This window comes from Scyliorhinus torazame, chromosome 11 (assembly GCF_047496885.1).
Source record: "Scyliorhinus torazame isolate Kashiwa2021f chromosome 11, sScyTor2.1, whole genome shotgun sequence".
Taxonomy (NCBI): Eukaryota; Metazoa; Chordata; class Chondrichthyes; order Carcharhiniformes; family Scyliorhinidae; genus Scyliorhinus; species Scyliorhinus torazame.
This window is the reverse complement of record NC_092717.1, coordinates 97,672,419-97,744,507: the sequence shown is the minus strand read 5'-3', so window position 1 is coordinate 97,744,507 and position 72,089 is coordinate 97,672,419.

Sequence of the window (72,089 nt, the reverse complement as noted above, 5' to 3'; positions counted from 1 at the left end):
AGCCCATTGTTTGAGTCATGATTGATTGAGGTTCTTGACAGGTGAGTGATGAGGATGAGATGAAATGAGCAGTGCATGAGTCTAGTGGGGCAGTTGATGAGATGACGCATTTACTGACCTTGTTCCCTCATAGAATTATAGGGCACGAAACAAAGTGTGATCGCAAACACAGGCTATACAACACAACTCTTGTTGTTAAAGGGGCCTCAGTGGGGAACGTCTGGCGAAGCCGTACAGCCTAACTTTGCACACTAAGAACCTCTATCCGCCGGAACGCCGCAGTGTAGCAAGAGATCAGGGCACCATTTTTAAATGGTGTCCTGATCTCCAAGGCCCCCTAAGTGACTCCGAGCCCCCCAGCCCAAACGCGCCAAGGGAGGGTCCCGTCTCCCACCCGCCCCACACACCTTCTCAACACCCACAAAGGGTACCCCGATCCAATCGTGCGGTGCAGGGAATGCCAGTTTGATACCTTGGCAGTGCCACCCTGGCATCGTGGCAGTGTCCCTGCCAGCTGGCAGTGCCACCTGGCCATCATGGCACTGCCATCTTGGTACCCTTGCAGTACCACGCAGGAACCATCTGGCAATGCCAGGATGCCCAGGTGGTATCTTGCCTGTGCCGGGAATCAGACCCGATGGTGCCATGTCCTTATGAGGTGGGGTGCAGGGGGCTCGATGACCCCCTAACTGGTGAGTTTGGGCATTGGGGGGTGTCTGAAGGTCGCAGTGGGGCGTCTAACGACCCAAATCTCTTCCTGCATTGGAGAGTGGAGAGCATTAGTGCACGAAATGGGACTAAGTGCAGCCTCAGTGGGGCGTCCCTCGCCGAGGCCCAGAAATGAAGCAGAGTCCCTTTTAATAGCGGGGTCATTACCTCCCACTGCCCTGGGAAAGTGGGCAGCATAATCAAAGACCCCTCCCACCCAGGTTATTCCATCCTCTTCCATCGGGCAGAAGATATAAAAGTCTGAGAACACGTACTAACAGATTCAAAAACAGCTTCTTCCCCACTGTTACCAGGCTCCTGAATGGCCCTCTTATGGACTGAACTGATCTGTCTACTCATTGCTCATTGTGGCGGTATGCCTGTGAGCAATATTGTATATGGCTGATGGTGCGACCTCCAACCAACAGGTGGCGGTACAGACCCACCACACGTGGTCTCCAGACAGGGACCATGTGACAAGGCACTCAGATATAAGTGCAGGCACATCCAGTGATTGAGGGATGGTTATAAGACGAACAAGTGGACGTCGTGCCTAGGTATAGTTGCAGGCGAGTACAAAGAAACTCCATGATAACTTGTTCTGTAACAGATCGCTGTCTTACCATATGTGATATAATAAAGATCCTGGTTTGGACAAGTCACAAGTCATTTGGTAGATTCCTTGCTTGACATCGAACACGGAACACAACACTCATCTTTTCTACTGTTCTAGCACTATACTGTATGCTTCACCTGATGTCCATGTCCATATATTTACATTGTGTATTTATCATATGTCCTATGATTTTCATGTATAGAATGATTTGCCTGGACTGTATGCAGAACAATACTTTTCACTGTACCTCAGTACACACGACAATAAATCTAAATCTAATCTAACTCTAATCTAAACCTAATTTTTCTCGGCACTGCCACCCAACTCTACCCGCCTGGCACGGGACTATGTTTCATTTCCATTAAATTGCCCCCCTGTGTCATCCAGCCTGAGGGAGGAAAGTTGGACAAGACCAGGGATTTGGAATTTCAATGTGGGTAAATCCATCCTGAGTGGCAATCCACTGGAGATAAGGACGTTACGGGTGGTATGTTACACTGCTTTTGTACTTTATTGGGATTACAAAAAGTATTTTCATAAATGCATTTAAAACAAATAATCACAAGTCAAAAGTACGAATGGTTGACTAGAAACTTTTTTTTTGCATGGCCTTTAGCTGCTCCAAGTTGTCACTCTAAGTATTCTGGGTTGGATTCTCCGCCGGCGGGATGCTCCATTTTGCCGGCAGCCCGGGGGTTTCCCGATGGCATGGGGCTGCCCCACAATGGGAAACCCCATTGACCAGCCAGCGAAACGGAGCATCCCGCCGGCAAATCGAACCAGAAATCTGCCGCGGCGGGACGGAGAATCCAGCCCAGAGTCTCTCATCTTCCCCAATGGCATATCTGCCACAAAATAGGTAGCATTTTGTGTGAGACTCAAGTATTTTAAGACCTTGCACTCACACTCTCACAATCTCATGTCAAGTCACTGCCGTGGAACGTTTATTTAAAATTAACGTCTGCGAGGAATGTTCTGCTCTTGATTTTCACTAGGGTAAGAGGTCTAAAGTCAGTTTCTCTTTGCTTATACCTATCTGCCAACTCGTTAAAGTTTTACCAGCTTCTCTTGGCAGTGAAATTACAACCCCCTCTCAAAACTCTCTTCACAAGATCAGAATGTTCTTCACCACTCCTCACTCCCATATGAAGATTAAACTGGCAGCACCACTAATCACTCCCTTCCTCCGTCCTCATATTGCACATTTCGGACTTTTTTGCTTGATGATTCTGCCAAACCAAACAATTTTGAATCTTTAAGCGAGGTATCTTCAAGCTGAAAGATAAAATTAATTTGGAAATCTTTTGGAGTGTGGTTTGACTACTTAACGTTAATTTCACAAAAATATGCTTGTGCTTTTATTTGTGAATGGGACCATGGAAGGCGGGTTCCTATCAGTTCAAGCATTGGTCTCGCGACAGCAGATCATTCATGACTTTCCTCCTCGACTTTGCAGGCTCCAGAGAGAAGTTAACTTTCATATTAAACTCCATAAAACCTTCAATCCATATTCTCTTCCACCCGAACTAATATAGCTTTTCTTTCATTGAGACAGTGACGATGACTCTGAATACTTGGCAGGAATGTTACATCTCCTTTATCTTAAATGGGAAATTCAATAAATGGTCCCCATGGAACATTCTGTAATAATTTGGGACTATAACATCCCTGCCAAAAGTATGCTTAGATAATATCCTCCCATAATTGATTACAGAGATCAAACAAGCTTAATTCATACCCATAGATAATTTATATATTTCAATATAAGTAAACAAAATTACTGATTTGATACATTCCCAGGGTGCAAAGGGTATCTCTTGCTTCTCGGCGTACTTGAAAGAAATCGTCTGGGAGGAATTTTTATGAGGGCATTGCAACCTTACCCCTGCCTTCATTCCTTCTTCATAGAGCTTAATCTCAGAGGGTATCTATATATTCACCGGTCTAGTAGAGCTACCAGATATCCAGCTCCAAAAACGAGAGTCAACAATATGGTATTTTATAAATCATTAGATTAAATTATTTGCAGATTAAAAGATTGCAGTCCAAAGATGTGCAGGTTAGGTGGGTTTACAGCTCTAGGGCAGGGCAGTGGGCCTGGGTAGGGTGCTCTTTCAGAGGGTTGGTGCAGACTCAATGGGCCGAATGGCCTTCTTCTGCACTGTAGGAATTCTGACTCAACACAATTAAATAAAATTGACTCACTTTGGATAAAAATGGAACAGAACAAAAAAGAGATCATTAGACAATTCTACATGTGAAATGAAAGATCAATGGTAAAGGGAAGGCATAGGGACTAGCATAGTACAACTCAAAATTAATGTAATATCTATGGCACACCATAATGCAGCTATGGAAAACCTACCTGATCCCATCAACTAACTGATCTTCATAAATTTATCTAGTTGTAGTATTTAATTTGACAACTCCAATAGGGATTTAGAGTCATAGAGTCATAGAGGTTTACAGCATGGAAACAGGTCCTTCGGCTCAACTTGTCCACGCTGCCCAGTTTTTAACCACTAAGCTAGTTGGTTTATCTTGCGAGCTGCCCAGATGAATAGAGAATGAAAGCATGTCTCTTTTTTAACAGTATTTTTGATGTTACTGAGGAACAGGATAGGTACACTTTAGGAAAATGGAAGAGAATTTGATGTCACACAAAATATAACTGGGCTGAGATTCAAGATTCACTTTTAATAATAAGTGAGCTCTGATGACAAACCAGACTGTAATACTTGTCGAAGCAATGGATAGCACATACATTTCTATAATTACTTTGCATTCACACAGATGGGGATGAATTTCTTATTCCAGAGCATCATTAATCTTTGGAATTCTTTTCCACAGAGAGCAGGGAGGCTGGTCACTGAATATATTCAAGGCTGAATGAAGCAGATTGTCATTCTATAAGGGAGTCAGGGGGCGGGATTCTCTGACCCTGGGCCTGGTCGGAGAATCGCCGGGGGGGGGGGGGGGCGATTCACGCGACACTGGTCCGCCGATTTTCCGGTGACTGGAGTATCAGCGCCATTGACGCCGGAGCGGCGCCGGTCGGGAGCCGCTCTATGTGTCCCCCCCCCCCCGGCGATACTCCGCGCGGGATGGGCCGAGTGGCTGGCGGGATAGGTTGCGTCCCGCTGGCGCCGTTCACATGTGGTCCTACCCAGCGGGACCTCGTCGTCCATCCTGCGGGGGGGGGCTTGGTGAGGGAGTCACATGCGCAAACTCGCGGCACCCATTTGACACCGGTATCGCCAGCTGGAGCTGCGTGAGTCACTCCAGTGCCGTGCTGGCCCCCTGTAGGGCGCAGGATTTCTGCTCTTGGGAGCCTGTTCACGCCTTTATAATACGCGACGGCGTTTACAATGGTGTCAACACTTAGCCTCAGGATCAGAGAATCCCGCCCAAGAGCGATGGGAGGCCCACAGAAAAGTGGATGTAAGTAACAATCAGATCAGCGATGATCTTATTGAATTGTGGATCAGGTATGACAGGCCAAATAGTCAACTCTTGCTCCTATTTCTTATGTTCTTAAGTTCTCATATGAATGATTTTTTTGCTCAATTACTCTATTTTCACCTGAGATTAAAAGGAGTAAGTTATTGTAGCCAGCTGTCTGAGAGGTGATAGCATTTTCCAGTCAACTAAAGCTGGCAGCTAGAAGAACCACAGTCTGAAGAGTTCAAAAGCGAAAAGCATTTTAACCTTTCTACTTGATGAGCCAAGAAAAGCAAAGGTAGCCCTCTGGGTTCCACAAACTTTTGCCCTCTCCTGCTCTGACTCGCCCTACCCTACACTGACCCATAGATATTCCTCAGACTCTTTTCCGATGGCTTCCTTTCGGTGCTTCCTGCTGCCTAACATTGCTCTTCCATCTATTTGTTCCCACCGAGATCGCGTTGGTATCTGCTCTGGCACACACAAGATTTGGGAGTGAAAATAGCCTGTGTATCATGCTAACAAGGTCGTCAGGTTCTGCTGCCTTGCGTCAGATCTCGGTTTTCTGAGATTCCAGCTCTAAGAAAGAAACGAGCATCCGGTATCCTAACTTCCAAATCAATCAACCTCGCTGAGCCTGGAGAGATTTTTTTTCTAAATTGCATGGTGAAGGACAACTTTAACTCTCGCCATTTTATGATTGCTAGAATTGAAATAAATAGCTGCTTATGTCGTCACAATGCAATTACTAATTCCAAGTTCTTAATAACTAATGGTCCTGAAGCATCACGAATGTTCATGCCCTACACCCACAAAACCTACTGGATTGTGCAAAGGTTTCATCTCTGAGAAATGAAATAATGTTTGCGTTTAATAATTATTTTGCTGTCAGTCCTCTGCAAAGTGTGCTGCCTACATACTAAGGTCATTGCGCAGGCATATGTGTAAAGATAAGGATGACAGCTTATTTGTTATTTGGCTGAACTAATAAATGGGAAAGTTGTTCTGTGCTCCCACATCTTTGACTTCTCTTGGGGGATAACAGGATTTTATCTAAGGTACTAGCAAATGATAGACATAGCACAGTTCTCAGTGTGGATCCTTATTATAACCAAAGTATTGCTCAGCAATATCCTGTCAGTACTGGATATTGAGTCACAACTGGAGGTGACATTAATTCTGACTGAAACCTGAAAGGCTTTTTGTGTCTTTTACATTTTGCAGTTCTTGATCATATATTGGACATTTGAACAATTGTAAGCACTTCCCAACATGTTAAAGATTTTCACTTTTCAACAATATGAAAGAAAATCAGCAAATCTGTTCTCACTTTATCTTATGAAGAACTTCTTTGGGCTGGATTCTCCGGCCACATCAGCCCGATGTCAATAGACTTCTTTCTTGTCCGCCTCTCGCCCGTGGCGTTCTTGCGGCGGGCGGGGCGGGAGAATGCAGCCCTATATAATTATTGCAACGTCGTTAACATTTAAACAAATGGTAATTAGCTGTGGTCTATCATCGGGCAGCATGCTAGCATAATAGTTAGCACAGTTGCTTCACAGCTCCAGGATCCCAGGTTCGATTCCAGTCTTGGGTCACTGTCTGTGCGGAGTCTGCACGTTCTCCCTGTGTTTGCATGGGTTTCCTCCGGGTGCTCCGATTTCCTCCCACAGTCCAAAGATGTGCAGATTAGGTTGGATTGGCTACGCTATATTGTCCTTATTGTCCAAAATAGGTTAGGTGGGATTACGGGGATAGGGTGACGGAGTGGGGATAGGGTGGAGGTATGGGCTTAGGTCGGGTGCTCTTTCCAGGGGCCGGTGCAGACTCGATGGGCCGAATGGCCTCCTTCTGCACTATAAACTCTATGATCATAGAAAGTAAAGGTGAAAATTCTGGAAAATCTCAGCAGGTATGACAGAATCTATGGAGAGGGAACAGAACTAATGGGCTGGATTTTTCAGCTGCATGATTGTCACGGACGGGCGACCAGAGAATCGGTGCCAATCGTGCCTGTGGGGTCACCGCCGCGCCAGTTGGGGGCCGTTGAAAGTGCCCCCCCCCCCCGGCGATTCTCCGCGCCTCAACGGGCCGAGTGCCCGCCGAGTTCGCCCGAGTCCCGGCGGCGTGGGTTACGTATAGTCCTACCCTGCAGGACCTTGGAGGTCTGGCTGCAGGGGCCGTCCTGGTGGGGGGGCGGGGGGATCCGACTCCGGGGGGAGTCTCCACGGGGGTAGGTCCGCGATCGGGGCCTACCGATCAGCGGGCGGGCTAATTCCGATAGGGGCCTATGTTCCTCCGCGCCGGGCTCCTGTAGGACTCCACCATATTGCCCGGGGGCTGGCGCAGAGACGGCAACCCTCGCGCATGCGCGTACCCGTGCTGGCCGTGGCGTGCATGCGCAGACCCACGCCGACCGTGGCGCGCCGGCTTTCGAGTGCCGGAGCAACGGACACCACTCCGCTGCCGTACTAGCCCCTTAGAAAGGGGTGAATGCCTGGGCCTAGAGGCCCAAGTGGGGTTATTTTACACACACAATATTGATCCTCAGGCTTCTTAATTGGTCACGGAATGTGCTGCACCAAATTATATGTCTAATAATGAAATTTAGGAAGGGATTGTCATCCCAAACATTGCAACTATATACATGGATGTCAGAGGAATAATTTTGAACATACTAAATTTCTTTCCCAGTTGTTTGGACAAATACTGCTCGAGGTGATGTTTTCAAATTAGCCACTTGGTTAATATTGATTGAAGTGGTATTTTGAAAGGTGTTGGAGTCAGCACCTATCTATTGGTCTGATGGTGATTTTCATTTTACAGAGCACGATCATATGGCTTTGAGATGGAATTTCCATCGGATTATCCTGAGTTTTTGCTGTCACTGGATTGGCAGAAAACAGTAATTCACTTCAGTTCTCTTCAGACAGATGGCCGATACGAGGATTGTCTAACCTTTCCTTGGCGGGAGGGGAAAATACAGAGGGGGGGTGAAATTTCAATGTTTTCTCACTCAAGGGCCCAATGACAATAATTTGGAGATATTTAAGTTTTAGCGCAACATTAAACATACATTTCAAAATAAAAAGCTGAGATATGAAAAGAACAACTTGCTGAGAAAAAAACCACATTCACTCGCTCACTCTCATTCTCTCATACCCGTTGTCACATTCACTCATTCCAGTGGGTCCCTATTCTGACCTCCTCCCCAATGTTTCTCCAGCCTACAGTGGGCCCCAGCAAGGATCCTGGCCCTGCTCCTGCTCTGGAGCCCAGCCCCATTCCTGCTATCACACCCGGCTTGGAAATTAAAAACTAATGGCTATTACTCACCTTCCCATTATGTGCTGCTTGTCCAATCACAGGCAGTATTCTCCCTGCATTTGCTGCTGATAGGCAGGTTAGAGCAGGAAGCAAGCAGCCTGTGATTGGTCAAGGAGGTCCACAGCATCCTACAAATCCAAGTGTGTTTTTCTTCTTTGTATTGTCATAATATACACCAGTATATCATGGTGCAGACACACACTGATGGACACACAGTGGGACCAATCAATATACAAAACACCGCAGCCAATCACCTGTGAGAGCACACGCACTATAAAGACAGGGAGCATCAGAGTTCCCGCTCATTCGAGTAGCAACTAGCTAGGAGGACAGAGCTCACAGCCTGCAACACAGACATTCACCATGTGCTGAGTGCATCGACTGGTTAGGACAAGGCAGAGGTCTTTAGTTAAAGCTAGTGTCGTATTAACCGACAGTCTAAGTATGTTTAAACAGTTAATGATTTAATAAAATAGTGTTGCACTATTTCAAGTGTTGGTGACCTGTATGTGATCCAACGTGTGATGCGCCACATGATGGACGGGTGGCTCAAGGGACAATGCGCACAGTTTTACAATGTTTGGGATGACTTGGCAGTCGTTGATGGTGTCCTCCTGAAGCTGGACCGCATTGTGATCCTACACAGCATGCACCGGCATGTCTTAGAACAACTGCACGAAGGCCATCTCGGCGTTGAGAAGTGCCGGCGGAGGGCCCAAGAGGCTGTGTACTGGCGGGGAATAAATGAGGACATTGCTAACACTGTGCTCAATTGCCCCACCTGTCAGAGGTTTCAGCCGGCACAACCCCGTGAGACCCTTCAGCCCCATGAGTTGGTCACATCCCCCAGGTCGAAGGTGGGCGTGGACCTGTTCCATGCGCTCGGCAGGGACTACATCATCATTATTGACTACATTTCCAGCTATCCAGAGGTCATACGACACCACGTCATCGGCTGTCATCCGGGCCTGCAAAGAGACCTTTGCTCGCCACGGCATCCCGCTCACCGTGATGTCAGACAATGGCCCCTGCTTTGCAAGTCAGGAATGGTTTTCCTTCGCCAGCTCATACAACTTCACACACGTGACGTCCAGTCCTCTGCATCCTCAGTCAAATGGCAAAGCAGAAAAGGGCATCCATATCGTTAAAAGGCTCCTCTGCAAGGCTGCTGATGCAGGATCTGACTTCTGCCTCACCTTGCTGACCTATCACTCGGCCCCACTGTCCACGGGCCAATCGCCGGCCCAGCTGCTTATGGGTCGCACCCTCAAGACCACTGTGCCATCCATTCACGTCCCAGACCTCGGCCATGCTCCGGTACTTCGGCGGATGCAGCAACAGCGTGAGCAACAAAAGGCAACACATGATGCTCGGGCGACTGATCTTCCTGCCCTGGCGCCTGGAGATAATGTCCGCATACACCTTCCGGAGGGCAGCTGGTCGGCAACCGCTGAGGTTCTCCGACAGATAGCACCCTGCCTGATGGCTCTATTCGCCACTGCAATCGGCGTGCCCTTTGTCTGGTTCCGCGCTCGCTACGTGATCCTGCACCAGTGCCATGCCCTCCTGTTATCCCTGCAATGGACTTTGTTGACCTTTCGGACACCCTGCATCCTCCTCACTCAACCATGGCCTGGCCCGTTCCTCAGCCGGTGGATCCTGACTCACCCTTGAGGCGGTCAATGCGAATTCGTCGCCCACCTGAGAGACTTAATTTATGAACCTTTTCATATTGGACTCACTGACTTGTTCTGACTCACTGTTTCAGACTTTTTGCCATACTGTTTAAGATTTTGTTATTGTTTGTTAATGGCATTGGTTTCGTTCTTGGTGTAACATAGTTAGTTTCTGCACCTGGCACCTTCCTGTGTATATAGTATAGCCACATGTACATATTGTTGTAAATATTGCTCACACATGATTAGATGCACTCACCACACTTCTTTATTTATTATCATGTAGGCACATATTCTTTACGAAAAGGGGGGGGGATGTCATTATATTTAGATCAGCATATCATGGTGCAATCAAACGCACACTGATTGACATGCAGTCGGACCAACCAACACACACACAACATCGCAGCCAATCACCAGTGAGAGCACACGCACTATAAAAACAGAGGACACTACAGTTCCCGCTCATTCTAGCAGCAGCCAGCTCAGAGCACCGAGCTCAGAGCCTGCCACTCAGACATTCACCATGTGCTGAGTGCCTCACCCAGATAGTAATAGGACAGGGTCCACAGATTAGCTGGTAATACATGTACCCAAGTTAGCAATGCGCTGTTACAGCTAAGTAGTAAATAAAATTGAGTTACACCATCTCCAGCCGTGTTGGATCGTTTTGTACATCAGAACACCCAACACAACACTCAGTAGGTCTAGCAGCATCTGTGGTGAGAGAAACAGAGTTAACGTTTCCAGCATTTCCTGCTTTTATTTCAGATTTCCAGCATCCAAAGTATTTTGTGTTTATTTTAGTGCAGAATTTTATGGACTCACATTTCTCAACACAGAGCTTTGTGTCATGGCAACATTCCTCAGGAATTCAGTCTTCGAGGTTCTCAGGTCTTCAGGATTTTCAGCCTGTCGGACAATCTTATAAAATATTAAATAGTTATTTTAATTTAAACAAATCCTTGAGTTTTCTTTAGTTTCAATACTCAGTAAGTGATTGCAGTGCAAAAACACAGTTTTCCAGCACATTTGCTAATTAGTTATTTTCACTGCACAGATCTGTCCCTGATTATCCAACCTATTGTGTTAACCTGAAGGATAGCAGCCAAAGACAAGTTATGATGCCATATCTGCTTTGCACATTATAATGTATGATTGCTTTTCCAGTATCTGTGGTGTCTGGTAGCTGGTATTGAAGAACATTCTCAAGGTGGAGTGATGTATTCACTTCAACAGCTCCCTTGTGAGTTTGGCTGACATTGAATGGGACAGGTGCAAAGTTTAGTTAGAGATTATCATTGAAATATAATTCCTCAACGTTCCATGTACAAAAAATACTCTTGTAATAGCCAATGGAGGTTTAACGTAAAATTTTGGATTTAGCTGTTCATAAAGAGCTGGGAAATTTATCCTAATTGAGTCGGTCGGTTCAAGAGTGGGTGGATGGTTAAAATCTCTTGTATGTGGCTGAGGTAGTTAAAGGTAGTATTTCGAGCTCACCTCACTAAAGCGAGGATGAACCATTTTTTTGAAGGGACGGAAGATAGGTGCAAGCGTTGTTCAAGGGGGCCCGCACATCGCATGCCCATGTTTTGGTCATGCCCCAAGCTGGTGGAGTTTTGGGGGTCCTTTTTCGACACCATGCCGGCGATCCTGAATGTGGGGATGGAACCCTGCCCACGGGTCTCCGATGTGCTGGAACTGCAGGCCGGAGCAAGGGAAGATGTCCTGGCTTTTGTTTCGTTGGTGGCATGGAGGCGTATTTTATTGGGCTGGAGGATGGCAACACCACTGAAGGCTTCAGCGTGGCTAAGTGATTTGATGGAGTTTGTGAACCTCAAGAAAGTCAAATACAACTTGAGAGGGCTGATTGAGGTGTTCTATCAAAGATGGCCACTGTTCATAGTGTGCTTCAAAGAATTGGTCACTGCGAGAGTTTAAGGGGGGAGGGAGGTATCCCGGATGGGGTGCATGGGGGCAGTGGAGGTGAGAGTATTTGTAAAAAGTGTTTGTTAATGGGATTTTGTTAAAGAATGTTTGATCTGGTTCATGTTTTTTATGTTCTTTTGTATGAAATGTTAAAAATGTAATAAAAATCATTTCCAAACAGAAAATCTCTCAGACAGCACATCTGGAGCCCAGCTCGGACCCTTCAACTGCCGATTTTAACTGCGGCACATTCGGTTAATGTGAGAAACCCCATAGAAGAGGCAGGTTGCCAACTTTAATATGGCAATAGCTTATGAGCAGCTATTTTGTGACAGGCAAAAATCCTCTAAGTACTGAGACCCTGCTTCCTTGCCTAAGTGAAAGGCTGAAAAGGATTTTAAAGTCCTTTGCTCAAAGGACTGAGATTGTGAGATTGTGCTTTTGCTACTTTGGAGGAGGTTTCCACAAGTTTGGAGTTTTGTGTGTCTGATCTATATTTTCCAGCTTCCAACCTTCAGTTCAGCATGGTGCTATTTATCTTGGACTTCAGAGGAGGGACAAAATGAACAGCAACAACAGCAGTTGCAGCAACCATGGGAACAGTGTCTGCCTTTGCTTCATTGACCTGTTGCTTCACAGGAGAGAGGGGGTGAGTGGTGCATCTCACAGGAAGCGACAATACCCCCAAACAGGTTTTGCAGGCAGAGGATCATATCGTGGACATATGTCCAAATCACAGTGCCTCAGAAGTTCAGAATACTATCTGGTATGGTGGCCGTTTGCAGTCAGTTGGAAGAAGACATGTTGCAAATGGTTACCTTGGCAGCTTTACCAGTGGCTGCCAAGGTAACCATTGAAATCAACCTCTTCTCCTCTAACTCCTTCCAGTGACCTACAGGGGATATTTGCAAAATTTCGCAATCTACCCCCTAACAAATGCCAGGGGTTTACCAGAAAAATGACCAGTCAGAAACAGTACCACCTCAACTTTGTAGCTCTGGCTGAATTCCTATAGGTCCAGGGAGTTGTCAAGTGCACACATTTGGAAGTTGAGGTGGTCCAGGTCACATTGGAGTCTTCACCAGCTGCAAAGGCTTCCACTTCACCACTGTGCAGGTGATGTGCAATTGCAAATAGATCATCGTGTTTGTGCAAGATCCCCAGGGATTTGCCGTGATTCTTCCATCCTGCGTCAATCCACCCTTTCAATCCTGAGCTCCTCTGACTTCAAAGCAAAATTACGAGCTGGCTCCTTAGAGACAAGAGTTACCCTCTGAAGACAAGGCTGGTGATACCCACTAGGAAGCCAAACAATGTGGCCCTGAAGCAATCTAATTGAAGCCCCCTGATCACGAGAGTTATGCTTGAGTAAGCTGGGAATGCTGAAGATGGGTGCCCCCGGCCCCAACCACGGTGCAGGGCACCCCCAGCCCGATCGCCACCATGCATTAAATGCAAACTTGGCACACTGGTAGTGCCAGCCTGGCACTTTGGCTGTGACTCTGCCAGCTGGCAGTGCCACCTTGGCACCTTGTACATCCCAGGCTGACACCCAGGTGGCACTGCCTGGGTGCAAGACTGGTAGTGCCAGGGTGGCAATGCCAGTGTGCCCGGGAGGTACTGGCAGTGCCAGTATAACACCCTGCACAAAGGCCATGCACCTGGGGGCCTCCGATCCCCTGGGAGATCCCAGCGAGTGCCATTCCGCCTAGTCCCCGTTTGTGGGGAACAGTACTGAAAGCGCTTCCCCAAGGTCTGTGCGGCAAAGGAGATAGATCCCAATTCGATATTAATGTCTGTGTCACTTTAATATGTAGATTTGTCAAAAAGTGATCCTGCCCACAATAGGCAGATTTACATTGTGACATCACGCGAGACCGCCTTAGATCCCGCGAGGCGTTGCGAACCTGGTATATCCCGGGAGCGGGGTTGCCCGGTTTCTTTTGACCATGCTGTGCCACAGCACGCTGCTTTTCAAGTACAGTGTGGCCATTCAATTGCCCCCTAAGTGTTAGTTAAACTGGTGAAAAACTCCCCAGGGCCCAAAACAGTGACTAAGTGTGGTTAGATAGCGGTGGAGAACTCACCGATGCTCAGGGCACGATTTATTGGCTGTGTTGCGCTTAAGCGAGAGCACGACAAGGCTGTTAGATCGTGGGAGAGGCCAAAATCGAGAACCGTGCCAGGTGCCAATCTGTGTGCTATCTAACTGGCCCACCCCCATTGGCAAAATCAGGATCCCGCCGTAGCGTGTCGAGAAACCAATAATCACCACTTAAGCCCAATCTCCAGGCAATTAACGGGTGCGACCCCCTGTCTAACGGCCTTCCCAGCAAGTGGTCACATGGGCACCGATTCGTACTCCTTTTTAAAAACATGGATCTGGCAAAGTGGCTGCTGGGTGGGGCACAAGGAGGTGAGTCGCCACCTTCGCTCCTGGGCAATGAGCCCAGGGCACTGGGCTTGATGCCCCGGTGCTCAGAGGGGGCTGTGGCTCCCGAAGGGGGCTGGTCTAGGTCGGGCTGGGCCATAGAGGGGTGGGCGTGAGGGGTTGTGCAGCAGCAGGGGAATCGGGAAGCAATGGAGGAATGTGGGGAAGAGGGAAGCAATGGCATGGAGGGTCCCAGGGTGGGGGAAATCGCTGGTTGCAGTCTCTAACTCCTCTCCCACTTCCTTACAAATATTACATGCAATGGATGATATCTTGGACCCCGGGGAATCTGCCCTCGTGGTGCTGCTGGCAGGCCAGGTGGTCAGACGCTGGAGGAGGAAGCGGCAGCAGAGGCGACAGAGACTCGAGGTGGCAGCCATGTTGAGGAGAAGGATACCTGCTCCCGGTGTGGTGATGGCATGGTTGTGTTGTAATTCGCAGACTGACCACTAGGAGTCTCAGTGTCTCATTAGTATATAAGTGAATTTTAACGTCAGGTGACCTCCGACTGACTGGAGAGCTGGAAGAGAGAGGTTTTTTGTGCATGTTAATACTGTTATTCATCTGTTGTTTTGTATATAGTTGACCCACAGTTAATGTGTTCTTGTAATATAAATCAGGCCATCCGACAAGACCATTACACCGGTGGCCGCCAAGGTCACCGCAGCCCTGAACCTCTACACCTCAGGATCATTCCAGGGCTCGACTGAAACCTCGTGTGGCACCTCAAAAGCTACAGCCCACAAGTGCATCCATGAGGTCAGGATGCACTGTTTCCCCGGGAAGCAAACTATATAAACTTTGACATGGACCAGGCCCAAAAAAATGCCTGGCAGCAGGATCCTCCGCCATCGCCAGGATGCCCCAGTCCAGGCGGTAATAGACAGCTCACTGGACCGTGTGGGAGTGCGCTACTTCAACAGGAAGGGATTGCACTCCCTGAACATACAGCTTGTGTGCAACCACCAGATGAATATCATGCACGTGTGTGCACGAGTCTCAGGAGTGTGCACGCATCCTGGGGCAGTCGAACATCCCTGACCTCTTCGACGACCACCCCAGAATGGCCAGTTGGGTCTTGGGAGCTAAGGGGTACCCGCTGAGGACCTGGCTAATGATGGCAGCGTAGAGGCCGGTGATCGATGGGGAGACCCAATACAACGACATGCAGACACCTGGGCTGTCATTGAGCGGTGCATTGGACTCCTCACAATGCGGTTCCGATGCCTCGATGGTTCTGGTGGTGCACTGCAGTACAAACCACAAAGGGTCGCCTGCTTTGAGGTGGTCTGCTGTGTCCTCCATAACCTGGCACAGCAGCGGGATGATGTGCTGGAGGGGGAGGAGGAGGAACATGTGGCCACCTCCAAGGAGGAGGACAAGCCGTGAGGATCTGGAGGACCAGACGGAGGATTGAGGGCAGGCGGCAGCGGCGAGGATCTGGCAAGTCCCGAGGTCCAGGGAGGCCATTATCCCGCCCTCTTCACATACGACGTAGCTAAGTCCGTCATTCCCCCCTCCCCACCTTCCCATTCCCCTCCCCCATCCCTCAGCCTACTACATCCATGACCTGCATGCTGTGTGCTCAGTGGGAGGGGACTGAGGGAGCAGGGGAGAACTGGGGCATGGGATTGGTGCTCCGAAGGCATTGAGGAGGTAAGTGCTAGAGGCGTCATATTAATTGAGGTCAACTTTTTAAAATTCTGTACATGTGTCCCCCAACTGCCCCAATCCCCCGATCATGCTGTCCCACTCTCCCAATTTCTCCCTGCCACCCCTTCCCCCCACAATGGACCCTCACCCTCTTATCCCTAACCTCTCCACACACCCCCCCCCCGCAGTGTCTTCTCAGTGATCCTCGGCATGCTTCGCCTTCCATGTTCGACCGCTGCGCCGAGGTGTGTCTCTAGGATGCACATCAGAGGTAGAGGCAGCCTGCTGCCTACCACATCCCTTGGCCTTCAGTGCCTTGGCGCATGTCCACTGGGGGCCCTGGACCACTTGCCGGCGGCACATGCCTTGCTGTGCCGCGCTGTCCAGGTGCTGTCTCCGAGACGTGCCGTTGTTAGGGGGCGTCTCGGGGGAACTGGTGGGTGCACCACCTCCTCCCGTTTGGTGTCCATGGGTGTGGGGTTCACCTCAGGGTGGAGAGGCAGCTGGATCGAGACTCAGCTACCCCTGCGTCATCTGGCTCTGCTAGCTCTGGCGGCTCCCCAATGTCTGCAGCACAGTGTCAATGCCCTCGGCAATGCTACTCAGTGACTGGGGCATGCTCTGGAGTGCCTCATCAAGATCTACCAGTGACTGGAACATGCTGCCGAGGGGCCCAGCCATGACTGTCACTGGCTGAGCTACACCTTAGAACATAGAACATTACAGCGCAGTACAGGCCCTTAGGCCCTCGATGTTGCGCCGACCTGTGAAACCACTCTAAAGCCCATCTACACTATTCCCTTATTGTCCATATGTCTATCCAATGACCATTTAAATGTCCTTAGTGTTGGCGAGTCCACTACTGTTGCAGACAGGGCATTCCACGCCCTTACTACTCTCTGAGTAAAGAACCTACCTCTGACATCTGTCTTATATCTATCTCCCCTCAATTTAAAGGTATGTCCCCTCATGCTAGACATCACCATCCGAAGAAAAAGGCTCTCACTGTCCACCCTATCCAATCCTCTGATCATCTTGTATGCCTCAATTAAGTCACCTCTTAACCTTCTTGTCTCTAACGAAAACAGCCTCAAGTCCCTCAGCCTTTCCTCATAAGATCTTTCCTCCATTCCAGGCAACATTCTGGTAAATCTCCTCTGCACCCTTTCCAATGCTTCCACATCCTTCCTATAATATGGCGACCAGAACTGCACGCAATACTCCAGTTTTGTATAGCTGCAACATGACCTCATGGCTCCTAAACTCAATCCCTCTACCAATAAAAGCTAACACACCGTACGCCTTCTTAACACCCCTCTCAACCTGGGTGGCAACTTTCAGGGATCTATATACATGGACACCGAGATCTCTCTGCTCATCCACACTGCCAAGAATCTTACCATTCGCCCAGTACTCAGTCTTCCTGTTATTCCTTCCAAAATGAATCACCTCACACTTTTCTGCATGAAACTCCATTTGCCACCTCTCAGCCCAGCGCTGCAGCTTATCTATGTCCCTCTGTAACTTGTAACATCCTTCCGCACTGTCCACAACTCCACCGACTTTAGTGTAATCTGCAAATTTACTCACCCATCCTTCTACGCCCTCCTCCAGGTCATTTATAAAAATGACAAACACCAGTGGCCCCAAAACAGATCCTTGTGGTACACCACTAGTAATCGGACTCCAGTCTGAACATTTCCCATCAACCACCACCCTTTGTCTTCTTCCAGCTAGCCAATTTCTGATCCAAACTGCTAAATCACCCTGAATCCCATGCCTCCGTATTTTCTGCAGTAGCCTACCATGGGGAACCTTATCAAACGCTTTACTGAAATCCATATACACCACATCAACTGTTTTACCCTCATCCACCTGTTTGGTCACCTTCTCAAAGAACTCTATAAGGTTTGTGAGGCACGACCTACTCTTCACAAAACCGTGTTGACTATCTCAAATCAAATTATTCCTTTCCAGGTGATTATACATCCTATCTCTTATAAACCTTTCCAAGATTTTTCCCACAACAGAAGTAAGGCTCACTGGTCTATAGTTACCAGGGTTATCTCTACTCCCCTTCTTGAACAAGGGGGCAACATTTGCTATCCTCCAGTCTTCTGGCACTATTCCTGTAGACAAAGATGACTTAAAGATCAAGGCCAAAGGCTCAGCAATCTCCTCCCTAGCTTCCCAGAGAATCCTCGGATAAATCCCATCCGGCCCAGGTGACTTATCTATTTTCCCACTTTCCAGAATTGCTAACACCTCCTCCTTATGAACCTCAAGCCCTTCTAGTCTAGTAGCCTGAATCTCAGTATTCTCCTCGACAACATTGTCTTTTTCCTGTGTGAATACTGACAAAAAATATTTATTTAGCACCTCTCCTATCTCCTCGGACTCCAAGCACAACTTCCCACTACTGTCCTTCACTGGCCCTACTCTTACCCCAGTCATTATTTTATTCCTGACATATCTATAGAAAGCTTTAGGGTTATCCTTGATCCTACCTGCCAAAGACTTCTCATGTCCCCTCCTGGCTCTCTTAGCTCTCTCTTTAGGTCCTTCCTTGCTAACGTGTAACTCTTGAGCGCCCTAACTGAACCTTCATGTCTCATCTTTACATAAGTCTCCCTCTTCCTCTTGACAAGTGTTTCGACTGCTTTAGTGAACCACGGTTCCCTCACTCGACCACTTCCTCCCTGCCTGACAGGTACATAGTTATCAAGGACACGCAGTAGCTGTTCCTTGAACAAGCTCCACATTTCCATTGTGCCCATCCCCTGCAGTTTTCCTCTCCATCCGATGTATCCTAAGTCTTGTCTCATCGCATCATAATTGCCTTTCCCCCAGGTATAACTCCTGCCCTGCGGTATATACCTATCCCTTTCCATCACTAAAGTAAACGTAATCGAATTGTGGTCACTATCACCAAAGTGCTCACCTACCTTCAAATCTAACACTTGTCCTGGTTCATTACCCAGTACCAAATCCAGTATGGCCTCGCCTCTCGTTGGCCTATCTGCATACTGTGTCAGGAAACCCTCCTGCACACATTGGACAAAAACGGACCCATCTAATGTACTCGAACTATAGCGTTTCCAGTCAATATTTGGAAAGTTAAAGTCCCCCATAATAACTACCCTGTTGCTTTCGCTCCTGTCCAGAATCATCTTTGCAATCCTCTCCTCTACATCTCTGGACCTTTTCGGAGGCCTATAGAAAACCCCTAACAGGGTGACCTCTCCTTTCCTGTTTCTAACCTCAGCCCATACTACCTCAGTCGACGAGTCCTCATCAAGCGTCCTTTCTGCCACCGTAATACTGTCCTTGACTAACAATGCCACCCCTCCCCCTCTTTTACCACCTTCCCTGAGCTTACTGATATATCTAAATCCCAGCACCTGCAACAACCATTCCTGTCCCTGCTCTATCCATGTCTCTGAAATGGCCACAACATCGAAGTCCCAGTTACCAACCCATGCCGCAAGTTCACCCACCTTATTCCGGATGCTCCTGGCATTGAAGAAGACACACTTTAAACCACCTTCCTGCCTGCCGGTACACTCCTGCAACTTTGAAACCCTACTCATGGCCTCACTACTCTCATCCTCCTGTATACTGGAGCTACAATTCAGGTTCCCAAGCCCTTGCTGAACTAGTTTAAACCCTCCCGAAGAGCATTAGCAAATTTCCCCCCCCAGAATATTGGTACCCCTCTGGTCCAGGTGCAGACCATCCTGTTTGTAGAGGTCCCACCGCCCCCAGAATGAGCCCCAATTATCCAGAAATCTGAAACCCTCCCTCCTGCACCATCCCTGCAGCCACGTGTTCAACTCCTCTCTCTCCCTGTTCCTCGTCTATTCCTTGGACACCTCCACTCATGCTGCCGATGTCGTGCATCAGGCTCTCCACCGCGGTTGCTATGCTAGCAGTGTTGGCTTCTAGGACTTCTCCAATCGACTATGAACCTGCTGGGGTGTCACTGACATTCCCTTCTGAATCCCTCAGCTGAACCCGATCGACTGCATCTGCTCCGGGTAAATATGTTCCAGAGGCCCAGCTGGGTCGTGGAATCCAGCAGACCTCTGACTGTCTCATCTGGGCATTCCTGGTTCCACATGATGTGCACCAGCAACTGTGTAGTGCCCACCAGAATGTGCCCCAGAAGCCTGGCCACTACTGTCGCCCACCAACGTGTGTGTCTCTGCATTGGTGGAGAGTGGGATGGCAGCTGTGCCGCAAATACGGTGGCGTCTTCAACGTCCCCTCAGAGGTTTCATCATGGGACCCGGCAGGGGGTTAGTGGAACCACCCGGGATGGGCTGGCACTGTCGGATGAGGATCCTGCGGGAGAATGGACATGTGGTCAGTGGGAGGGGTGGGTAATTCTGTATGGCATCAACAACTCACAGCTAGACACGGCTGGGCTGGGACACGGAACAGTGCAGAGCTGGTGCGGTGCCAGGTGCATTCTTGAGGGGGGGTGAGGTTTGGGGGTCTGGTGCCAACCCAGCCCGCTGGAGGTCATTGATCTGGTGACGCTCCCTGAGCTGACAGCCACTGCTACTTCCTCCAGGCAGCACTGGCTGTCCTGTGGCTGACCCTCCGAGACCCTTAGGGAACAAGGCATCCTGTCTGGTCTCTACCCCGTCCAATAATCTGCCCGGTTGGCATCCCCGAAACATGGAGCTGGTCTCCTTGGTGGCATGGCTGTGAGCTGAGTGGGGTTGGCTGTGCAGCAGTGGTTTAAGTGCTTCTCTCCCTTGTTAGCAGGGGGCTGGTGAGTGCAGTCCTAGTTAAACAGCCGTCAGGACCATCATTTGCGACATGAAGCCCATGGAGCCTCGTTTAGTGGACCAATTAATGTGTTATAGTGGTGACAGCCTTGCCAGTTCGAGCGTTGGGAAGTCCACGGCAGTTCCCGCCCTCTACCACACTTAAACATTTCGCTTAAATTGGGCCTTTAGCAACGTTTCTGTTAAATCGCACCCAAAACGTTAAACACCCATATGCCTATCGTTGTGGAACTAAAAATCCTGATTCTTCCTTTTTCTGCTACTCTTAAGTGGTGTAATTAACCCCTATCGCTTCAGCAGACTTGGATACAGGCTGCTTTGCCCGGGCTGTTGAGATTCTGTAGGCCAATGTCCTCAGCATTTTGTGATCTGTGTGAACCCCATCAAAGACTGATCCACCTGATCCGATAACAAGGCAGACTTGGTCATCGGGATACTGAGCATCCTGTGGGGCATTGACGTGGGGAAGGCAACTGGTGACAAGTGGAAGAACTTTCAGCAGAGTCCCATTTATCTCCTTTCAGGCTTGAATGGTTTTGAAGGGGTCAGCTTGAAACTAACAGAAAGCACATAACTCTCTTTGATGTGGTCCAGGAGCTGTCAATCATAGCTTGATGTTTGTAAACACTGGGGTTAATTTCACAGCTGACTACTTCAAAACCATGATGTGGAGATGCCAGCATTGGACTGGGGTGAGCACAGTAAGAAGTCTTACAACACCAGGTTAAAGTCCAATGGGTCTGTTTCAAATCACTAGTTTTCGGAGCACTGCTCCTTCCTCAGGTGAAATGATTTCACTTGAGGAGGGAGAAGTGCTCCAAAAACTGGTGATTTGAAACAAACCTGTTGGACTTTAACCTGGTGTTGTAAGACTTCTTACTGTACTTCAGAACCGTGAAGCGAGATGAATGGGACAATACAGACTGATGGCTGTGTGTGGAAGCTACCAATCAAAGCCTAGTAAAAGCAATTTCACATATATATGAATGAATGTCTTGCAGATGAAAGATCTGAGGGGGTTTAAACCCAGCTGACTGGTTTTCTCTTTCCAGGAAAGAGAAAACTGCTTCCTGTGTCTGAGCCAGTATGTGTATTGCACAGATGAGTTTTAAAGCAGTGATTCTTTTCACTGCCTTTGTCTGGACAACTCTCTAGCTTCCAGACAGGGGTCTCTCTTCTGGGGATCCTTTAATTGGATTGGACTGGATTGGATTTGTTTATTATCACGTGTACCGAGGTACAGTGAAAAGTATTTTTCTGTGAGCTGCACAACAGATCATGAAGTACATGAAAAGAAAAGGAAATAAAAGAAAATACATAATAGGACAACACAAGGTACACAATGTAACTATATAACACCAGCATCTGGTGAAGCATACAGGGGTGTAGTGTTAATGAGGTCAGTCCATAAGAAGGTTGTTTAGGAGTCTGGTAACAGCAGGGAAGAAGCTGTTTTTGAGTTTGTTCGTGCGTGTTCTCAGACTTCTGTATCTCCTGCCCGATGGAAGAAGTTGGAAGAGTGAGTAAGCCGTGTGGGAGGGGTCTTTGATTATGCTGCCTGCTTTCCCCAGGCAGCGGGAGGTGTAGATGGAGTCAATGGATGGGAGGCAGGTTCGTGAGATGGACTGGCGGTGTTCACGACTCTCTGAAGTTTCTTGCGGTCCTGGGCCGAGCAGTTCCCATACCAGGCTGTGATGCAGCCCAATAGGATGCTTTCTATGGTGCATCTGTAAAAGTTGGTGAGAGTTAATGTGGACATGCCGAATTTCCTTAGTTTCCTGAGGAAGTATAGGCGCTGTTGTGCTTTCTTTGTGGTAGCGTCGACGTGGGTGGACCAGGACAGGTTTTTGAAGATGTGCACCCCTAGGAATTTGAAACTGTTAACCATCTCCACCTCGGCTCCATTGCTGTTGACAGGGGTGTGTACAGTACTTTGCTTCCTGAAGTCAATGACCAGCTCTTTAGTTTTGCTGGCATTGAGGGAGAGATTGTTGTCGTTGCACCACTCCACTCGTGGGTCTCTGGTGGGGGTCTCTTTACTTAGTGGATCTCTGGTGGGGAGGTGGGTGGGGTTTCTGGTGGGGTGGGAAGCTCTTGCATTGGGCGGTAGAGTAGGTGGCCCTCCAATGGACTTTGGGGGCAACCCCCTTGAAGAGTTTGTCAAGACCTGAACCAATTCACTCCCACATGATTCTCAGCCCAGAGGACCGGAGAATCACGTGACCGTAGCATCGCCTCTGCCTGATGCTGGATTCTCTGCCGCCAACCACCAGAATAGGAGTCCCCAACGCGGCGGAGAATCCAGACCATTAAGTATATGAGCATATTTAATTTACTTATTATATCAGTCAACATGGGTGTGTGAGAGATGCCATGTGGGTGCCTGATATTTAATTCTTTCACCAGGTAACTGGGAGGCTTTTCTGCATCTTTGATGGCCAGATACACTAAGACTTGCCTTAACTCCATTGCCCCCCTCGTCTTCAACTGCCAAGATGGGGATGTGCGGAGGTGCTTAGGCAGATTGGAATGGGTGCACCTGCAAACAAAGTTGTTTAGAGGAGCGATGTGCATGGGGAAGTTTTGGAAAGCTGAGCAAGTGGAGTTGGCGTTAGATGGCCATCAGGATGTGCTGTAATGTACTTGCTCTCACCTGTTCTTTTTTTAATATAAATTTAGAGTACCCAATTCATTTTTTTTCCAATTAAGGAGCAATTTAGCGTGGCCAATCCACCTACCTTGCACACCTTTGGGTTGTGGGGACGAAACCCACGCAAACACGGGAAGAATGTACAAACTCCACACGGACAGTGACCCAGAGCCGGGATCGAACCTGGGACCTCGGCGCCGTGAGGTCGCACTCACCTTTGCTGACCTGATTGGATCATTAAATCACTTCCAGCACTGTATCCTAAAGTGTGTCACCACAGCCCTGCTACTAACCTCCTCTGTAATCTCCAGTCACATCTTCTTGTTCTCTGGGAGGATCGACAGGAAAGAGAATCTCCTTGCGTGCCATTACAGCCCACAGAGAGCCATCTGTGAAGTAATGCATCACTGAGAGTCCATTGATGCAGTGTCTTCCCCTGTTCAAATTCCTGAGCAATCCTTCAGCTGTCACCTTCATTGCGCCCTTTTAACTGGTTTATTTGAAATGGATTCCTGTGGGTGGCCATCATGCCTTTTCAAGCTAATTGATTGGAAATCCCGGCGATCAGACAATAATGCTGTAGTTGTGTTTCAAAGTCATTGACAAATTCGCTGCAGAGCCACCTGGGCTCTCCATGTGCAACCATACCCCGAAGCCCTCAAGTTAAAATTCCCCCCGTGCTCTCTCACAGTCTGAATCAGTCATTTATCTTTCTATTATTTACTGATGATCACAGATATATATTGGGGGGGCTTAAGTTGGAAAATCAATTCTTTAGCCCCCAATGGTTTGATTAGGTTCAGATTATTTTGAATTTGTTTTCTGTTCTTTTCCCTTCCTTTTCTTGACTGGAAAGGCAGTGCAAACGGGTGCCGAGCAGGTCTATCCGTGGCATGTCAAGCACATGTGACTTCTGGATTTTCGACATTCCTGTGAAGAACTGGTTGAGAGAAAATGTGTTTTCCTGCTGTGCACTGAAGATTTTTAAAAAAGCCCAGACAAGTAGAGACCACACAGTGTGAAGCTGCAGCAGAGAGCACTGCACTTGATTTTCCCCATCTCAGCCATTGATGCTGATACGTGCACAAAGTCTGTCAACTGTATTGCTGAATTTTCACCATGGGACAAGATTAAAGCCATTATTATCAGACTGTTGCTTTTCAGAGAAACAGTATGGGGAAAGGTGAACTGTAAGAAGGCAAGTTCAGCCATTTTGTTTTTTACTCGCACCCTTTCCCTGTACGCGTCCGGGTTGGATTAAGTGAGGGTAGTTCAGGAAGAGAGTTGCGTTTCATCTTTCGAGTGATCTATTTCATTGTGCAGTCCCTGTAGAAAGCAAATTACTATTATTTAAACCATCTAGTATTCTGCAATATGTATAATACTGATGATCTTGTCAGTTTTCTATCTCCATACAACCCTGGCTCTTAGGAACATAAGAATTAGGAACAGAAGTAGGCAATTCAGTCCTAGCTTGCTCGGCCATTCAATCAGACCATGACTGGTCTCCTCCTGGTGTCAAATCCACCTCCCTACCTATTCCCCATATCCCTTTAACCAGTTTTTAAAATCAGAAATATATCTGTCTCCCTCTTGAAACCATTTAATGATTCGGACTCGCCGCACTATGGGGTAGCGAGTTCCACAAATTCACCACCCTCTGCGAGAAGTAGTTCCTCCTAATCTCAGTTTTAAATCTACCCGCTCTCAACCTATATCTGTGACCTAGATTGCCCCACAAGGGGGGAACATTTGGTCTCTATTTACTTTATCAATCCCATCTGATTTGATTTATTGTCACATGTACCGAAGTACAGTGAAAAGTATTTTTCTGCAGCCAAGAGAACGTACACAGTACTTACATAGTAGACAAAAAAAGAATCGACAGAGAACATTGACAGATGGTACATCGACAAACAGTGATTGGTTACAGTGCGGAATAAGGGGCCAAACAAAGCAAATACTTGAGCAGTATTTTTGTATTTTATATACCTCAATCAGGTCCTCTCACATCCTTCTAACTCCAGCGAGTATAAGCCCAAACTGTTTAATCTCTCCTCATACATCAACCCCTTCATCCCCGGAATCAATTTGATGAACCTCCTCTGAACTGCCTCCAATGCCACCACATCCTTCCTCAAATAAGGAGACCAAAACTGGACGCAATACTCCAGATGTGGTCTCACCAACAACACCCTATACAATTACAACAATAATTCTCTGCTTTTACATTCCAATACTTTTCAATACGAATACACCCAGATCCCTCTGCGCAGACCCATCTTGAAGCTGTTTTCCATTTAGTTAAGAATTTGTCTTTCTATATTTTCGGCCAAAATGGATAACCTCACACTTATCCACATTGAACTCCATCTGCCAAATTTTGGCCCAATCTCCTAGCCTATCTATCTCCATCTGTAAAATCTGTATCTCCTCTTCACTGCCTGCCCATCTATTTTAGTATCATCCGCAAATATTGCCATGTTACACTCTGTCCCTGCTTGCAGATCATCTATATAGATTGTAAACTTCTCCACCACAGAGGTCAAGCTAACCGGTCTATAATTTCCTACTTTTGACCTCTCTCCCTTTTTGAATAGGGGAGTTACATTAATCCACCGTTTTCAATCCACCGGGACCTTTCCAGTATCCAGGGAATTTTGAAATATCATAAGCAATGCATCCGCTATCTCTGCTGACACAAAAGTGAGTTTCACAAAATCTGTTTATCTGAAAACAAAATGCAAAAAGGTAAAAACTTATCCACTAACTAATTGTACGGATACATTTTAATGCAAATCAAAAAAGACCAGGGTGTGAATGGTGGATGTCAAACACTGGGGCTAGGAATCATGTGGGGGCCTGGCATTACAGTGGGGGTGGGAGAGCAATGTGAAGAAAATTGATAGTGGGTAGAGATTCATAGAATTATAGAATCCCTACAGTGCAGAAAGAGGCCAATCGGGCCATCAAGTCTCACCGACTCTCTAAAAGAGCACCCCACCCAGGCCCAATCCCCTGCCCTATTCCCCCGTAACCCCACCTAACCTTTGGACACAATGGGGCAATTTAGCATAGCCAATCCACCTAACCTGCACATCTTTGGACTGTGGGAGGAAACCAAAGCACCCGGAGGAAACCCAAGCAGACACGGAGAGAATGTGCAAACTCCACCACAGACAGTTACAAGAGGTCAGAATCGAACCTGGGTCCCTGGTGCTGTAAGGCAGCAGTGCTTACCACTTACCCAGATTGATCGATCATGGATGTCTAATCATGTGGTGGTAAGCTTGTTCAGCCTGGAGGAAATACTCCTTGCTCCTCCTGACCCACATAAAGTAAATGTAAAGTCACCATAGTCCCAGATGACCATAGGCTGCTCTCCCCTTCGAGGGGGAGAGCTGATTTGTGGTGGTTTAACCTGAGGATCACGATCCTCAGGCGAGGGGCAAGGTTGAGCAGGCTTCATGAATACCCTCAGCCGGAATTGAACCCACACTGGTCTTGTTCTGCATCGTAGACCAGCTGTCTAGCCCACTGAGCTAAACTAGCCCCCAACCCACAAGCAATGCTACTAGTGCACAACTCATGCAGCTGGCGCGGTGTCTCCCACTTTTATCTGCCGTGATTCTCAAGCTTGGGAATCTGAGCCACCATGATTTCAAAATAAAAAATGCAGTTAAAATTAATGTAACAGAAGCTCAAAAGATTTCAGTGGCCTATGCAATTCTTGATAGCAGGCTGGTAATCTAACAATCCTACCTCGATCATCTCCATTAAAACCAGAATTGGACTGGTTAGAGATGGGTAGCACTATCCACATTCTAATCTGTATTTATATTCTATCTTTCGTAACAGTAGGGCATGTCAAGCAATTAAGTAATTCTGAAGTGTGGCCACTATTGCCATTTAGGGAAACGCAGCAGCTATTTTTTGCACAACAGGTTTCCAAACTGTTATGATATCAACAGCTAATTAACCTGTACATGAGTGATGTTTGAGGAAGGGTGCATATTGACCAGGGTGTCAGTGTAACTTTCAGTGCTCTCCTTCATATATTGCTCTGGGAACTTAAGCAGGACCTAAGCAGGACAGATGGATGTAAATTTTTAATGTGTCTTTTGAAAGACAGCACATCTTACACTGGAAGACTTTCTCAGTACTGTACCAAACTCTTCATTCCTGGAGTGAGACTATGAACACAACTTTCTCACTCAGAGATCAGGGAACTCTCACTGAGCCAAGACTGACAACTGCAAGGCACTGCTCAAATCCTTCTTCAAGGGCTCAAACCAAGGATTGGCATGTCATGGCACCTACATGTTGAGGGAGGCTGCTATCTGTCAACTATCGCTTCAAGCAGTAAATTGAGGGTGCTCTCAGTTCCCTGCAAGTTCTGGAATTGGCCATAGAGGAATCCAGTACACTTGAGTACTGCAATGTACCATTCACATACAGAACAACAGACAATTAGGAAACACATAAGAGCTCCGCAGCCATTTTCAGCACATCATAGAATCATAGAATCATAGAATTTACAGTGCAGAAGGAGGCCATTCGGCCCATCGAGTCTGCACCGGCTCTTGGAAAGAGCACCCTACCCAAACCCACACCACCCTATCCCCATAACCCAGTAACCCCATTCAACCAACACTAAGGGCAATTTTGGACACTAAGGGCAATTTAGCATGGCCAATCCACCTAACCTGCACATCTTTGGACTGGGGGAGGAAACCGGAGCACCTGGAGGAAATCCACGCACACACGGGGAGGATGTGCAGACTCCACGCAGACAGTGACCCAGCCGGGAATCGAACCTGGCACCCTGGAGCTGCAGCAATTGTGCTAACCACTATGCTGCCAAAGTCCTCATCCAGTCACAAATTCCTCAGCCCAATTGCATTGAATCTCTTACATTTTATGACTGGGACTGAGACCATTGTATAGGAGTCATTATACTGGTAAAGCAACTTAATGCAGAGGCTCACACATTTTAGTGCTGGTCATGTGTCTGTCCACTGACAGTTCCCTGGATGAACTAAGTGAGAATTCAGCAGCTGTAGCAAAGCAGGAAGAAATTTCTGCATCTTGGGGCAATTCCATTTCAGGCTATTGGAAGGACACAAGAAGTGCCAGATAGGTACAACCAAGCAGCCAGTATGATATTAATAAATGTTGCATTCTCAGTTTGGGGATACATCTCCTGGTTTAGTACAAAGAGATATAAGGGCATAACTGCCTGGAGAAATGTCCGCAGACAGCCAACAGTCACTCCCTGGTCTACTTCTGCTTCAATTACTGGTGGCATTCTGAATTAGTTCAAGGCATTGTGCCTCTCACTAGGATGTTGTCATTAAACTGAGTATTTAACACCAATTGTCACATACCATCAGCAAGGTGAATAAAATTGATATGGGTTTATGAATAACATGGGATGGAATTTTAAAGCCCTTTCTGCCAGTGGGATTTTCCAATCCCACCGATATCAATGGACCTTGAATGGCTCGCCGCATTTTACAGACTGCCCCCACCTCCCTTCATGATGGGGCTGTAGAATCCTGCAAAAGGAATCGTGAGCAGAGTCACTCATTCATACGTTTGAGGTCAATCAACTCTTGGTGAAACTACTGTTTCCAATGTTCCATGAGGAAAGTGGCAAAGGAACAAAAAAAGTGTTGCTGTCACCAGCTAGGTGTTTCATAAATACTGACTGATTTGACAAACATTCACCATTGCAGCCACCAGGGCAATCCCTGTGATCAATGCATATCCAACAAGAGCAAATGGAATAACTCAGGCACAGTCTCCCTGCTGTGGGACTTGTAAGTAGTTAAGGCAGGTCTCCTGGAAGACCTGGATGACTCTGCCAAGGTTTACAGTGCTGGCTGATGGGGTAACTGTAGGTACAAACAGAACACATTTGATGTATTTTCATCTGCAGAGGCTCATCATTCCCTTCATAAATCCTGAGTGCAGGAGGATTTTCCATCCTCAGACAGCAGGTTGTTGCAACTGGGAGCATTAATATCACAGGATCTTCAAATGGGGAAAAGCAAAGCAACTATAAAAATGCACCACCAAACAAAGTGCCGTAGGAAACAATATGGCACATCTTTGAGAATCCAATTCAAAAGGCAGATTGTGTCTTCTCTCTGGTGCTCATTTTATATGGGCTTGAAAAGCTATTGGTCTAATTCCGACAAACACAATTTGGGAAATTGCAGCTGGCAGCTATTTACCTGAATTTGCGTGGACATTAGGGATTTGAGGAGATTCCTACATGCTTTATACAGGATCACGATGTCTCTACTTTTAATGCAGCAAGAACATCATGCACATTACAAATAGTGTAGCAAACAGATTGTGGCTTGCTCATCTGCTTCTCCAAAACGTAGTGCCTGTACTCCTCACGTATCCGACAAGAAAATCCATGCTTTGTGCTGTAATTTGAAAAGGAAATCCACATTATAATATAGAGGGCTAAACAGTAATAAAAAGAGAAAATGCTGGAAATTCTAAACGGGTCTGCCAGCATCTTTGAAAGAGAAACTGTCAGCGCTGGATTTCCATTCCCGATGGCCGACAGCTGGAGTTGAGGGAATTTCCAGTTCAGCCCTCCGGCCTCGGGAGGAAGTGCCAGGGAAGACGGGATATTCATTCTGGGATCTGGTAATGGAAGGATGGGGTGGTGGTGGTGAGGGGGGGAGGGGGGGGGGGGGGTTGGTGGAGCTGCAGGACTGTGGTTGGGCTGCCAACCTGGGAAAATAATTGATGGATGCAGAGGCGGGCTCTTTAAAGGCACATTTCAGTGCTGTGGGAATTTATCCCAGTTACAATAAAAATGGAAAAGCCCTCTAGCCCTCACACCCCTTCACCCTCAAACACTCACCATGCCCCATCCATGTTACTTCATTCCCTCCACCCAATCGCCTTGGTCCCTCATAGCCCCAATGCAAAGTTGTGGTACTTCCATGTCCATTCATCCACTCTACACTATATGGAACCAATGACACCTCTAGAGCCAATAGAAGGTTTGGCATATTTTAAAAAATCAATAGCTCATTGGTAACTTTTCACTTCCTTAAAAAGTTCCAAAAATGCATTATGAGGCTTGGCTGAGCCCAGATATCCATTAGATTACTGAAACACCTGAACCCCACGGAAAACATTGTTTGATTTACAGTTCTAGCTCTCTGATCTATGATATCAATTACACAATGTTCATTTACACAAGATAAAGAGGTTTCAAGTGCTTACAATTTCAGTTTTTGATACGTTAAAGCACCTGGATGATTGATACTTTTATTGGGTTGTAGTTAAAAGCATTTTATTTTTATGAAAGACTGAAGTTATCTAAAAGCTTTATTGTACATTATGTTGTCACTATGGGGTTCATTCTGGAGAGGTGGTGGCATAATGGTATTGCCACTGGACTAGTAAACCAGAGACCCAGAATAATGCTCTGGGACCCAGGTTCAAATCCCGTAATAGCAGATGGTGAAATTTGAATTCAATAAAAACCTGGAATCAAAAGTCTAACGATGACCATAAAACCATTGTCGTAAAAACCCATCGGGTTCACTAATATCCTTTATGGAAGGAAATCTGCTGTCCTTTTCTGGTCTGGCCTACATGTTACTCCAGATACACAGCAATGTGGTTGACTCTTAACTGCCCCTCAAGGGCAACTAGTGATGGACAATAAATGCTGGCCCAGTCTGCGGCGTTCATAGTTCTGTAGAGTGTATAGTGGTTGAATGCAATGGAAGTGGCAAAGATGGGCATGGGGTGTGAGAAGCCATGGAGATTATTTTGGGAGTCAGCCCTTGGCATATGGGCATGAGATGTCCATATGGCGTGGATGGGGGTCTACTTTGGCACGATGCATGAGTAGCCATAGGGAGTTGGTGGGAGGCATACTTTGGGGTTGGGGGCATGAAGATGAATTTTTGAACTTACCTTTCCAAGGGTCACCTGCAGATATGGTTCACAACACCTCTGCTGTGCCAAGATCCATGACTCTTTAAAAAGCTGACCCTATTCCATGTAAATTAGGGAAGACTAGGATATGCCTATCTTCACAATGGATCTGACCAGTTTGGGAGGGCTAGGTGCCCCTTACCAGCCACACCCTTAAAAAACATGCATGAAAATGAGAAACACGATGAAAAGGGTCAAGAATTCATGAATCAGGACCCACCCAACATTTCGAAAGTCACCCTGACTCAGTGAGGATCAGGCCAATGTTTCAGACTGCTTTCGTTTTGATGTTCAGCATCAGCTTCAACTCCAAGAATTGCATGGCCATGTTTTAAAATCAGAAGTTTCTTTAATGTTTGTTGTTGTAGTAATCAACTGCTTTTATTCAATTTGCGAGGTACAAGACAAGGTGAAATTGAGGTCTGTGGCTTGCAGAAGTGATCAGAAAATGTTCAATCCTGATAACAATATGTACCTGGGCAATGCATTCCTTTGTTTTAAAAACATAGAACATAGAACATAGAACAATACAGCGCAGTACAGGCCCTTCGGCCCACGATGTTGCACCGAAACAAAAGCCATCTAACCTACACTATACCATTATCATCCATATGTTTATCCAATAAACTTTTAAATGCCCTCAATGTTGGCGAGTTCACTACTGTAGCAGGTAGGGCATTCCACGGCCTCACTACTCTTTGCGTAAAGAACCTACCTCTGACCTCTGTCCTATATCTATTACCCCTCAGTTTAAAGTTATGTCCCCTCGTGCCAGCCATTTCCATCCGCGGGAGAAGGCTCTCACTGTCCACCCTATCCAACCCCCTAATCATTTTGTTTGCCTCTATTAAGTCTCCTCTTAACCTTCTTCTCTCCAACGAAAACAACCTCGAGTCCATCAGCCTTTCCTCATAAGATTTTCCCTCCATACCAGGCAACATCCTGGTAAATCTCCTCTGCACCCGCTCCAAAGCCTCCACGTCCTTCCTATAATGCGGTGACCAGAACTGTACGCAATACTCCAAATGCGGCCGTACCAGAGTTCTGTACAGTTGCAACATGACCTCCTGACTCCGGAACTCAATCCCTCTACCAATAAAGGCCAACACTCCATAGGCCTTCATCACCACCCTATCAACCTGGTTGGCAACTTTCAGGGATCTATGTACATGGACACCTAGATCCCTCTGCTCATCCACACTTTCAAGAACTTTTCCATTAGCCAAATATTCCACATAGGGCAGTACTATCCACAGCAAAACCTAGTGCAGCCCAAACCACTGGCACAGACAGAATGAGGACCAAAGAGAAGTTGCAGGGTCCAATTTTCTGCTGGCGTGACTAGCATATTTGTGTGCCAAAGAAACAATTGAAGACAAATGTGTTTACTTTGCTGCTTGCTGGTGTGAATTAATTCTACAGTTCAACAGTTGGAGTCAATTAGCTACCAGTGGGTTGGCTTGTTCAGCAGAGCCGCCCTTTGCCTTTTTACATATCAGATCCAACATGCTCGTATTGATGACGCTAACACCGAGAATTTGGACTTTGGTTTGGGAGACAGATTTCAGGTAACCAACAGATTTTTTAAAAAAAGATGACCAGATGTGAAAGTGAAGTCGAATAATAATAATCTTTGTTATTGTCACAAATTGGCTTACATTAACGCTGCAATGAAGTTACTGTGAAAATCTCCTAGTCGCCACACTTCGGTGCCTGTTCTGGTACTGTAGCCACCTGGGTTGGCCACTTCCCGACTTAAAATGGAGATCCGCAAAAAATACAGGGAAATTCAGTCAAGCCAGGAAAAACTAGCAGGTGTAAAGTTTCCTGTGTATTAGACTTTGCAGAAACCCAGACAGCACTGAAACTAAAAACCATCTGCATATTAATGAGCGATTTCCGGGAACAATTTTAACCATTTAAGGTAAACAAGGCCAAGCCAGACTCCTCGGCACCAGCAGGAGCCAAGACAAAGGAAGGCCAACGGACACTTAGGAACCGCCCAGCGATCAGGGAACAGCTCCAGTATTGGAGAAATCGATCCAAGTGATCAGAACTTAGTCCAAACACTCGGACCCAGGTACAGGGTCCGCCCCGAATGGCGTGGAGCCACTGGGGACTATAAAATAGAGTCCCCAAGTTCAATTCGTCCTTCTTGGCAGGGTCACTCAGCAGCTCGAGACAACCCTTAACAGCGACCTGCCTAGCCACTACAACAACCATGTAAGTCTCCAGTCAACGCACGCTACGAGATAGGCGCTCCTAGCTACCAGTCCGTACCAGCTTTGAATTCTGCAGACTCAGAATCGAACGAAAGGCCATTTGTTCCCCTGACCTGGTGGGCCAGTTCCGAAGCTAAGTATAGACCTTTTAGTGTTAGAGATAGTCTAGTAAGTAGAGTTTTATGCATGAGTAGTGATTGACTGTGTGTAATAAATGTGTTTTGATTTGAAACTTACTAACTGGTGTATTGAGTTATTGATCAGCACTTTAACTTGAACCTCGTGACGGTATCATAAAGATACCTGGCGATTCTAGAGCAAAGGTTATAGAAACAGAGCAAATTAAGTAAAGACACAACGAGCAACATTTCAGAGCCAACCCAAAGTTAGCAACAGTACACTGAGGGAGAATTCCTAATGTCCAATTCACCTAACAAGCACGTCTTTCGGGACTTGTAGGAGGAAACTGGAGCACGCTGAGGAAACCCACGCAGACACGGGGAGAACGTGCAGACTTCATATAGACAGTGACCCAAGCCGGGAATCGAACCTGGGACCCTGGCGCTGTGAAGCAACAGTGATAACCACTGTGCTACCGTGCCACCCATCTATGAAGAAAGTGAGTGAAGAAAGTATTCAGGAATGCGTTGGTGTTCAAAAGAAGTTGGAACAAAAAAAGAGAGGGTGAATAGGAATGGATGTGGCTCACAGAACCATGGGGAGGATTCTCCGAAAACTTGCGCGATGTCCTGGACCCGGCGCGAAAAACGGCGCAGATCACTCCGGCGTCAGGCCCCCTCCCAAACAACGCAAATTCTACGGCCCCGAATGGGCTAGCAGCGGCGTGACGCCATTCGCAATGGCATCACCTGACGTGGACGGTGACGCCGCGCGGTGTCATTGACGCCGCATGGCGTGATGGCTCAAAAGACGCGCCCCCCCACTCCGTAAGACCCGACAAGATGGCCGCCCGCCGCGCAGCCCCGAGGTTCCAGGACTGCGACATCGAGGAGCTCCTGGACGCAGTGGAGGAGAAGAGGGAGTCCCTGTGCCCCGGACACGGCCGCAGGGTCGCCCCACGCCTCTGCCGGCGTCTGTGGAGGGAGTCAGCGCTGTGGCTCTGACACCACGGACATGCACCCAGTGCCACAAGAAGGTGAACGACTTCGTCAGGGCAGCCAGGGTGAGTACAACCCGCCGCCCCCCCCCCCCCACCTCCCTGCACGATGTGCGACACATCCCCAGGTGAAACCAACCCTAACCCTAACCTCTGCACTATAAGCGCAACCGATGGCGTTCATTCATATACCTGCCTAACACTGTTGCATTTTACCCCTGCCACCCACCCGCCCCCCACAGGAGAAGCGCGCACACAACAATAGGGAGCATGAGAGGACTGGAGTGGGCCCAGCTGATGAGAGGCCACTCACCGTGCTTGAGGAAAGGGCCCTGGAACTGGCTGACGTACCTGAGGACCGGGAGGTTGCCGATGCAGAGGTCGGGGGCCCACCAGCAAGTGAGCCACCGACAGCCCGTTCCCATATCCCCTCTCCCCCATATCCCCCCTCCCCATATCCCCCTCCCCATATCCCCCCTCCACCATATCCCCCCTCCCCATATCCCCCATATTCCCCTTCCCCCATATCCCCCACATCCCCCTCCCCATATCCCCCCTCCCCTGTATCCCCCATATCCCCCCTCCCCCATATCCCCCCTCCCCCATATCACCTGATCACCGCCTGTATGTCTAACCATGCATGCTTCATTGTGTGTCGCAGGAACAAATGTCGAGGCACCCATCCCCGCAGATGCCGACCGCCCGCAGGATGCCCCAGGGCGACCACGGGATACGGAGAGACCCGGACCCTCTGGCACGCGACGCCCGCAGGATGCCCCAGGGTGACGACGGGATACGGAGAGACCTGGACCCTCTGGCACGTGACGCCCGCAGGATGCCCCAGGGCGACCACGGGATACGGAGAGACCCGGACCCTCTGGCACGCGACGCCCGCAGGATGCCCCAGGGCGACCACGGGATACGGAGAGACCCGGAGCAATAGGGAGATGATGCCCCCGTCTCGTGCGGGTGCAGTGACGCAGGCGTGTGCCACCCAGCGACGAAGGGGGCAGCCACAGGCCCCCGTCGCAGCCGAGCCATGAAACCACCACCCAGGACAGCCTACCCAGGACACTCCTACCCAGGACACCCCTACCCAGGACACCCCTACCCAGGAGACCCCTGCCCAGGACACCCCTACCCAGGAGACCCCTACCCAGGAAACCGAAATACAGGACAGTGACACAGAGTGGATGGGTGGAGACGAACCGCCACCCCAAAGTACCATGGACTCAGAGTCGGACGATGCGCACGACACAACGCCACTGCTGTCTCCAACACCCTCCACTATCGCAGAGACACTCACCTAGGTTGGGCACATCAGTGATGAGGCGCCTGGTACATTCACTGGTGCGCACAACACAGCCGTACAGGTACAGCAGGTGGAGGTAGGAGCAGCAGAGGGGCCGGGAGGTCGGAGGGCATCCTGGCGCAAGCGAACATCTGCCGCCCAGATGGATCCCGGGTTCCTGGAGTTACCACACCCACACATAGATCCGATGCAACCACCGAACCTGGGACGAGCGAAGAAGGTGACGGCTGGCTTGCAGCGGCTGCAGTCGCAGGTGGAGGAGTCCACCCGCGTCCAGGAGCTGGGAGTGGTGCCGGTCATGCGTGCCACCCAGGCCGACACAGCACGGGTGGCGTCCACGGTGGAGGCAATGGGTGCAACGGTATCAGACATGGGGAGCAGTATGCGAGGCCTGGGGCTTTCCGTGCAGGCGGCGTCTGTGGTCCAGAACATGGCTGCCCTCCCACAGGAGGCCATGAGCCAGTGCCAGCGGCAGATAGCAGAGGCGCTCAACATCGTGCCCTGTCTCAGCAGGCCATGGTCCAGTTTCAGCAGGCAATGGACCAATCCCTACAGGCCATGGCCCAGTCTCAGCAGGCCATCACTGAGGGCATCGGCGCCATTGCCCATGTGCTAGCCGACGTCGCACAGTCACAGACAGGGGTGGCCATCTCCCTGAGCTCCATGGCTGCAAACCTGCAGACCCTTGTCGATGCCAGCACAGGCCTCCAGGACTGGCAGCGCCAGGTGTCGGAGGGGAGCCGGATGGCCGGTCCGTTCGCATCCCCAACCCTTGTAGAGGCCTGGGGGCCATTGGGCACCTCGAGGGAGGAGGAGGTGGTGTGGTCCGTCCCGGGTCCCCCTGTAGGGGAGGTCCAGGAACACTGCAGCACCTCGGACTCCCCCCCCCTTCCGTCCCAGGTGCATCGGGTGGGCAACGGGCAGGACAGGCTGGCAGCTCACCATCCCAGTCGCCTGGGCTGCAGCCTGGCCCATCTAGGCCAGGACGCCCCAGGAAATGGCCGCCTAAGGGATCCCGAGTGAGAGGGCAGGAATCGCAGGAGTCCACCTCCAGTTCTGCTGTACCGTCTGGGGAACCACCTAGACGTAGTCAAAGGGCCCGTAAGGCCAAACAATTAGACACTGAGTAAGTTGGCACGGGTGCAGGGCACAGACGAGTTTTAGGGGCTAGGGCACGTGTATGCACTGTTTGTTATTAAAATCACTTTAACACCTACAGAAGCTGCCTTTGTGCTCTGTCCGAAGCGTGCGGGAGTGTCATGTACGTTGAGCGCCAGTGTGTGTGTGAGGGGTGTGTCATGATATTCAAACACACACATCATGATAGACAGACCAACAGACAAATTAGCACACATAACACGACAGCCAATCACAGACAAGGACAGAGACAGTATAAGACAAGGAACACGACACCTGGTGGGCAGTCCATCTAGAGAGCAGGACAAGGACAGGACCTGATTAACAACACACTCAGGGAGTCACCACGTGCAGAGTATCAAGACAAATCTGTAATAGCAAGTTGAAATAAAACAGCGTTGTACCAATTGCAACCGTGTTGGTTCATCTGTACCTCAGAGCACCCAACACCACATGGTACCAAGTGAGTGGATCGATACCTGCCAGCAAATCTGCCATCCTGAGCCATGGACATCAACAACAAACCGCAGCAGTTGCAAGTCGCTGGGAACCTGGGCACCAACTGGAAGCTCTTCAAGCAGCGATTTGAACTGTACATGCGAGCCAACGAAAAACAGGGTGCCTCGGACGAAACAAAGATTGCGATGCTCCTCACTACCACAGGTCAGCACGCCATCAATGTGTACAACTCCTTGGTGTTCGCGGAAGGCGAGAACCAATCCAAGTATGACACGGTCCTCCTCAAGCTAGACCAGCACTTCAACGTTGAAGTGAATGAAAGTTTTGAAAGGTCTATCTTTCAGCAACGCCTGCAAGGTAAGGATGAGCTCTTTCAACCCTTTCTGACGCACCTCCGCATACTCGCGCAGTCCTGCGGTTACGGCAACACTTCAGAGTCCATGATCCGGGACCAGATCGTTTTTGGCGTTGCCTCCAGTGGCCTATGCCAGCAGCTTCTTAAAATTAAAGGCCTGACCTTAACATCTGCGGTGGAAGCCTGTGTCCTCCATGAAAATGCGACCAGCCGCTTTGCCCAATTTAAGGCGACCGAATCGGCACGGAGGGGGTCCCTAGCGATCGAATCGGCAAGCCAAGCCGCCCACGAGGCCGAACGCATCCAGGCAATCGATTACCTCCCGGCCCGCGGCCCGGACAAGGGTGGCTGTTTCGCCCGCTTTTCGAGGTCTCCCGCGCTTGTGCGCGCCAAAACCAACGGCAACATCGAGGGACGCACTGCGCAGGCGCGCCCGATGCAAGACCGAACTGCGCATGCGCAGTGGCGTAACGAACGCCGTGACGTCATGACGTGCGGCAACTGTGGAGCTGCACATTTAAAAGGGCAATGTCCTGCAAAAAACCGACAATGCCTGCGCTGTGGCAAGATGGGCCACTACGCTGCCTACTGTCGAGCGGTTCAACCGATGGATCCTACACATCTCCGACAACCTCGCAGACACGTGAGGACCGTCCAGCCCACACATCAGGACATCCAACCCAACGACACAGATGACCAAGATGCCTTCCGGGTTGCGGTCATTGATGTGAACCGCGTCAACACCATTAATCCGGCCGATGAATGGAGTGCCACCCTGACGGTCAACCGATCGCAGATCACTTTCCGCCTGGACACTGGCGCATCAGCCAACCTCATAGCGTAGTCAGCATTCCATGCCATGAAGGTCAAACCACCTATCCAGCCATCCCGGTGCAAGATGGTCGACTACAACGGGAACGTTATCCCGGCCATGGGATCTTGCCGGCTCCAGGTGACACACAAAATGCACACGGCCACACTCTCGTTTGAAATAGTTGGCTCATCGAAGGATTCCTTGCTGGGCGCACAGGCATGTAAGGCTCTCCACCTTGTACAGCGAATTCAGTCTCTCTCTCCAGACGACACATCTGACTTCCCGGATGCTGAGTTCAACGCAAATCTACAATCGCTCCTCGCTCACAACCAGGAGGCATTTGAAGGCATGGGAACACTGCCATACACATACAAAATTCGCCTCAAACCGGACGCCATCCCGGTCGTTCACGCACCTTGCAGGATTCCTGCGCCACTTAAAGACCGCCTAAAGCTGCAGCTGCAGGATCTCCAGTACCAAGGGGTCCTATCCAGGGTCACGGAGCCCAAGCCATGGGTCAGCTCCATGGTGTGTGTCAAGAAGCCCTCTGGCGAGCTCTGCATCTGTATAGACCCTAAAGACCTAAATAATAACATTATGCGGGAACATTATCCCATACCTAAACGGGAGGAAATCACCAGTGAAATGGCCCAAGCCAAGATATTCCCCAAACTGGATGCTTCTAAAGGATTTTGGCAGATCCAACTGGACCCATCCAGCCGAAAGCTATGCACCTTTAAAACCCCTTTCGGCAGATTCTGCTATAACCGGATGCCATTTGACATCATCTCGGCATCCGAGGTCTTCCACAGAATCATGGAGCAGATGATGGAAGGCATGGAAGGGGTGCGCGTATATGTGGACGATGACATCATCTGGTCCACCACACCGCAGGAGCACATATATCGTCTCCAACACGTTTTTGCCCGCATACGGGAAAATGGCCTGCGCCTCAACCGAGCCAAGTGTGCTTTTGGCCAGACCGAATTGAAGTTCCTGGGGGACCACATCTCCCGGTCAGGGGTCCGTCCGGATGCAGACAAGGTGAGCGCCATCACAGCCATGCCGCGGCCGGCCGACAAGAAGGCTGTACTACGATTCCTGGGCAGGGTCAACTTCCTCGGGAAATTCATTCCCAACCTTGCCTCCCACATAACGGCTCTGCGCCATCTCGTAAAAAAATCCACAGACTTCCAGTGGCAACATACACACCAGCTGGAATGGGAGAAGCTCAAACACAAACTTGCCACGGCACCAGTGTTGGCGTTCTTCGACACGTCTCGTCCCACCAAAATCTCAACTGGTGCCAGCCAATCCGGCATTGGAGCAGTGCCCCTGCAGATGGATGACACGTCGTCATGGGCCCCGGTTGCCTATGCATCACGGGCTATGACCCCCACAGAGCAGCGCTACGCGCAAATCGAAAAAGAATGCCTGGGCTTGCTAACTGGTTTGGACAAGTTCCACGATTATGGAAATGGGGCGAAATTCTCCGTTATCGGCGGAAAGTCCGCCAATCGGCGCAATAAACGGCGCAAATCCGACTTGCGTCACGTCGGAAAAATGGGTCGAAAGTCTCCGGCCCGAAATGGGCTAGCAGCGACGTAACGGGATCCGCGCTTGCGCAGTGGTTCCCGCCCACCTGACCGGAACACCCGACTGGATGGCTGGCCGCCGCTCAGCCCCGAGGTTCGAGTCACGGGATGTGGAGGCGCTCCTGGACACGGTGGAGCAGAGGAGGGACGCCCTGTATCCCGGGCACGGCCGCAGAGTTGCCCCACGCCACAGCCGGCGTCTGTGGAGGGAAGTGGCAGAGGCCGTCACCGCTGCGGCCCTGACACCACGGACAGGCACCAAGTGCCACAAGAAGGTGAACGACCTCGTCAGAGCAGGCAGGGTGAGCCTCCCCCATATCCCCCCCTCCCCCATAGCCCCCCTTCCCCCATATCCCCCCTCCCCCATATTCCCCCTCCCCCATACCCCCCTCCCCCATATCCCCCTTCCCCCATATCCCCCCTCCCCCATATCCCCCCTTCCCATATCCCCCCTCCCCATATCCCCCTCCCCCAAATCCCCCCTTCCCCCATATCCCCCCTCCCCCATATCCACACTCCATTTCCCCCATATCTCCCCTTCCCCCATATCCCCCCTCCCCATACCCCCTTCCCCATATCCCCCCTCCCCCATATCCCCCTCCCCATATCCCCCCTCCCCATATCCCCCCTTTCCCCATATCCCCCCTCCCCCACCCCTCCCCCATATCCCCCCTCCCCCATATCCCCCCTCCCCCATTACCCCCCTTCCCCCATATCCCCCCTCCCCATATCCCCCCTTCCTCCATATCCCCCCTCCTCCATATCCTCCCCTGCCCCATATCCCCCCTCCCCCATATCCCTAAGTGAATCCAGCCCGAACCTTAACCTCTGCAATGCACGCGCAACCGATGGCGTGCATTCATATACCTGCCTAACAGTGTTGCCTTTAACCCCTGCCACCCCCCCCACCCCCGCCCCCCCCCCCCCCCACAGGATAAGCGCGCACACAACAATAGGGAGCATGTGAGGACTGGAGGAGGCCCCGCTGATGAGAGGCCACTGACCGAACACGAGGAAAGGGCCCTGGAACTGGCTGACGGACCTGACGACCGGGAGGTTGCTGATGCAGAGGTCGGGGGCATAGTAGCAAGTGAGCCACCGACAGCCTGTCCCCATATCCCCCCTCCCCTATATCCCCCTCCCCCATATCACCTGATCACTGCCTGATGTCTAACCATGCATGCTTCATTGTGTATCGCAGGACCAAACGTCCAGGCACCCATCCCCGCAGATGCAGACCGCCTGCAGGATGCCCCTCGGAGGCCATGGGAGACGGAGAGACACGAACCCTCCAGCATGCAACGCCCGCAGGATGCCCCTCGGAGGCCACGGGAGACGGAGAGACCCTGACCCTCCAGCATGCGACGCCCGCAGGATGCCCCTCGCACACCACGGGAGTCGGAGAGACCCGCACCCTCCAGCATGCGACGCCCGCAGGATGCCCCTCGCACACCACGGGAGACGGAGAGACCCGCACCCTCCAGCATGCAACGCCCGCAGGATGCCCCTCGCACACCACGGGAGACGGAGAGACACGGACCCTCCAGCATGCGACACCCGCAGGATGCCCCTCGGAGGCCACGGGAGACGGAGAGACCCGGACCCTCCAGCATGCGACGCCCGCAGGATGCCCCTCGCATAACACGGGAGACGGAGAGACCTGGAGCAGCAGGGAGACGACACCCCCGTCACGTGCGGGAGCGACCACCCAGCGACGAGGGGGGCAGCCACAGGCCCCCGTCACATCCGAGCCAGGACATCACTACCCTGGACACCACTACCCAGGACACCACTACCCAGGACACCACTACCCAGGACACCACTACCCAGGACAACACGTATGAGTCGTGTACACTTCGCGGGTACCGGGCGCAGACATGCAGGATAATCATGCGGTGATCGCAGACCACCTGGATGTTCATGGAATAGGTCCCTTTCCTATTGGTGAACACGGCCCTGTTATCTGCAGCTGGCCGCAAGGCGACGTGCATCCCATCCATCGCGCCCTGGACCATGGGAAACGGGGCCACGGCAGAGAAGCCCACGGCCCAGGCATCCTGGCTGGCCCGGTCCACAGGGAAGCGGATGTAGCGGTCCGCTGTGGCATATAGGACGTCTGTCACTGCCTGGATGCACTGATGTCTGCGAGATGCCGGACAGGTCCCCACCTGGCGTCTGGAATTAACCCCTGGCATAAAGGTTTGGGGCCACCGTAACCTTGACAGACACGGGGAGAGGGTGTCCGCCCCCAGTGCCACGCGGTGCCAGTAGGTGGCAGATGTGTGCCACGGTTTCCCGGCTCATCCGGAGTCTCCTCCTGCATTCCCGGTCTGTGAGGTCCTGGTATGACAGCCGGGGCCGGTACACACGGGGCGTCCTCGGGTGCCTCCGTTGCCGTGGTGCCGGGACGTCCTCCCCCTCCTCGTGTTCCTCCTCCACTACGTGCACCACCTGCTCCTCCACCTCCTCGTCCTGTTGGGCGGGGGTCCCTCCAGCCTGGGAGGCTGCCGCCTGCCTCTCTGCGGCATGCCCCTCTGCGGCAGCCTGGCACGCTCCTCCTCCTCCGCCTCCAAGGCAACATGGAGAATAGCGGCTGCCACCACGGCGGCCAACATCGCTGGCTGATCAGAAAACATGACGGCCTGCGGGGGGGAGGTGGGGGGGAACGACATGTCATCATTGCCCGTAACCCCCCTCCCACCAGCCAGGTGGCATGGGCTGCATGGACGTGACTATAGGAGGATGGCACCTGGCCAGGCGGAAAAACTCCCTTGCCCTTTCACCCCCATCCCATGCACTCATCCCACCGTACCCGGCACTCATCCCCCCGTACCCGGCACTCACCCCCCCCCCCCCCCGGTCCCAGCACTCATTCCCCCCGTACCCGTCACTCATCCCCCCGTACCCGGCACTCACCCCCCCACCCTGGTCCCAGCACTCATTCCCCCCGTACCCAGCACTCATCCCCCCGTACCCAGCACTCATCCCCCCGTACCCGGCACTCATCCCCCCGTACCCGGCACTCACCCCCCCCCCCCCCCGGTCCCAGCACTCATTCCCCCCGTACCCAGCACTCATCCCCCCGTACCTGGCACTCACACCCCGTACCCGGCACTCACCCCACCCCGCCGTACCCAGCACTCATCCCCCTGTACCCGACACTCAACCCCCTGTACCCGGCACTCATCCACCCCGTACCCGGCACTCATCCCCCCCCCGTACCCGTCATTCAACCCCCCCTGTACCCGGCACTCATCCCCCCTGTACCCGGCACTCATCCCCCCGTCCCCGGCACTCACCCCCCCCCATACCCGGGACTTATCCCCCCGTCCCCGGCACTCATCCATCCCGTCCCCGGCACTCATCCACCCCGTCCCCGGCACTCATCCACCCCGTCCCCGGCACTCATCCCCCCCGTCCCCGGCACTCATCCACCCCGTCCCCGGCACTCATCCCCCCCGTCCCCGGCACTCATCCACCCCATCCCCGGCACTCATCCCCCCCGTCCCCGGCACTCATCCCCCCCGTCCCCGGCACTCATCCACCCCGTCCCCGGCACTCATCCACCCCGTCCCCGGCACTCATCCACCCCGTCCCCCTCGCCGGCACTCACCCACCCCTTCCACGGCACTCCCCCGAAGCCCACCCCACTCCCCCCCACCCCCCGCCACACACACACCCACACACCTCTCCCCCACACACACAGACTGTGGAGTCCATTGTCTCGCGCCCGCCCCTGCCATTCTCCGAGTAGGGCGGCGCGATTGACGCCCCGCCGACTTTTCACCCTTCGGAGAATTCGGCGGGGGCGGGATTTACGCCGCCCCCAGTGATTCTCCGACCCAGCGGGAGGTCGGAGAATCCCGCCCCGGTATCTGGGGGTATTCTCCCATTGATCCCTCTGATATTACAGACCGTTCACTGTTTTTCATCTTACCTTCACATTGGTATAAAGGTCAGATAGCAGAATGGGAGAACAAAGATCTGGGGTGGGATTCTCCGACCCTCCATGCTGCAATCGCACCCGGCACGGGGGCGGAGAATAGCCATTCACGCCAGAAATCTGGTGCGACGGCACTTCCGCGATTCTCCGCGGACCCGCCAGTCGCACGCGCGGTCGACATGGCACTGGTCGGGGGCCGTTGGAACAGGCCCCCGCGGCGATTCTCTGTGGTCGACCGGCTGAACTCCCGCCGGTGTGGTTTACATCTGGTACCACCCGGCGGGAGCTCGGACCCGCGGCCGCAGTGGCGGTCCTGGTGGGGGTATCTGACTCCGGGGGGGGCCTCAGCGGTGGCTTGGCCCGCGATTGGGGGTCACCGATCGGCGGACCATCACGATCTGTGGGGGACCTACCTTACTCCGCGCGGGTCCGCTCTGTGGCTCTGCCATGTCGGCAGCGGCCGTGCCGAGGTGGGCCACCGCGCACATGTGCGGACCCGCTTGCGGCCACCGTGCGCATGCGCGGCCGCACGGTCTGGACAGCAGGGGCCCGCCGGCAGCCAGAGATGTGGGACACACGCCAGGGACCTGATAGCCCCCTGGAAAATGGCGAATCACCCCGGACTTTCGAGGAAAAAGTCCGGAGTGATTCTCGCACGTTTTCTGGCGGGCGTGGGGACTTAGTCCCCAAAAGGAAGAATCTCGGCCCAGTTCTCCGTGAAAGTAAAAGTAAACAAGTGACAGATAGTCCTGTGGGGTTTAGTTGGTATGATTGCATCCTAAATACGAGCATGATTGTCTCTGATGTGTAAAAATGCATCAAAGAAGTTCTCAGCTGACCAAGGCAACACACTGGTAACTAAATGAGTGCTACCAAGTGAACAAGAGCTTTGTAGCTCTTGACTCTTTCTGCACTTCAGCACATCATTGTTGCCATGGTCCCCAAGAGTCAACAACAATGCTGCATTGCTTCACGTGAATCTTCAGTAGGCCTTTATAATAAGACACATACTTCGGAAACTGTCGTCTATTGATGCCAACAAGTTTGGAGAGGTTACCAAAGGCCACACTTGGTGTGTGTGTGTGTGTGTGTGTGATCAAGCACTTGTTATGAATCCTCTTATCATCAGCTAAAGCACTTCCAAGATCGGTGAGCTCCTGTACTGCGTTAAATCCAGATTCACCACTTGTGATCAATGCTTCAAAATGTAACTTTCCAGGAATTGATTTGTTTTCGTTTTCTTCAGTTGGATCTTCAGCTCATAGTTGATCACAGAAGCTGCAAATACATTGATCATCAGATGATGATGGCTTCCCCAGATAGAATTACAAAATTGAAGGGAGATTATACTGAATATCTGAACAAGGAGCGGTTCCTGCAGGAACTAAAGGCTGCATGATACAGAAGAACAGAGAAGTGTGACTGCAGTCACTATTGGGGGATTCCACATCTACCTATATCTGGGAGGGTTCTGAGTCACATTCTTCCCAATCACCTACTCCTGATTATAGTGGACTGGAAGCTTCTGGAATTGCAGTGCAACTTCAGAGCTATCTGCGGTATCACTGGCAATGAGCTTCACATTCAATTGCTTACCAAAATCATAAGAAATGCCAACAGCAAAATCTAGTCATATGTATCGCATTTGTGGGCTTGACCAAAGCTTTCAACATTGTCAGCTTGCCCAGGCTTTGGAGGCTTATGAGAAAATGTAGTTGTCCATTGACCTTCTTGTCAATTCTGAACGAGCTATAGGATGGGATTAGTGACAGTGTCTATTGGCAGTACTCTGTCTGAATCAATCTGTTTTGATTGGTATGAAACAACTCTGTACTATATTCACATGCTTTAGTGTGACTGCGCTGGAAGATGCAAGAATTCCCAGGCAGGAAATGGGATGTGAATCCTCACAATGGGTAAACTGCTTGAACTATCAAGGTTGCAATCCATTGAGGAAGGTCTTTAAATTATACAAGACCATCTGCATGCTGATGACTGCACACGTGTGGCACATTCCAAAGAGGGCCTTCAGCTGATGATGGATAGATTTGCAGCTTCTGCTAATAGAACAGGAGAATAAAGAAAAATCACGAGGGCTGATTCTGTGATGTGCTGCTCCCAGCAGGACATAGCACTCGCAGGATGCTCTTCTCAGGAAACTGTAAGTTTGCAGTCTGTGAAAATCAGTGACTGCCGGCCCATATGTACTGCCTGCAAGTGGAGTTACCCACTGAGAGGACTGCGTCAGAGAATCCTGCCTGAGGTTACCATGTTTAAAGTACTTATTAAAATATCAAATTGCGTTCGAGGTGTGTTCATTTTGTTTTGAGGTTAATTCCTGGGACTGACTTCATTTTCTAATTGTGGGATGTGGCACCGGCTGATTAGCTAGTACCTGCTCGTGCCAATGCTGAAGACCATTTTCACCCCCATGCTGTTTCAAGATGTGTGAGGGAGCATGAAGTGTTAATGTGGCACGCTGATTTCCTTTGCTTAGTTCCTGGTGCAAGTGTTATGAGTATTTGATTAATGTTGCTACATATGTTGACCATATTTATTTTTTAGTTTTGTGACTGAGGCTACCAGCATTGACCCTCACCAGAAAGCAGCACAGGATGAAAACAAGGCTGATTCTGTGATTTATGCCCTCTGCTGAAAGTGAAAATTTTCAGTGACAAATTTGATTCTGATTTAAAATTTTATTTAACATTTCATAGGAAAATTTATTTTGTGTTGAAATTTTTAAAAGGAAAGAAGTGGAGAAATGTCCGTACTACAATGAGGTAGAATACAAGTGGTCTAATCTTATAGAAATATAAAGGGTAAGAAGTTGATCTCCATTGTTTTTTTGGAACCCAGAGGATATGATTTGCAAATTGCCTCTGTCTGATTTTTAAAAATGTTTTCCAATTAAGGGATTTAGCGTGGCCAATCCACCTATCCTGGTTGTGGGGGTGAGACCCACACAGACATGGGGAAACATGCAAACTCCACAAGGACAGTGACCTGGGGCTGGGATCGAATTCAGGTCCTCGGCACTGTGAGGCAGCAGTGCGCACCGGGCTGCCCCACCTGTTAGCAAGGAGGTAGACAACACATACATTTTGTGCAGCCTCCTCATTTAAATGATTTAAGCGCCTAGCCAGCATGAACCGTGTTGCTGGTTGGCTGCATGCTCTATCGGGGGCCGAAGAGTTAGCCGGCATCTCTGAAAGGGAATCTGTTCCTTTTGAAAGGCAGCTACACTGAATAACATAAGGTTGTTGCAGCCTAGTATTGGTGGAAATCTGGGGAAGAATATGGGACACTAGGCCAGGGAGATGGGCTCCTAGGTTCAGAGATGCAGCGCTAGAGATATTAATGGCCAAGCTGGATAGAAGGGAGGGCAATTTTTCATAGGTGGTCAGCTGATCAAGTCAATTCAATGGTAGCTGAATCAGCTACCAGCTGAACCAGAGCTTTCTAGCCCCAAGTCCATCACTTCTTTCAATTCAACATGCCATTGTTGCACCTTGATGGTCAGGATAAAAATCAACATTATGCCATTACTTCCAAGAGGCTTGAACAGATTATCAAAGGCCACGCTTGCTCTTTGTGTTTGAGCCAGCACTATTATCATAAGATAATGTGCTTCCAAGATAGCTGAATTTCTTCACTGTATCCAATTCAGTTTCAACAAAAGTGATGGACGGTTCAAAATATAACTTTCCAGGAAGAGTTTGATACATTTTCTTTAGTTTTATTTGGATGGATTGTCAGCTCATAGTTGATGACAGAAGCTGCAAATATACTGATCATCAAATGATGATGGCTTCCCGGGAGAGTATTACAAGATTGGATCTATAGTCCATACTGAACATTTGCAGAAGCTGTTCTGTCTGACATGAAGAGACGAGTGGGTCTTCCAGGAACTAAAGGATGCAAACATCAAGGTGATACAAAGAAAAAAGAGAGTTTGACTGCAGTAACTATTGGGGCATTCCACTTCTATTTATACCGAGTCAGTTTCTAGAAAGCCTTCCAAAAGGAATGGAAACAGGTAGCCAGGGAGATTAATTCATGGAATCTGTCCTCGGAGCAGCAGTGTCAAAAGAAATCCAAAGATGTCACATGAGTGGTTCAAAGTTATCTTCACACTGCTTCTCCTAACCACTGCCCTACTAGCCTCTCATATTGTTCAATGAACCACACCCCATCACTCCCCTAACAACACTCCTTAACACTTAGGGCTCATATCTAATATTCATAGACTCCACCTCACCCTCACACACTTTCAATGCTGCAAGGCTCATCCTTGCACCTTGATGTCTCCACATACCTCCAGCTATTGATTATTGCGTCACCCCTGAACAGCAAAACACAATAATTGACTTTCTGCCCTCTCTCCTGTAGCACAAAGTTGCACATAATAGCAGGGAGGAGAGAACCAGAAGGGGGCCTGTGTGGCTGCATCACTGAGCCCAATGGAGGCGACAATGCTGTGAATCATGGACCCTGCTGAGACACGGCATCACCGAAAACATTGAGGATGATGGTAAGTCAGTGCCGGATGTTCTTTCTCAACCCACTCCCCACTCTCATCTTGAAATCTAACATGAAGTGAAAGCTGCAGATTGTTTGACATTACCTTTTGTCTCCATCCTCAACTCAACCATCGCTTTCTAGTCTTATGCCTTCAAATACCGAAGAGCCCATCCCTGCCTAGTCAGTTTTAGCACACCCAGGAGAAAGAGAGAGAGTAACCTCACACCAGTGCTGAGGAAGTTCCCCCACTTGATCTGACACTCAGCCACCAGCTCAGATACAGACATGTCAGAGGCTAATTCAGAGTCCGGATATGAGCATGGTTTGGGAGGGGGGATTTTATGGGACCTGCAAGAGCAGGAAGCATGATGGGCGGAATGATTTAATTTGGCAGGAGTTGAAATTTTGCTTTCCTGACAGAGAGTTCAAATTTAGAGTTTAACTCAGCAGCATGTTTGTGGAGGATCAGGTCTCGTGGTGACCCCTAACGTATTCCTCTTCGTAATACATTTGCATGCCACGAATAGTCATGATATTAAAATTTCTTGTAATTCCTTCCTACCTCCATGATAAAGTCAGCGGCCCGTGAGAATCTCATGACACTTGGCTCATTTTGTTTAAAGGTGGTATGCAACACTCGGATCTGTGCAGTTATGTCTGAGATCTGCAGCTTGCCCACCCTGAATACTGTGACACAAGGAAGAGAGCAGGGCAATGCCAGATTGCTTGAAGGCCTGTTACCGGTAAAGGTGCGTCAATGGTGGCGGGGTTGCGGTTTGTGTGTGTGGTGTGGGCTGGAGCATACTGGAAAAGTGATTCAAGAGATTGTGAGTAGGGCCAGGGGTATGGAGGAGGGAAAGAGGAAAGGGCCTGGCAACCTGGCTTTGACTGAATGTGGTGGGAGCAGTCAGTCAAGGTAAAAAAAATGGGAGATCAAAAGGTTGTGGTCAGTAATGTCCACATGTAGGGGCAGCACATTGGCGCAGTGGTTAGCACTGGGACTACACCGCTGAGGACCTGGGTTTGAATCCCGGCCCTGAGGTCTGCAGCTTGCCCACCCTGAATACTGTGACACAAGGACTCCATTGTGGAGTTTGCACATTCTCCCCGTGTCTGCTTGGGTTTCAGCCCGACAACTCAAAGATGTGTTGGTTAGGTGGATTGGCCATGCTTATTGCCCCTTAATTGGAAAAAAAGTAATTGGGTACTCTAAATTTATTTTTAAAATGTTTTTAACGTAATGTCCACATGTAGATTCATCTCAGGGTGTTGTCCGGTAGAGTCCTGACAAGGCTTTCCGTTCATCTACAACATTTCAATTATCCCCACTAAGTGCAATCTTCGCTAATGTCCTTTACAAGACATAGAAGACGGCCTAGCTAAGCCTATAAGTTCAGCCTTGTGGTCAGGGCAACACTGAGAACAAACATGAATATTCAACAATGAGTGAATGTAAAAATACAACATTGATTTTTCCACACTGAAGAAAAGGACCTAACTCCACTGTAACCAGAAAGTTGTGCCAAACATGATGTGCACCAAGATAAAAGAATGCGGAGATTGGCAGAGACACAGAGTTAAAGGACGTGAGGACAGCAGCAGAGACACAGGATAAAAGAGCACAAGGAGAGCAGCAGAGACACAGGATAAAAGATCACGAGGAGAGTGGTGGAAACACAGGATAAAAGAGCGCGAGGACAGCAGCAGAGACAGAGTAATTCTCCAGGGAGCAGACTCGGAGGGCAGAGCATCAGAGCGAAACCTCAAAAGGAGCAGCGCAGCGAACCCTCACTAAATCAAGAGGCCGAGCTGCTGAGATTACGTCAGGACTCAGAAAGTGACACGGGGCAAAAGGAAGCAGCTGATTGGACTGTGGATAGGAGCAACAGCGGGGAGAGGAGCAGCAGCGGGGCGGGAGGAGCCCTGTAGGGCTCTGCCATATTGTCCGGGGGCAGTGTGGAGAAGAGAACCCCCGCGTATGCACAAAAATATGCCGGCCGGTCTGCGCATGCATGGAAATACACCGGCAGGTCTGCGCTTGCCTGAGATCATGCTGGCCATTCCTTGTATGCGCGGACAGCGCCGGCCCTTTGGCGCCGGTTGGAGTGGCGCCAACCACTCTGGCGGCAAACTAGCCCCCGAAAACATGGAGAATTCCTCACTTTCAGGGGCTGTTGACGCCAAAGTGGTTGCCGCCAGTTTTCCCGCCGGCATGGGGACTTAGTCCCCAGAAGGGATTGGATTGGATTTGTTTATTGTCACGTGTACCGAGGTACAGTGAAAAGTATTTTTCTGCGAGCAGTTCAACTGACCATTAAGTACATGGGAAGAAAGCACTCTCAAAGCACTTCATTACGACTGAAGTCAGGGCCACCGGACGGTAGTCATTGAGGCACGTTGCCTGGTTCTTCTTTGGCACCAGTATGATGGTGGTCTTCTTGAAGCAGGTGGGGACCTCGGAGTTGAGTAGGGACAGGTTAAAGATGTCTGCGATCACCTCTGCCAGCTGGTCCGCGCAGGCTCTGAGTGCACGACCAGGGATCCCGTCCGGGCCCGTCGCCTTCCGAGGGTTCACTTTCAGGAAGGCCGATGTGACTTCGGAAGCTGTGGTGGTGGGTATGGGTGAGTTATGGGCTGCTGGGGCACTCAACAGCGGATTGGTGGTTACCTGCTCGAACCGAGCATAGAATGCATTAAGTTCATCGGGGAGGGGTGCGCTGCTGCCGGAGATACTGCTCGGCTTCACTTTGTAGCCCGTTATGTTGTTTAGTCCTTGCCACAATCGCCGAGAGTTTGTTTGATATTCTCTCTTGGCATCTCGGATGGCTTTGCGGAGGTCGTATCTGGTTTTCTTGTATAGGTCAGGGTCGTCTGACTTGAACGCCTCAGATCTGTCCTTCAGTAGGGAGTCAATCTCGCGATTGAGCCATGGTTTCCGGTTGGGGAACGTACGTACTGCTTTCTTTGGCACGCAGTCGTGCACACATTTGCTGATGAAGTCTGTGATGGTGGTGGCATACTCATTTAAGTTGGTCGCTGAGTTCTTAAATATGGACCAGTCTTAGCAGTCATGTAAGTCTTCTGTTTCCTTGGACCAGCACTGCATGACCTCCTTAGCTGGATTCTCCCGCTTGAGTTTCTGCTTGTATGCCAGGAGAAAGAGCACAGTCTTATGGTCTGATTTCCCAAAGTGCAGTCGGGGGATGGAACAGTAGGCGCCCTTGATTTTTGAGTAGCAATCGTAATGCACGGTCAATAAGACTCGAAGACGAGGTTATATCATAACTGAAGGCATTAATAGACTAGATCTGTTCCCCAGCAGTTTCGGTGCAGAATGAGGGCTGCTGGGACGGCATCCGTTCTTATACCCCGCCTGTCAGGGCGGAGCCACATACCAACATCCAATGGCAAGCTGCTAGGCTTACCCAATGGTCTACTGCCTCTTGGGTACCGCAATACCTGAAACTACCACATTCACCCCCTGTTAAAAAAGAATCCGGCAGGGGGTGGTGGCCAGTGGTTGCAATTGCATTTAACATGATATGATCAGATATGGAGGTACCGTGAGTATTTACAAGTGTGGCAGATGTATATAGTCAGTGTTCATGTACAGATACAGTTACAGTGAAGTAATCAGTCGGTCGGGTGGTCTGGTCGTCCTCCTGGATCGTCTGAGCCTCTGTGGTGGTTCTGGTGGGTGTCCGGGCGTCTGCGACTCCGGGAGCATGGCTTCGTCGTCCATGGCAGCTTCGTCACCCCTAGGAGGCGCTGGTGGGGCAAATGGTGGACCCGAGAGGGGGGTGCCTGTAGGGGGCGTCGGTGGGTGGGATGGCCTAGGCAGGGGTGGCGGGAGGACCGACTCCCCAGTGAGGTGCTGTGGGTGGGAGGGGGTGGGGGTAATGGTTCAGGTGCACGTGGCGTTCCGGCGGGCGCCAGGTCCCGGAGGGAGACTGTATCTTCCCGGCCGTCAGGGAACGCCACGTAGGCGTACTGGGGGTTAGAGTGCAGCAGGTGGACCCTCTCGACAAATGGGTCTGACTTGTGCGCCCGCACGTGCTTCCGAAGCAGGATGGGTCCGGGTGTCGCTAGCCAGGTTGGGAGCGAGGTCCCGGAGGAGGACTCCTGGGGAAGACAAGGAGACGTTCATGAGGTGTCTGATTGGTGGTTGTACAGAGCAGCGACCGAATGGCGTGGAGGGCCTCCGGGAGGACTTCCTGCCAGCGGGAGACTGGGAGATTCCTGGACCGCAGGGCCATTAAGACTGTCTTCCAGACCGTTCCATTCTCCCTCTCTACCTGCCCGTTTCCCCGGGGGTTGTAACTGGTCGTCCTGCTTGGGCGATGCCCTTGCTGAGCAGGAATTGACGCAGTTCGTCGCTCATAAAGGAGGACCCCCTATCACTGTGTATGTACGCGGAGAACCCGAACAGTGTAAAGATACCCAGGAGGGCCTTGATGACAGTGGTAGTGGTCATGTTGGGGCAGGGGATGGTGAATGGGAACCGGGAGTACTCGTCAATCACGTTCAGGAAATACGTGTTGAGGTCGGCGGAGGAGAGGGGGCCTTTGAAGTCCATGCTGAGGCGTTCAAAAGGACGGGAAGCCTTTATCAGGTGCGCCCTCTGTAGCCAACTGCCGATTTTAAATGGCGAACAGCAAAGGCTGAAGGGAAATTCAGCCAACACAGGCAGAAACCAGCAGGTGCAGGTTTGCTGTGTATTAAAACTCTGCAAAAGTCCAAACAGCATCGATACCAGCGACCATCAGCATAATAATGTAGTAGCCATCTACATACTAATGCGCAATCCCCGGGTGCAATTGAAACATTTGGGATAAACAAAGCAAAGCCAGACACCCCAGCGCCAGCAGGAGCCAACACAAAAGAGGTTACCGGACACCTCAAGACCGCCCATCGATCAGGGAACCGCTCCAGTATTGGAGAAAGCGAACCAAGCGATTGGACGAAGTCCAATCATCTAGAACCAGGTACAGGGTCCGCCCCGAAAGGCGGGAAGCCCCTGGGGACTATAAAGTTAAGCCCCCAAGTTCAACTCACTCTCTTCTTCCTGCCCGTGTCACCCAGCAACGCAGACCAACCTTGATCGTCACCGGTGCAGTGACCACCGAAAGTCCGTAAGTCTTAATTCAACGCTCGCTACGAGATAGGCGCTCTTTTGTGAGGGCCACAAAGATTCCAGCACGAGTTTTAAGGATACAAAGTAATAACATTTATTTACAATAACATATATATATAACAGCAGCAGCAACTTCCCTTGCTGCACACTCCTTCCTGCCGGTTCCTAAACTGGCCAGCTTTATTTATACAAGGAGTTTACTCATGGTTTCTCTGCCCCCCCCCCCTCATTGGGGAAGCTCATACTCCCACAGGATTGTGGGATTGTCATTAGTCCCCAGCCAATGGTGCGTAGGCAGGTTATAACATCTCTCCCCCCAAAGTCCAAGGAATCCACCGAAGACCCTGGCGAAGGAGGGCGTCGGACTCGTTTTGCCGCAGGCCGGACACCATTTGCACGCGGCGCTGGATCAGGCGGCGTGTAACGAGACTGAGACCGGCGCTTCCCTGATAAACGGCGCAACGGTTGTACATCCACGGCCCGTGGACCCGAGGATTCCCCCTCTGATGCATCCTGTGTCTCCATCTCGGAGTCAGAGTCTGCTGCCTCCGTCATGTCAGCGTCTCTATCTCCATTCGGTTCTGTAACGACCTGTGCAGGCTTCGAGTGAGGCACCAGTGGAAGATTGTGAGGACTACCTTCCCTTATCTCTGGTCTCTGCGGCTGTAGAAATGAACTCCGGGGGCGGGGAATCTTTTATGGGGATAGTCTTCTGGACCGAACGTGGCCTGCATGTTTGCACTGGAGACGACCGTGGGCTTGCACCTGGTAAGATATAGGGCCCGTTTGGCGAAAGATTACACCAGGAACCCACTGGGCACCACCAGCAAAATTCCGAACGAACACTGGGTCACCGGGCGCAAACTGCCGAATCGGCCGATGCCGAGAAAATCCCTGTCCCTGCCGTTCTTGTGTGCGGAGTACTCAGAAACTGTTTGGAGGATATGCTGCCATTGCAACCGCAAATGGCGCAACCAGTCCCGACCCAACAGGCTGGGCCCATGGCCGCGCACCACGATAAGTGGGAAACGCCCCTCCTGGCGTCCATAAACAACAGGGGTCATTGTAGTTCCTGCAATGTCCAGTGGTTCCCCCGTGTAGGTGGCCAACCTGGCCTGTGAGTCGGTTAATGCAAGGGTCTGTATATCCTGCTTGATGCGGTCGAATGTCCTCTGGGCGATCACGGAGACCGCTGCGCCAGTGTCCAACTCCATCTCAAGCAGGTGGCCATTAACCCGTACTGTCACTTTAATGGGGGCCACACGGGGAGCTGCCACACAATGCAACTGCAGACAGTCGTCCTCCGTCTCCACGTCCTCAGGAGTAGTCACCGCAGGTTCATCCACATGGAAGGTGCGGCCCCTGGGCTGGTCCCAGTTACGGCCCCTGGGCTGATCCCAGTTTCGGTCGGAACGACGACGCCTCTGGCGCCCCCAGGACCGCCGTCCGCGACGGGGTCGGCGCCTACAAGTCTGACACGGACATGGCTCCTCATCTATTGGTTCTGGAGAAGGCTCCCTTCGGGGAGAAATGTCCGACGGCCACTGGCGTCGGTCCGGATGTTGCCTCGCCCAAGGTACCGTAGGAGTGCTGGGGGACGTTTTCAGACGGAAGGGGTTGCGCTCCAAGGTATGCAATTCCATTCCCTGTCGCTCCTGCACTCCTCGTTCTGCGCTCTCTCGGGACAATACTATTTGAATGGCCTGTTGAAACGTCAATGTTGGCTCAGCTAACAACTTTCTCTGGGTGGCCGCATTGTTAATACCGCAAACCAAACGGTCGCGTAACATTTCTGACAAGGTCTCACCATAGTCACAGGACTCCGCAATCCTGCGTAGCCTGGATAGAAAATCGGCAAGGGATTCTCCAGGGGTCCTCTCAGCGGTATTAAACCGGTAACGCTGGACTATCGTGGATGGGATTGGGTTAAAATGTTGCCCCACTATATTCACAAGTTCATCAAACGTTTTGGTGTCCGGCGCAGCTGGGTACGTAAGGCTCCTCGTCACCCCAAACGTATGCGGGCCGCAGGCGGTGAGCAATATGACCACCTGGCGCTCGTTTTCGGTGATATTGTTTGCCCGGAAATAGTAACACATCCGTTGTGTGTACTGGTTCCAGCTTTCCAGCGCAGCATCAAATACATCCAAACGTCCGTACAGAGGCATGGTGTAATAGAAAACAACTTCCAACATGTATCCAACAAAAATCCAGGGAGGTGGCTTCAGCAGTGTAGACAGCTATTCACTTTAACCTTCGTCGCCAGTTTCTAAACTGGCCAGCTTTATTTATACTAGGAGTTTACTAATGGTTTCTCCGCCCCCCTCATTGGGGAAGCTCATACTCCCACAGGATTGTGGGATTGTCATTAGTCCCCAACCAATGGTACGTAGGAAGGTTATAACATGCTCCTAGCTACCAATCTGTACCAACTTCGAATCCCGCAGACTCAGAACCCGAACGAAAGGCCATTTGTTCCCCTGACCTGGTGGGCCAGTCCCAAGTTAAGTATAGGCCTGTTAGTTGTAGAAGTAGCTTAGACGTAGAATTTGTGCATGAGTAGCGATTACTGTGTATAATAAATATAATATAAGGCAGTGTACTTGCGGTCACTAGTGCGGAGGGGTAGCTGATGGCAGGCGGAGAAGAAGGCACCGTGGAGAAGACCTTGTATTGTGCGATCCGGTTCACCAGGTCGGATATGGGGGGGAGAGGGTACGCATCCAGTTGCGTAAACCTGTTGATGGTCTGACTGTAGTCAATGACCATCCTATGCTTCTCCCCGGTCTTTACCACCACTACTTGAGCTCTCCAGGGACTGTTGCTAGCTTCAATGACCCCTTCCTTCAGTAGCCTTTGGACCTCTGACCTCATGAAGGTCCGGTCCTGGGCATTGTACCGTCTGCTCCTGGTGGCGATGGGTTTGCAATCCGGGGTGAGGTTCGCAAACAGGGAAGGCGGGTCGACCTTAAAGGTCGCGAGGCCGCAGACAGTAAGGGGGGCTATAGGGCCGCCAAATTTAAAAGTGAGGCTTTGCAAGTCACATTGGAAGTCTAACCCCAGGAGTGTGGCCGCACAGAGGTGCGGCAGGACATAAAGGCGGAAATTGTTCAATTTCCTGCCTTGGACAGTGAGGTTTGCTAGGCAAAACCCCTTTATCTCCACTGAGTCTGACTCGGAGGCCAGGGCGATTCTTTGGTTTACAGGGTGGGTAACAAGTGAACAGCGCCTTACCTTGTCGGGGTGTATAAAGCTCTCCATGCTCCCAGAGTCGATCAGGCAAGACGTCTCGTGGCCGTTGATGAAGATCGTCGTAGTTGCTGTTGCGAGTGTCCGAGGTCAATTCTGGTCCAGCGTCACTGAGGCCAGATGGAGCAGTTGTGGGTTGCGATCGGGCAGCATGTAGGCGGCTGGTGAACAGGATCGCGCAATACAAGGTCTTCTCCACGGGGAATCTCAAGTCCGCTTGCCATCAGCTACCCCTCTGCACTAGTGACCGCAAGTACACTGGGCTTGATTCTCCACTCCTACGCCGTTTGGGAGAATCGCCTGGGCCGCCGAAATTTCCGGGGACGCCGGTCCGACACCCTCCCGCGATTCTCCCGAGCGGCGGGAACGGGCCAGTCGAGTTTCGCGGGCCGCAGGCCGGAGAATCGCCGGAGATACCCAAAATGACGATTCTCCAGCACCCCCGCGATTCTGAGGCCCGGATGGGCCGAGCGGCCAGGCCAAAACGGCGTGTTCCCCCCAGCGCCGTCCACACCTGGTCGCTGCAGTCGTGGGCGGTGCGTGTACGCTGGGGGGGCGGCCTGTGGGGGGGCAAGGGGGGATCCTGCACCGGGCTTCACCTGGAATGTGGCATGGCCCGCGATCGGTGCCCACCGATCGTCGGGCCGTCCTCTCTGAAGGAGGACCTCCTTCCTTCCACGGCCCCGCAAGATCCGTCCCCATCTTCTTGCGGGGCGGATTTGGACAGGACGGCAACCACGCATGCGCGGCGCCGGCCGCGTCATCTATTCGGCGCCGCTTTTACGCGGGCGACAAGGCCTGGCGCGGGTAGATGCGCCGCCCCGATACTGGCCCACTGTCAGGGCCCGAATCGGTCGGGACCGGGGCTGTTCCGCGCCGTCATGAACCTCGACGGCGTTCACGACAGCGCGGCCAATTCGGCGTGGGGGTGGAGAATCCCGCCCACTGCCTTCGAAGCAGATGGGCGGCTCTATCAATTTTTAAGGGTTCCCTTTGGTGTCACGAATGGGGTCTCGGTCTTCCAACGCGAGATGGACCGAATGGTTGACCGGTACGGCTTACGTGCAACATTCCCATATCTTGATAACGTCACCATCTGCGGCCATGACCACTGACCACCTAGCCATTCTCGGCTACGTAGTGCGAAATGGAGTTATAGGCCCAGATCCTGAACGCATGCGCCCCCTTATGGAGTTCCCCCTCCCTCACTGCCCAAAGACCCTGAAGCGCTGCCTCGGGTTTTTCAGTTATTATGCCCAGTGGGTCCCCAACTACGCAGACAAAGCCAGACGCCTGATCCAGTCCACAACCATCCCCCTTTCGATGGAAGCCCGCCAGGCCTTCTGCCGCATCAAAGCAGACATTGCAAAGGCCACGATGCGCGCCATCGACGGGTCCCTCCCCTTCCAGGTCGAGAGCGATGCGTCCGACGTAGCTCAGGCCGCCACCCTCAACCAAGCAGGCAGACCCGTGGCCTTCTTCTCCCGTACCCTCCATGCTTCAGAAATGCGCCATTCCTCGGTCGAAAAAGAGGCACAATCCATAGTAGAAGCTGTGCGACATTGGAGGCATTACCTGGCCGGCAGGAGATTCACTCTCCTCACTGACCAACGGTCGGTGGCGTTCATGTTTGATAATGCACAGCAGGGCAAGATAAAGAACGACAAGATATTATGGTGGAGGATAGAACTCTCCACCTACAGCTACGAGATCTTGTACCATCCTGGGAAGCTAAACGAGCCTTCCGATGACCTGTCCCGCGGCACGTGTGCCACCGCACAAGTGGACCGCCTCCGAGCCCTCCACGAGGACCTCTGCCACCCGGGGGTCACTCGCCTTTTCCATTTCATTAAGGCCCGCAACCTGCCCTACTCCATCGAGGAGATCAGGACAGTCACCAGGGACTGCCAAATCTGCGCGGAGTGCAAACCGCACTTCTACCGGCCAGAGAGGGCGCACCTGATAAAGGTTTCCAGTCCCTTTGAGCGCCTCAGCATGGACTTCAAAGGCCCCCTCTCCTCCGCCAACCGCAACACGTATTTCCTTAACGTGATTGACGAGTACTCCCGGTTCCCATTCGCCATCCCCTGCCCCGACATGACCACAACCACCGTCATCAAGACCCTCCAGGGTGTCTTTACACTGTTCGGTTTCCCCGCATACATTCACAGTGATAGGGGGTCCTCCTTTATGAGCGACGAACTGCGTCAATTCCTGCTCAGCAAGGGCATCGCCTCAAGCAGGACGACCAGTTACAACCCCCGGGGAAACGGGCAGGTAGAGAGGGAGAACGGAACGGTCTGGAAGACCGTCCTACTGGCCCTACGGTCCAGGAATCTCCCAGTTTCCCGCTGGCAGGAAGTCCTCCCGGAGGCCCTCCACGCCATTCGGTCGCTGCTCTGTACAATCAGACACCTCACGAACGTCTCCTTGTCTTTCCCAGGAAGTCCTCCTCCGGGACCTCGCTCCCAACCTGGCTAGCGACACCCGGACCCATCCTGCTTCGGAAGCACGTGTGGGCGCACAAGTCGGACCCGTTGGTCGAGAGGGTCCACCTGCTGCACGCTAACCCCAGTACGCCTACGTGGTGTTCCCTGACGGCCGGCAAGATACAGTCTCCCTCCGGGACCTGGCGCCCGCCGGAACCCCACGCGCCCCCGAACCATTGCCCCACCCCCTCTCCCCCCCCCCCCACAGCACTTCACTGGGGGGTCGGTCCTCCCGCCGCTCCTACCTAGGCCATCCCACCCATCGACGCCCTCTACAGGCGCCCCCCTCTCGTGTCAACCCTTTGCCCCACCAGCGCCGTCTAGGGGTGACGAAGCTGCCATGGACGATGAAGCCACGCTCCCAGAGTCGCAGACGCCCGGACCCCCACCAGAATCACCACAGAGGCGCAGACGATCCAGGAGGACGACCAGGCCACCCGACCGACTGATTGCTACACTGTAACTGTAACTGTAAATGAACACTGACTGTATATATCTTCCACGCTTGTAAATACTCACGGTACCTCCATATCTGATCATACCATGTTAAATGCCATTGTACCCCCTGGCCATCACCCAGCCAGACTCCTTTTTAACAGGGGGTGAATGTGGTAGTATCAGGTATTGCAGTACCCGAGAGGCTGTAGACCATTGGGTAAGCCTAGCAGTTTACCATTGGCTGGTTGGTATGTGGCTCCGCCCTGACAGGCGGGGTATAAAAATCGGTGCCGTCCCAGCAGCCCTCATTCTGTACCGAAGCTGCTGGGGAACAGATCTAGTCTATTAAAGCCTTCAGTTATGATACAACCTCGTCTTTGAGTTTAATTGAGCGTGCATCAGGGCACTCATCAGACACATGTAAAGGTTTGGCTCAGAAAGCCAGCCTTTGGTTCCTTTTAGAAGACTAAAAGATAGTGGATAGGGCCAATTAACCAAGGCTGAATGTACTGTGCCTGCTGTTAGAATATTGGGCATTTAGCAACATAATTTTCTTGACGTGGCTCATGCCAACTACTCATTTATTGAATGGAGGTTCTTACAGTTTCATGGGTCTGCGGAGCCATGTGCATGCTGTCAATGATGCCTTGTTTCATGGGGAGTCCCACTATCCTGACCTTTCATCCTGCTTTTCCCTGAGGAGACAATATACTGTCTTTGCCTGGAATCAGTAGCTTCCATGTCTTTGGAAACTTTACTGAATGGCATGTAGGAAAATATTGGAGAAGTCTTTCACTCCCCTAGCCAGATGTATAAAAAATTAAGATAACGATGATCTTCAAGGGTATCCTCACCCTGTTGTGAAGGTTCAGTTGACATGTAGTAGGCAGCACAATTTATTGACCATCTCCTTGTTGAACCTGAGTCACCTGAGGCATTGATCCTGGGTCAAGTACAGGTAGAAATGCACCAAAAAAACCTTTGGAGGATAGAGCCTTCCATAGAGGTCCATCTCCTCCGTCCTCCTCACCTTCCCAAATTTGCAGCTTCTGCTCCATCACATGATCCTTTTGCAGACCAGGAATTGCTGCAAACACAACCCCGATACCTCAATTAACAATTTCTGTGCTCTCGCTGATTTTCAGCACCAACTCTCACAAAACAATTCAAAAATAATGGCATATTACTTCCACAAATTCATCCTCAGCAGAAGTAAATCAAAAGGATCTTCCCTCCAAGTTATTATAACATTAATGCTGTGACTCATGCTGCTGAATGCATGTTATTTGGTGAGTGCCAAGTGATTATGTCGAATGGACCTGCAGGATCCAACTTTGCACAAACAGCTGGTGGGAGCTGACTGACATCTTGACAGAACCAGTTCAGAGGCACTTCTTTGCTCACAGCGTACAGCCACACCAGCATGGGGCACCACAAGGGCAGTGTGTCGGAAACATATGGAAGCACAGCACGTCCCACATGGTAGAAATTCCGCATGTTGTTCCCAGCAGAGCTACTGATTCAAAATTCGCCCTCCAACTCCTTACAACCTTGAGGAAGCATTAACGAAATTTAGGAGTTCCCATAACCTGTAATAACGTAGCTAAGGAGAAAGAAAAAGCCATCAGCTATATCAAAGCAGCTCCTGCCAATATGCAAATTCAGACTGGCAGGGACCCTATTCTCTCTATTTGATATCCTGAAGGTGATAAGTAACCACAGGCATAATTTTCAAATACAAAAGATTCAAAAATTATTCGCTCACAAACTCCAGAGATAACTTGGCAAAGAATTCACAAATTTAGGTCTGAGATTGGAATTTCTTACGCATCTGTCAGATTGCATGGTCTCTTTAAGCTGCCGAAAGCCCAGCAGGCCTGAAGCTGTGAGGATTTAGTGCACTTCACCCTGTTCTCAGTGTGCTCCAGGTTCTAGACAGGAACCCCGACAGGAGTCTGTCAAAAATATGTAAATTCGGCTGGCTCCGGGAAATTTGCCAGGAAGACTTATCTGTCAAGCAAATGGAATTCCCTCCTCCTGAAGAGGAAAATCCCTGGCTTAAATTCTAAGTTGTCACTCATATTCTTTCTCCAACTCTTACCCAACGCATCACTTCACTTTTTATAGTAAAGTATTCAAAGTAGCAGAGTCAAAGGTTCAGCTCCCAACTTCACAATCTGGACTCCTCAAAAGAGTGTCAATTTTTTTGGAATGGAGAGTTTGACTAAAAGCAGCAATAAATGTGAGCTCTCCATGAGGGATGAGATCAATAGATCTGGAATTTATCCTGTGACATACACAAAGAAACACACACACACACACCCATCTCCACTTCCACCTGCTTTCTTCAAAACCTCCTGAAAGCTAACCAAACTTTTGGAGTCAATTTCTGTATTAAGGAGGTTTATAAATGGAACGTGCCATTTCTTTTAGTGAATGATAATGCACATCTCTGTGCATCTTTTCAGCTCTTCTCCACTTTTATAATAATCGTTATTGTCACAAGTAGGCTTGCATTAACACTGCAATGAAGTTACTGTGAAAAGCCCCTAGTCACCACAGTCCAGTGCCTGTTCAGGTACACAGAGGGAGAATTCAGAATGTCCAAATTATCTAACAGCACGTCTTTTGGGACTTGTGGGAGGAAACCAGAGCACCCGGAGGGAACCCACGCACACACAGGGGGAACGTGCAGGCTTCGCACAGACAGTGAGCCAAGCTGGAAATCGAAGCTGTGAAGCAACAGTGCTAACCACTGTGCTATCTTGCTGCCCACTTGCCGTTTATATTGGGAGTTGAAGGACAGTTTCTGTTTTCTTGTTTTTCATTCAAAACAAGGGGCGTCATTCTCCGACCCCCCGCCGGGTCGGAGAATGGCCGTTGGCCGCCGTGAATCCCGCCCCCGCCGAAGTCTCCGGTACCGGAGATTGGGCGGGGGCGGGAATCGGGCCGCGCCGGTTGGCGGGACCCCACGCACAATTCTCCGGCCCGGATGGGCCGAAGTCCCGCCCAGAAATTGCCTGTCCCGCCGGCGTAAATGAAACCTGGTATTTACCAGCGGGACCAGGTGGCGTGGGCGGGCTCCGGGGTCCTGGGGGGGGGGGACGATCTGACCCTGGGGGGGGCCCCCACGGTGGCCTGGCCCGCGATCGGGGCCCACCGATCCGCGGGCGGGCCTGTGCGTGGGGGCACTCTTTCCCTTCCGCCTCCGCCACGGCCTCCGCCATGGCGGAGGCGGAAGAGACTCTCCCCACTGCGCATGCGCGGGAAACTGTCGGCGCCCGCTGATGCTCCCGCACATGCGCCGGGAAACTGTCAGCGGCCGCTGACGCTCCCGCGCATGCGCCGCATTTCCGCGCCAGCTGGTGGGGCAACAAACGCCATTTTCGCCAGCTGGCGGGGCGGAAATCCCTCCGGCGTCGGCCTAGCCCCTCAATGTTGGGGCTAGGCCGCCAAAGATGCGGAGCATTCCGCACCTTTGGGCCGGCGCGACGCCCGTCTAATTGGCGCCGTTTTTGGCGCCAGTCAGCCGACATCGCGCCGTTGGGGGAGAATTTCGCCCAAGGAATCAATACTTGACTCCCTGTCAGATTCTGTAGGTAGTGGATGGTGTGCTGACTATATTTCCGTAAAATTTGCGAAGGCCTGAAAATAAGAGTAGAAATGATGACAGGTGATTTGACTAGACCCCATTCCTTCTGTAAAACCGCAGGTGCTGGGAAACTTTTAAAAAACTGAAAATGCTGGAAAAACTCAACGGGTCTCGCAGCATCTATGGAGAGAGGAACTGAGTTAACATTTCAAATCCGTATGACTCTTCATTTATTTATTGAACTACAGTTTTCTCTATATATAACCCTTAATAACTTCCCTTTCAACTGTTTTAATTTGATAACAACATCCAATACCAGAAAAACCCTTTTACCAAAACAGTAGGTTTGACTTCATTCCAGAAAACAGTTATCACTTTTAAATTATCAAGTGATCTGGACACCTTTTAACATGCAGAGAGAGAGAGATTGAAGCCTTCTTTGTCTGAATCCAGCTTGCAACATTGTAAATCAACAGTAAAACTCAGAGCCACAGCCAGCTCCCAGCTCAAAATGAAAGTAAAACCCAGAGCCACAGCCCAGCTCCACCCACACTATGACATCACTGAAGCCATGTGATAATACAGAACATTTCTTAAAGGGACACTCCCATGACACTGTTCATTATCAAGATTGTAGCATAGAATCCCAACAGTGCAGAAGAAGGCCTTTGAGTCTGCATCATTCCTCTGAAAGGGAATCCCACCTAGGCCCACTCCCCTGCCCTACCCCCATAACCCCACCATACTTGAATATCTTTGGACACTAAGGGGCAATTTAGCTTGGCCAATCCACCTAACCTGCAAACCTTTGGACTATGGGAGGAAATTGGAGCACCCGGAGGAAACCCACGCAGACACAGGGAGAAAGTGCAAACTCCACACAGACAGTCACCCAAGGCCAGAATTGAATCCGTGTCTCTGAAGCTGTGAGGCAGACTGCTGCCTCATTATTAGCACTGGCTAATCACTGTGCCATCATGCAGCCTCATTCTCAGTCCACTGCTGAACGGTTGCATACGTGATCAGTGGAGCATAAAATCATGATAGGTGACCACCACTTCAAGTTAGTCTATGCTACTTAAAGCCAGCATGCATCTCTGAAAGGGGACTGTAATAGGTGCTGGAATATGGCTGGGGAATTAAGTGTCCAAGCAGAACAAACACTGAAAAATGGTGCAACAGGGCAGAGAGCATGCTCAAAGTTTCTCTGATGCAACACTGGAGACCATGATGCAGGGGGCGGACAGGAGGACAGAGCTTCTCTATCCACAGGAAACCAGGAGTCCCTATAGACAGCTATCGAGAAGACAGTGGCAGCAAGTAGTCAATGCCAACCCTGAAAATCTAAGTGCATTCCTCCAAGAAATTCATTGATCCACACGAACATCCAATATCAATGAGTGCATCATCAAACGTCATAATCCTATAAATAAACCATTGGCATCAGGTAGTGCTCAATTCACTCACCAACATCTCTATCAAACACGATTTATACCTACAATTTATAGCTTCACCTCACTCTCAAACAGTTAACACTGCTGCCGGCCTCACACCCACAAAGCACAAGTTACCAGCTATTCAACTAGACATGCACATCAGCCAAGAAGATTGCACTGAATTCTCTGACACACTTCCCATTTTCTTGTAGGACAAGGGGACACACATCTGCAGTCAACAGCACCTAACCAGTGAGGGATAAGCATGGGCTGCATTTCCTCACCATAACGTAGGGAAAGATGCTCAGCATCATTGGAGTAGCAATGACTGAGGCTGTGGCCAATAGCAGGGCTGAAAGGACCAAAGTTAACTGAATGCTCATACCTAATCCTCCTTCTGTATCCCACTTCCCTCGCATCCCACAATCTGTTCCGATTTACAAGCATGCAGCCTTTACTCCCCCCTCGCCCCCTCATTACAACTCTAACCTTGTGCCTTTCTCCTTTCGGACACCTGAGAACTGAAACCTGTTGTGAAGGATCAAGAAATGGAGGACTAAGAAGAGACTGATGATGAAGAAACAGCGTCACTGACTCATACTCTCTAAGCCAATAATTTATTTTCTTCAAATAATATTTATTGTCACAAGTAGGCTTACATTAACACTGCAATGAAGTTACTGTGAAAAGCCCCTACTCACCACATTCCGGTACCTGTTCGGGTACACTGATGGAGAATTTAGAATGTCCAATTCACCTAATAACACGTCTATTGGGAATTGTGGGAGGAAACCGGAGCACCCGGAGGAAACCCACGCAGACATGGGGAGAATGTGCAAACTCCACACGGTGACCCAAGCCGGGAATCGAAGCTGGGACCCTGGAACTGTGAAGCAACAGTGCTACCCACTGTGCTACCGTGCTGCCCCAATAGCTCAGATAATGGCACTGCTCATAGTTTAGAGGGGAGCATAGAGATGGGATCTGCATTTGGTGAGACACCAGACACAGAGGCCAGCAAACAGGGCAGGGAAAGAAGTCAGCTTGTCAGAGAGCCAAATCATAAATGGTTCTGCTGTAGAGGAATTAGGTGTGGACTTTGGTTGGGTGGTGTACAGATAAAGACTGATAGGTGTGCACAAAGACATTTTTAACGTATTGGCTGCCGGCAAGTTTACAGTCACTGTCAAGGAAGACAGATTAGTTTGACACAATGCTGGTTCAATAGTTTGGAGCCCATCCTTCCCAGACTGGGCAGTAACAGTGATGCCATGTATCACCAAGCTGCTATCCTCTCACAGGATGACAGCATTCATCCTCCCACCACTTCCACTCCACTAATGTCCTTCCTGTTGTCCGTCAGCCAGCTAACCATGACTACTTCCACCCATTCATTGCTGGTGCAGTCATTCTCGGGCCAGAACTGCCCAAGGTTGTCCCCGAGCACAACCTCCCATCTCCCCGAATGAAAGATAATTATCTTCCACCATTCATGCTACAGCCACTGGGTAACACTGTGCAGAGGCAAGGGCACCGAGGGAATGCACAAAAGTTGATATTTGCAGGGATAATTGAATGATGTATTTTTGTAAGTTGATGTAGAAAGTTTGTTTTGTAGTATTTATTTCACTGTCATAACCAAGAGAATGTTATTATGGTCAGTAATAGAGGGAAGGAAACATTGGGCTTGGTGGGAATAGGAAATTCACTGGTATTACAGTCAGGTGACTTATGTTGACTGGCTCCTCCTGTTCCTCCTCAGTTACTCAACATACCAGCAAATTGGATTGGATTTTGTTTATTGTCACGTGTACCAAGGTACAGTGAAAAGTATTTTTCTGCGTGCAGCTCAGCAGATCATTAAGTACACGAAAAGAAAAGGTAATAAAACAAACTACATAATAGGGCAACACAAGGTACACAATGTAACTATATAACACCGGCATCGGGTCAAGTATACAGAGGTGTGGTGTTAATGATAGTCCACGCCACAGAGTATCCAGCCTCTGGTTCTTGGGGTGATTCAAATGCACAGTGAATCACGGCGAAGAGTAAAGACATCGTGGGCGCGATTCTCCACTCCCACACCGGTTGGGAGAATCGCCTGGGCCGCCGAAATTTCCGGGGACGCCGGTCCAACACCCTCCCGCGATTCTCCCAAGCGGCGGGAATGGGACAGTCGAGTTTCGCGGGCCGGAGAATCGCCGGAGATACCCAAAATGGCGATTCTCCGGCACCCCCGCGATTCTGAGGCCGGGATGGGCCGAGCGGCCAGGCCAAAACGGCAGGTTCCCCCCAGCGCCATCCACACCTGGTCGCTACAGTCGTGGGCGGTGCGTGAACGCTGGGGGGGCGGCCTGTGGGGGGGCCAGGGGTGATCCTGCACCGGGCTTCACCTTGAATGTGGGGTGGCCCGCGATCGGTGCCCACCGATCGTCGGGCCGTCCTCTCTGAAGGAGGACCTCCTTCCTTCCGCGGCCCCGCAAGATCCGTCCCCCATCTTCTTGCGGGGCGGATTTGGACAGAACGGCAACCACGCATGCGCGGATGACATCTGTTATGCGGCGCCGGCCGCATCATCTATTCGGCACCGCTTTTACGCGGGCGACAAGGCCTGGCACGGGTAGATGACGCGGCCTCGATACTGGCCCATTGTCAGGGCCTGAATCGGTCGGGACCGGGGCCGTTCCGCGCCGCCGTGAACCTCGACGGCGTTCACGACGGCGCGGCCACTTCGGCGTGGGGGTGGAGAATCCCGCCCCATGACTTTGACCGGGAGATTGGGCAGTCACCTGCATGATGAGCTGAGTAAGATCAAACCCCAGTTGGACACTGATGGAGTCAAACTCTCTGCAGTTGTGGTACACCTCTGAATTTAGATGCAACACCCGCAAAGCAACATGTGTGTAGTCAGTAGTACCTTGCATCATTAGCAATCCAGCGAAGCCATGTGCATGCTTCACGTGCTTCTCTTTGTAAAGAGAGAGTACTATGGGCAGAATTCTCCTTTTCAGAAACTAAGGACGGAGTTCTTCAGCCAAGCCCACCGACTGGAAATTCCCACCCGAGGTCAATAAACCTTTTCTTGGTTCCCGTCTCACCTGTGGCGATCTTGCGGCGGGTGCGGCTGAAGAATCCAGCCCTAAGTGTAGACATGGGGACTGAATTGGTGAACTTCTGCGGCAACTAAATTGGCGCCAATCCCGGAGTAATTTGTGAATGGGCTAGCACCGGCGCCACGTGGAACTCGATCGATTCTAATTAAAAATGGTGTCTAATTCACCTGGGTCGGGGTTGCCACTCGAGAGGCTGACAAGCTGCAGTCACATATTAGCACTCCAGTCCCCTCACACACTCATCCCAGCCAACAAGATGGCAGCACAGAGAGTAGCACCCTGGTTTGCGGACGCAGAGCTGGAGACCTTGCTGGATGTCTTGGAGAAAAGGCGGGCCACCCTGTTCCCTCGAGTGAGAAGGAGACTGCCACCCGCCACCATACCGTACACAGGGCCTGGGCGCAGATGGCAGAGGCTGTGAGTGCCGTGGGCCCCACTGCCAGGACCGGACAGCAGTGCCGGAGAAAGCTTCACAGCCTCCTCAGGACGGCCAGGGTAGGTAGGCAGCGCTGTATCCCTGGTACCAACCTCGTCCCCCCTCCGCCCCCACCCGGAGGGCGACGGAACTTCACCCGCCAGCAGTCAGTACTCTCCTCACCCCGCACTACTTGCCAGAACCCATACCGGCCACCATGGCCGGGTTCCCTGCCCACGAATACCACCAGCTGCCCACCCCCTGTGTTGCCCCTATCTGACAGATTAACATTGTGTGCTTTCTGTGTCATCATCATCCCCCACCCCCCCAGGAGAAGGCAGCGCTTAACCAGAGAGAGAGAGAGAGAGGGAAGACCAGAGGGAGACCATCGGACTTGCAACCTGGGGCTAATCGTATGAAGAAAAGGGAGGGTTTATACCCATTGGACTTTAGGAGAACGAGAGGTGATCATATTTAAACATATAAGACCTTGAGGGATTTGATCAGAGTTGAGCAGATTTCTGTTGGACAAGGGAGTCAAGGCTCATTGCATGTCCATCAGTTTGCCTTCTGTTCAAGGGCCCTAAGAACTACAACTTAAATTTACCCTAATTCTCTCCAAACTGCTTGTCTGCAGTTAGTCTCAGGGATTCAGTTGGGGGGCACTTGGATTTGGAGTGAATGTGAACTGCTGCAACTGGCTTGGATGTGCTGTCAACCGTGTCCCCGTACCTGGGGTAACTCCACGTTCAGCTGCTTTCAGGAAAAGGATCTTTTACATTTTAATTTCCTCCCCCTGATGCCTTTAACAATGCTTCACTCCAGGCAGAAATGGACATTCCCCTCTACCGCTGGTGCTCAAATGGGAAATAGCATTACATTAAAATGTGGGGGGGGAAGGATGTAATGCACAAACCAGCATCATTGCAGCAAATTACTGAAAAGGAACAGGGCATCAATGTTATCCAGCTCTATTGCCAAGTTCTGTTCCCACTTGCCCATGTTGTGACCCAGGGCTACAGTATTTTGGATCTTTAGGACAGGTTTTATGGTAGTATACATTTAAACTGAATCAAATGATCACCGTGTGATGCTTGGTAGAAATGTTCCATTACACAAGCAACAAATTACAATAATGAAAATATTGACACATCAAGGAGCTACTATGTCCCCAGTTGCTGATTAACTTTAGACTGCAATGCAATGACTGGGCTAATATAAAGTACAACAAGTTGGCCTTGTGCCAGGCTACAGTAAAGCTTACTCCATTGCCAAGTTAATGTCTTGTGGTTGTTCCCTGTTGTTCGAGCGACTGGTGGCCTCATATATCATTACCTATTGCTTAGTCAATGATGTCATTATGCAACACTTTGAATTTGCTTTGGTCATTGCACCCACCTGATAACATCATTCTAGCCCAGAAACAAATTGTAAGTCAGCAATTAAATAAGCATTATATCTTTAAACGTTTCTAAAGTTCGAATTGTTTGAAATTTGAATGACTTTTTTATTGCTTGAGCACTTTGCTAGATTTTGTCTATATACTTGAAATATTACAGCTGTTAAGTGTAAGGATGAGAAGATTATAGAAGGTTCAATACTTCAATTCTGTTTTAATCAAATCAGTGAACCAGATCCATGAACTGTAAGTGCCAGATTGAAGCTGAAATCTCTGTCTCCAAAATTTGTGCTGCTACTCCTGTCTATATTGTCCCTTTTAACTCTAATGCAACAGATTAAGATATCCAGTTCCACTGCTTCAAAAAAAAACTCATATTTGTTGCTGCCTGGTACAGATCTTCTCTTCATATTTCATCTAAACTCCAGTAGTATATTCTTATTCTTCATCAAGCATTGATGAATTCAATATTATTGCTACTGCTTCAGCTGTCTTATCACAGGCACCAAAGGCTTCTTCACTCAGGATCCAATTTTTCACTCCAAGCCTTTCGCAATGACATTCTGCACTTAATTTTGCAAAGGCTTCATGCACCTCAGCTGAATTAAAGGTTTTCCACCCCAGGGTATGCGAGGAAATAGGTGAGGAATTCACAGCTGCATTCGTCATATTTTTCTAACTGTCTCTTGATTGAGGCCTTTAAAAAATTAGAAAATTACAAATTACATTGGATTACACAGGAAATATAGCACAAAAACTGGCCATTCTGCTCAAATGGTTCAAGTCAGCATTGCTGCTTCCCCCAAGCCCCCAGCCATCTTTCCTGATCTAAATCTATTAATCTTGTATTCCGCTCTCTCTCACACAGGCTTGTCTTGTTTCCTCTTAAATACATCCAAACTACTGGCTTCAATAACTCCCTCTAGCAATAAGTTCCATATTTGTACCACTCTTTGGAAGGTGCAGTGAAAGGTGCCTTGGCAAGTTGCGACAGTGCATGTGGTAAATGGAGCACAATGCTGCCACTGTGCAACAGTGGCGGGAGGAGTCAATATTTACTGTGGTGAAGGGCGTGCTGATTTAATGAAATGCTTTGTCCTGGATTGTGGTGTACTTCTTAAGTGTTGTTGGAGCTGCATTCATCCAGGCAAGTATAGAGCATTCCATCAAACTCTTGACTTGTGCCTTGTAGATGGTGGACAGGCTTTGGGGATACAGGAGGCTGAGTTACTCACCATATAACTCCCAGCCTTTGATTTGCCCTTGTAGCCACAGTACTTATATGGCTGGTCCAGTTCATCTTCTTGTCAATGTTAGCCCCAGGATATTGATGGTGGCGGATTCAATGGTTGTAATGCTGTTGAACCTCCGAGAGAGATGGTTAGATTCTCTGCTTCTGGAGATGGTCATTGCCAGGCCCTTGTATGGTATGAATGTTACTTGCCATTTATCAGACCAGGCCTGAATGTTGTCCAGGTCTTTCCACATGTGGGCACCGACTGTATCAATAGCTGAGGAGTTGTGAATAGTGTTTAACATTGTGCAATTATCAGTAAACACCCCTACTTCTTACCTGTGACAGAGGGAAGGTCATTGGCGAAGAAGCTGAAGATGGTTGGGCCTTGTACACGACCATGGGGACAGTTCCCTGAAGCATTCCTGCTGCCAGGGAAGTTTCCCAAGGATGGGCAGTGCTACGGATCGATTGCTGTTCACTTCAAAGTACTAGACAGCCAATTTAAATAAAATAAGGTCCCAATTTGGGGTGAATTAGATGACTCTCTGCCATTTGCCACTGGTGGGGTGGTCCCCTGCAGTGCTGGGGGAGGGGGGGAACAACTCCCTGTAAGCACCTTTGTGTTGGGTTGTGGGCTATCGGAATTAGGGTCCCCAGACCCCGCAAAGAGGCCATGGCATCAAAGGATGCCCCCGTGGCCCCAGTGATCCCCTCAGTTCAGAGGACCTCACTGCTTTCTCCCATTAAATAATTATTTATTTTGTTGGCTGTGAGTGTGTCTTAAGATGCCCTCATGTTTGCTACCCACTTCAGCACTTCCCATTTTCCATGGTAGGGCAGCCAAGGCTTTAGAGCTGCCAGCACTGCAATTGGGCTGGCAGAATCAGGAATCTACC